The 71,287-nt window shown below is 34.1% G+C and overlaps 7 protein-coding genes across 12 annotated transcripts in view; 5 read left to right on the plus strand and 2 right to left on the minus strand.

The window, feature by feature from the left end:
* LOC110691396 (vegetative cell wall protein gp1-like) overlaps positions 1-4,777 on the plus strand; it is an 11,096-nt gene extending 6,319 nt beyond the window's left edge. Inside the window, exons 4-9 of the mRNA XM_021868324.1 lie at positions 974-1,023; positions 1,104-1,173; positions 1,476-1,557; positions 1,678-2,039; positions 2,468-3,001; positions 4,337-4,777. Of these exons, the coding sequence (XP_021724016.1) occupies positions 974-1,023; positions 1,104-1,173; positions 1,476-1,557; positions 1,678-2,039; positions 2,468-3,001; positions 4,337-4,549 (1,311 nt within the window). The 3' untranslated portion in view covers positions 4,550-4,777. The remainder of the gene's footprint in view (positions 1-973; positions 1,024-1,103; positions 1,174-1,475; positions 1,558-1,677; positions 2,040-2,467; positions 3,002-4,336) is intronic.
* A 3,255-nt stretch (positions 4,778-8,032) lies between these two features.
* On the plus strand, positions 8,033-13,596 carry LOC110691442 (nucleobase-ascorbate transporter 2). The gene is made up of 14 exons (XM_021868377.1): positions 8,033-8,401; positions 8,546-8,643; positions 9,282-9,458; positions 9,973-10,073; positions 10,969-11,044; positions 11,238-11,297; positions 11,663-11,847; positions 11,958-12,054; positions 12,148-12,234; positions 12,334-12,392; positions 12,481-12,572; positions 12,665-12,742; positions 12,842-13,002; positions 13,098-13,596. The coding sequence occupies exons 1-14, from the start codon at positions 8,311-8,313 to the stop codon at positions 13,308-13,310; spliced, it is 1,575 nt and encodes a 524-aa protein (XP_021724069.1). The 5' UTR covers positions 8,033-8,310; the 3' UTR covers positions 13,311-13,596.
* A 106-nt stretch (positions 13,597-13,702) lies between these two features.
* On the minus strand, positions 13,703-23,041 carry LOC110691405 (uncharacterized protein At1g04910). Of its 6 annotated transcripts, none has more exons than XM_021868364.1 (11): positions 22,925-23,041; positions 22,672-22,776; positions 20,251-20,337; positions 20,047-20,146; positions 19,732-19,808; positions 18,123-18,211; positions 17,355-17,475; positions 17,115-17,258; positions 16,354-16,688; positions 16,002-16,242; positions 13,703-14,318 (listed from the first exon to the last, which is right to left on the minus strand). In XM_021868364.1, the coding sequence occupies exons 1-11, from the start codon at positions 23,021-23,023 to the stop codon at positions 14,010-14,012; spliced, it is 1,707 nt and encodes a 568-aa protein (XP_021724056.1). In that variant the 5' UTR covers positions 23,024-23,041; the 3' UTR covers positions 13,703-14,009. The 6 variants fall into 6 exon arrangements, with proteins under 6 accessions (XP_021724056.1, XP_021724049.1, XP_021724043.1 ...); XM_021868357.1 differs by having other exon boundaries at positions 20,251-20,340; XM_021868351.1 differs by lacking the exons at positions 22,672-22,776; positions 22,925-23,041 and adding an exon at positions 21,872-22,448 and having other exon boundaries at positions 19,732-19,802.
* A 15,604-nt stretch (positions 23,042-38,645) lies between these two features.
* Positions 38,646-43,400, plus strand: LOC110691448 (shaggy-related protein kinase eta-like). Its single transcript, XM_021868388.1, has 12 exons — positions 38,646-38,833; positions 39,393-39,485; positions 39,812-39,871; positions 39,958-40,230; positions 40,312-40,386; positions 40,463-40,519; positions 40,946-41,086; positions 41,193-41,243; positions 41,376-41,471; positions 41,757-41,840; positions 42,033-42,134; positions 42,779-43,400. The coding sequence occupies exons 1-12, from the start codon at positions 38,819-38,821 to the stop codon at positions 42,872-42,874; spliced, it is 1,143 nt and encodes a 380-aa protein (XP_021724080.1). The 5' UTR covers positions 38,646-38,818; the 3' UTR covers positions 42,875-43,400.
* A 6,471-nt stretch (positions 43,401-49,871) lies between these two features.
* Positions 49,872-56,628, plus strand: LOC110691458 (probable LRR receptor-like serine/threonine-protein kinase At5g45780). Its single transcript, XM_021868400.1, has 11 exons — positions 49,872-50,360; positions 50,555-50,690; positions 50,792-50,863; positions 52,123-52,266; positions 52,345-52,416; positions 52,498-52,557; positions 53,974-54,050; positions 54,191-54,343; positions 54,465-54,803; positions 55,412-55,803; positions 56,209-56,628. The coding sequence occupies exons 1-11, from the start codon at positions 50,270-50,272 to the stop codon at positions 56,533-56,535; spliced, it is 1,863 nt and encodes a 620-aa protein (XP_021724092.1). The 5' UTR covers positions 49,872-50,269; the 3' UTR covers positions 56,536-56,628.
* Positions 56,629-65,340: 8,712 nt separating this feature from the next.
* LOC110691468 lies at positions 65,341-68,971 on the plus strand. Its single transcript, XM_021868412.1, has 2 exons — positions 65,341-66,324; positions 68,137-68,971. The coding sequence occupies exons 1-2, from the start codon at positions 65,837-65,839 to the stop codon at positions 68,357-68,359; spliced, it is 711 nt and encodes a 236-aa protein (XP_021724104.1). The 5' UTR covers positions 65,341-65,836; the 3' UTR covers positions 68,360-68,971.
* Positions 68,972-69,595: 624 nt separating this feature from the next.
* Positions 69,596-71,287, minus strand: part of LOC110691478 — a 2,346-nt gene continuing 654 nt past the window's right edge. The window contains exons 2-3 of the mRNA XM_021868421.1: positions 70,536-70,886; positions 69,596-70,255 (exon numbers count right to left, since the gene is read on the minus strand). Coding sequence (XP_021724113.1) covers positions 69,924-70,255; positions 70,536-70,886 — 683 coding nt within the window. The 3' untranslated portion in view covers positions 69,596-69,923. The remainder of the gene's footprint in view (positions 70,256-70,535; positions 70,887-71,287) is intronic.

Genomic DNA, 71,287 nt, shown 5'->3' on the forward strand with positions numbered 1-71,287 from the left:
ATAAGTTGAGTAATAAAATCTTAACTAAAATTTAATGGCCTTTATTTGTCCCATTTTTGAAATTGAAGTCCAAATGGATATGAACCATTATTTGAACTTGTAGTTTTGGTACACCTAGGTTTAAATATCTGAGGCCACGCTCCTTTGCTAGAAACGGAGAACCCAACCCATTATATCGTCAGGAATTCACATTGGGGCAATATCGATTAAAGTCGCATTGCTTTATATTATTGTGGGCTTTGATTTGCTACCCAACCCTCATGTGGAGCTTAGTTCCTACATGGAAAAGGCAATGAATGGAAAAAGGGGATGTCAAAATAATTGACTTTTGCATGAGTATTTTAGATAGACAAACAAGAAAATAAAATTTGTCAAAAAGTACCTTATAAAATTAGGTTTTGTGAGATAATTTTGTACTCCATCCGTTTTACTAAGTGTTACTCACTTACGTTTTACGCGGTCTCCCATAAACTACTTTGACCATCAAGTTCTTTGATTGTGCATTAGTAAAATTATACAAAGCAAGTATATTGAAAATTCATAACAATACTAATCTAATAAGATCAAACTTGATAATATTTTTTCTTATATATACACAATTAGACATGTTCAAAATTTTAAAACTTTGACCTTGTGAAGAGTAAATGGGTAGAACTCTAAACGGAGGTAGTATAAAAAAAATTATTGTAATTTACACCTCCCTTCGTCACTTTATAATCGTTACATTTGGAATCTTTCTTTGTTAAAGCGCGTAAAGATTAAAAATTGACGGAGGAAGTACCTTTTAAAGCATTTTCTAATGTAAGATGTTGACCAGCCCATGTGCTGATTACAAAACCATACATGAGGCATTTCCCTGATAAATAAATGCATGAAACCATAATGTGTGCTGGATTTTTTTTTGTTCTTTTCATTTTTGTATGACCTTGGAATAACTTGAGATGATATGATGATTTATGCTTTTGTTTGGCAGGAGTATGAAGAAAAAATGAAGGAAAAGGGTGAGGATCCAGTTATGTTCAGGTACTTCTCCTTTCATTTTGTTTTGTTGCAACAGTTATGTATAAAATATTTTTCTCTGATACAAGGTGAATCTGCTGCAGTCATTTGGGACCTGTACAGAGACGGACTTCAGCCGAAGAGGAGGAGAGAGCAAAGCATCCACAACCTGAAGTAAGTTATGCTTGATCCTACTTTCTTTTTGTTATACCCTCTGTTTCGCTCTGATAGTCTTGCTTAAGAGATCATGTTGAACATATAGTCTTTAAGTCTTGGTTAAAGATGATGCATTATCATTATCTCTGTAATGTGAAATGTAAATGGACACTGGGAGTGGAATTAAGAAAATTAGGCATCAGTAGTGGACACTGGACAGAAGAAATATATTTCGCGACTTTCTAATTTTTGAACTACTTTTGCCTGTTCCCCCTTATTTATTTATGTTTTATATGTCGTTTGTTTGTGTGGACCTATAGGATTCTGTATACTATCATCCAACGTTAAATCCCACAGGAGCTCCACCCCCTGGAAAGCCTCCTATGTACAAGTCTTCTATAGGTTTGTTCTTCTTCTAATAGCACCATTTTTATTTTTATTGTTATTGTTATCATTATAGCTCTGTTTATGGTCTACTCCTTGTGCCTGCCCCCTTTTTATTCTTACATTATATAATGGCAGGGCCTCGGATTCCATTGTCAGAAGCTTCCTCGTCAAATGGTGCTGCATCTTCTGTAGATCTTGATGGTGTTGAGTTGCCTGCACCGCCTCCGCCACCTCCTTTGCCGAATATGGGTGATCCTGATGACACTGATATACCCTCATCTCTGCCTCCACCACCTCCACCACCGATGCCTCCGAAGTCTTCGGATTCAAACTTGGCATCAGCATTGCCTCTACCTCTACCTCCTCCACCACCTCCTGGCCCTCCTCCTAGAGAGCTTATTGGAGTTCGTCCTCCACCCCCTCCGTCCACTCAGCCACCACCACCACCTGGTATTTCTGGAAGTGAGAGGGATGGCACTACTTCAAAAGATTCGCAGGTAATTCTCATTCGTGACTTTGGCAAAGGTCTCACTATCCCTGCAATAATGCTGCCCTCCCACCGTTTTGGTTGGAGGTTGGTATTTGTGGGCTGATGTCGTGATACCCATGTGTTATTATTTCAGAATTGATTACCAAATTGACTGAAGGATCAAGATGTACTTGGACCTGCAATTATGCTTCCCTCCCTCCTTTTTGGTTGGAGGTGGGTATTGGCAGGCTGACATCGTGATACCCTTGTTTTATTAGTTCAGAATTGAATGACCAAATTGACTGAAGGATGTACTTGAACCTTATATTGCTGCCTTATGTTTGATTGAAATTATATTGACTTGCACTTAAGCAATGCTTGCTTGGTTTAGTACTTGATTCACAAGGAGGTTTCTATAATGAGAAGTTATTGATATTGAATGGTAATTCTTTGCAGGGATCTAATATTCTCCTCCCTCCACCACCTCCACCACCTGGAATTCCCCCAAAATTTGCAGGGAATCAATCTGGTGTTGAACCTGATGCCGTAAATCAGGAAGTGGGCAATGATCTTCCAAAAATGGTCCCACCACCTCCATCACGGCAGCCTCCATTATCAGGTATGCCTGGAGGCCCAGGACCAGCTGCACTCCCTGCATTACAGCCTGATGTGCTACCCCCAGGCATTTCAAGATTCCCTCCACCCCCTCCACCAGACACAAGGCCACCATTATCTGCTTCTGGATTTCCAGGGCAACCTGTACCCCCTGGAATTGCACCACTTATGCCTAGGCCACCTTTTGGTCCTCCCCCTGGACCACCTCCTATGATGAGACCTCCACTTCCTCCAGGTCCACCACCGATGATGCTACAGGATGATTCAACTGCAATGAGGCCAACTGTTCCACAGAAACCATCTTATGTTAAATCAGCTGCACCCACAGTTGTAAAGAGGCCTCTAGCTCAGCACACACCAGAGCTCACAGCTATGGTATGTTTACTCTGGCTTGAAGCAGAAGCTGTTATTCTTATAAACCTTGCAGTCACTTGATGAATTGCACTTTTGAAATGTTTTCTGTTTTGCTTAGTATTATTTTGGTTGGATAGAGGTCTGGGTGGATTCTTTTACAGTATTTGATTTTGAGGTTTGGGTGGAAATTATGATGTGTTGAGCAAAAAGCTTTTTGGCTGATTAGGTCTGCGATTGTAGTATATAGATTATGTGATACCTGACCGTGGACAATCTTAGGAATAGATAATTACTAGTAGCTGTAATAGATTAAATTTCTGAGTTTGTTAAAATGAGCTAACAAGACAGATTAATAAAGATGGAAGCTTGATATTGATTAACAATGCCCGAAACTTCAACTACAAAAAATAGCTTGATTCTATTACTCTTCACTTAGTAACTTGAGGCTACTTGTCTCACTTACAAAACATCACGAGGAATAGATAATTACTAGTAGCTGTAATAGATTAAATTTCTGAGTTTGTTAAAATGAGCTAACAAGACAGGTTAATAAAGATGGAAGCTTGATATTGATTAACAATGCCCGAAACTTTAACTACAAAAAATAGCTTGATTCTATTACTCTCCACTTAGTAACTTGAGGCTACTTGTCTCACTTACAAAACATCACGAATCGCATGCATTCTACTGCCATGTCACTTCCTAGTTATAATTAAGGACTACTACAAGTTAACCTAATATTAATTGTGTTGGTCACTACTCAATCAGAGTATTATGTCTGCAGAATTCTTGTTGCTCCCTCCCTTAGTGTTTCATTGATTAGTTTTGTCCACATCTGTCCCCCCCCCCTCCCTGCTGCTTGTCTCTTCCCCCTTTGTCTTGTGTGTCAAGTTGTTTCCTCCTTCGAGTGTAAACCCGAATCGGTAGCTCGGGAGTGCATACTGAGTCCATTTTAGTAGTTTCTTACTGTTTGCCTTCAACATGATGGCAGATGTGTTGTGATACAATGGATTTTACGGATAATACTGCTGTTGAAGTGCTTAGCTTAAGCTTTTGTTAGACATATTAGATTTACAATTGCAGCATATGAGTTTTATGATACCTGAGTTGGTAGAATATTCTCAGAAAAGCTAGTTTAGTTTGTAACATATTGAATTAGTGATGTAACTTTTTATACAGATTGGAAATTAAAAACTTATTGTGTTGTCTGATACGATTGGTTTTATGTCACTGGTGTTGATTATCATACTATAGCGTTATTAGTTGGGTAATTTACCTTTTTTAAAAGGTCAAAATTATAACATCACTGTTGTGGATCATATCTAGACAATATTCATTTTTATGATGTGGCTACAGGTTCCTGCATCTGTACGTGTTAGAAGAGAGTCTGCTCTTCCAAAGCCAAAACCAAAAGCAATGATAAACGCACCTATCTCTCAACAGCCCATGACTTCTGCTCCAAAACCAGAATCAGTAACAACCACATCAGCACCAAAAGCACCAAGCATTGACGATTCATATAATGCTTTCTTGGAGGACATGAAAGCCCTTGGCGCTCTTGATAGTTGACGTGAATATTATTGCAAGGGATTCTTATTGTCTTAATCTACAGGCTCGTTGTTTATTTGGGTAATTCTCTGGTTAGCTGTATTTAAAAGCTTCTGTAACAATCTATTGTAGCTGAGAGTTGTGGTACTAAATTTTGTTTACAGATCCCTGCCAATAGAGAGAACTAAAAGTCTAAAATGGAATAATTTCTCATTTAATGACAAAATTCTTCTGATTCTAGTTCTCTTACATTTAGTGCAGTTTTGTAGTTGGATTGATGTTTTTCTCAGTCAACTTATATTTAGGTCTCTGTTATGCTTACATGATATTTATTTCAGTTATGCTATGTTTGGATAACAAATTAGAAGGGAAATGGAAGGGAGGGAAATAGGAGGAAGGGGAAGGAAGGGAAAGTGGAGGTAATGATAAGCTCCATTTTCTCTCCAAATCTCTCCAATTTAGAAGGGTTAATCTTTATTAAAGGAGGAGGGAAAATGGATCCCTCCCCTTCCCTCCCCCAACATATTATCCAAACAAAGAAGTTTGTCTCCCTCGGTCCCTCCCTTTCCTTCCATTTTTTATTATCCAAACATAGCCTTAAACTCTTATCGAGGGAGACCTCGTTTGTCTACATGATGCTTGTTATAGTTACTTATTAAAGTATTACGTAGTATTTTTAATTACAACCTTTGTTTACCAGTGTACCATATTTTTTTTAAGGCTATATGCGGGCTAGGCACTTTATGAGTGGGGGAAGGGTAAGGGAAACCTTACCTCAAAGTGCCTCTAGTGGGATATATTTATTTATTTATTATTATTATTTTTAAAGTAAGAAGAAAGACTTTTCTGAGGCGGCACCTCTCACAGGTTTAGCTAGCACATTGACGTAAGTCATCACTTGAGAGTAGAGGGGGGAGGGGGAGGGGGTTGAGGGAATTCCCCTACTCCCAAGCATTTTGTAGTTGGTGGGGCTCGAACTCGTGACTTCAAAGTCACAAGTTGAGTTCCCCACCTCTAATGAGATTTATTGGTATAAGCCAATATGAATTTTTTTTTTTTTTTTGACAAATTGTATGATAAATTAGCATATTCCGTAAAGTATATATCATGAAATTAGTAATGTTTTTCTTTTTTCTTTTTTAAGAAGCCTGCGGGCTTGGATCAGCCCATGGGCTAGGATTGTGCTTGGGCTGGGCCTATGCAACCCTAAAACCCATAGGTTAGGCTCACGCCCTAGCCCAGCCTAAAACCATTTTATACTATACCCAAAATCTCAAGGTCGAGTATTATTTATTTAAAATTAGAGCTTAAGATACTATGTTTTGTAATGTCTTTAAAATTAACCTTTAACTTTTCTATTAAAGCTGCATCATCTTTGATAAATGTAGTTTTGACAACTTTGATTAAACTTGTTTTATGGAATATAATGTACTTCTGAAGTTTGAACTTGGTTTGAATTTAAAATCTATGATTTTGGCATTGCTATGATTTTATGCTTACCTTTTGTCCAAAATGACTAAGGCCATAAGTGAGTTTTCAATATTGTTTACAAGTATTAAACTTAGTCAATTGCTAACTATATTAGGGAGACTAGTTTACATCTCTGTACCGATCCCTAATTCCCTAATTATCATTGTTATCAATTGTCAATTTCACAATGAACACGGCTTGGTAATGGACAAAGAAAGCGACTTAAGCTTGTTTCCCTCTTTGATTTTGAACGAGGAGAGCAAATTATTGCCCTATTTGAGTTGTTTTTACCGGGTGAAAAAAAAAAATTATCCTGCTTGATTAGGGTGTGTTTTATTCACCTGATTTTTATTTATTTGAACTTATTTTATCTTTTCTTATATGAATTTATTATATCTTATTAAAACTTATTTTAGTTGTAATTTGTACTTGAGTAACCCTTATTAGAACTTATTTTTCTTAAATTGAATTTATCAAACCTTATTACACTTAAAATAAGAGAAAATAACGTGAATGAAATAGATCCTCAATCAAATAGGCGAAAACTTTTGTCCACTTTGATCTCATTCAAAGAGGCAAAACAAATCTCAATTAACCCTTCGAATACAACGATGCTAAGAAGGCAATTGTGAGAAAATGGTTTCAATAAATAGTATCCAAATATCGAATTTTCATAATCTTCATATGTACTTCCTCTGTTTTTTTTTTTTTTTTTTTTTTTGTTTTTAGTTGCAATACGCCAACACTTCTCTTTTCATGCTTCCCGATGCATGTTTTGGATCGTTAATATCTTTGATTACCAATATGTAACATTATAAATTTTAGATATAAAAATTGCACAAATCGAGACAAATCTAACAAGATCCCACATGACTATATTTTTACTTATGTATAAATCGTCAAAGCTAGTCAAAGTGAAACACATAAATAGTTTAAAACTCAAACTGTTGCAACTAAAAAAAAAATATTAAAGATATCACATGCATTAGAGATAGTAAAAGATGCAGGTGAGTTATGAACAAAAAGGGGCGAATGTAGTATAATTTTAAAATATTAAGTAATAAAAAAATATTGTATTAATAATTAAATTTATGTACTCCCTCTATAATAGAAAGTGGACATTAATAAAGAGACGAAAAGAGAAAGTGAACATTAATAAAGAGACAAAAAAATTATTAACAACCATAAATAAGAAACATGTCAACTAAAAACAAACACAAAAAAATACTTCCTCCGTTTTTTTATTATTGCACCATAGAGGTTGGATACAAATATTTTGGTAGTGGAAAAAAGTAAGAGAGAGAAAGGTAAAAATGCAAAATTGTCTATGTGACATATTGATAAATTAAAAAGTAAGTGTAAAAAAACAAGAGTATGTTGGATATTTGTAGTGTGAACACAAATAATTTTTTTCCTAAAGAGAAAATTATGCAATATTTGTGAAACTTCCTACAAGGCTGTGATGCAATAATATGCAATAATAAAATAACGGAGGAAGTAGTAGTAATCCCTAACTCCCCAATTAATATAGACATACCTAGACCTAGTAAACATACCCCACTACCAAAGAAAATAAATGACCAAGACTAAAAACTATTTGTACTTTGACTATCTTGTCAAAATTTAAAAATAACTAAAAATAATGACTAGACAAAAACCCACAACATTGGTCATTGGGTCACAAATCAAGGAAAAAACATCTTTTTTCTTCCCTAGTTTTGCCATGTCACCTTCTTTGAGGAGTAAAATTAGGATTCTTGCAAAAAACCAAAACTCTACAATTAATCAATCAACTTAACCCTCCTTAATTATGTTTCTAAGAATATTAGTACATGTGTATAGTACTACTTCCATCAGAAAAAGTGTGATATTAAATGTGAAAAAAAAAGGCAGTAAAAGCAACGGTAACAAAGAGATTTGGCAGTTCCTTAAAGGGTAATCTGGGAATTTTTCAAAAGCTAACGGAAACCTTTCACATTTGGAAAAGTGGGCGGCACTTGCTCCTCTTTGTGCTTGTATATAATGCTTTACTATTTGCAAATTTGTTTACTCTCTCTTTTTTTTTTTCTTTCATTAATTGAGTGTGTCATTTTCTTTTGACTTTCTTTGTAACTCTCATTCTTCTCCTTCCTCCATTTCATGTAACTATCTCTATTTGTATTCCTTTCTACTTGAACTTTTGCGTTTAGAGCCGATTTTGACAATTTAGAGGCTAAACGATAGTATTTCTTACTACAAGAGGAGTGTCATTTTTCTTCCAAATTGAAATTTTAGGAAAAACTTCTTTGTCAAAAAAAAAAAAAAGTTGAAAAATGGAGCCTTTAAAACCTGAGGAGATAAGTCACCCACCAATGGATCAACTGCAAGGTTTAGAGTATTGTATTGATTCCAATCCTTCTTGGGGTAATTTTTCTAAAAAATTCTAACTTTATTTTTATTTATGTAACCAAACATATAATGCCCATCATTTCAATGATTTTAATAAACATGAAGTTTTAATTAATTAGACAATTAATAAGTAAAATTAATTTGATTGGTTTGAAACAGGGGAAGCTGTTGCTTTGGGTTTCCAGCATTACATCTTATCGTTAGGAACTGCTGTTATGATTCCTACATTTCTTGTTCCTTTGATGGGAGGTTCTGATGTAAGTTTTATCTTTTTTTTTATTTATACCTTGTTAATTAATTATCTTGGGGTTTTGTTAAAAATTCTTGAAATCATTTTTTTTAAAAGAAAAACTCTTGAAATCATTTACAAATAAAAAAAAAATTCTTAAATGAAGTTAATGTGAGTGTTAAATATGAATGTAATTTGTGGCACATAGTAAAATTAATAATAACTTTAACAAAGTTGAAGTATGTTTTAAGTTGTAAATGCTTGGGTGACAGGAATGTTTGCTAATTAGTAATTACCATGAAAATTTTAATAAGGGTAATTCCTTTTTTAGTACTCTCGTATTAAGTTGTGAATTTATCAGCAATTCACGAGTAAATCGCTGTAATAAATATTTATTTATAGTCAATTATTTATTGGGGTTTATGTTACATTTTTATAAAAAAAAAACACATGATCAATTTAATTTTTTACATGTAATAATAAATAAAAACAAAATTAAATATAATTAATTAAGAAAATAATTTTTTTTTCCAAGTACAAATTGACGAGCAATTGCTTTGTTTTTGTTAGCGGAATTTGTGCATGTTGGTTATTGTTGTTGTGTGAACACATGGGTGCTAATACATAAGACATGGTTTTTATATCTTTACAAACTTTATAATGTAGGGTGACAAAGCAAGAGTAGTCCAAACACTACTATTTGTTCAAGGAATCAATACTCTACTACAAACCCTATTCGGAACCCGGCTACCGACGGTGATCGGAGCGTCGTACGCTTACATGGTCCCGATCATCTCCATCATCCATGACTCCGCCTTTACAAGGATTGAAGATCCACACATGGTTAGTTTTTGTGTCATCTTTTGAAGATCTTTCAATCTTTTTATCTCTTACACTATTGTATAGTGTAACATAATCTTTTAAGTACTAGTTGAGGGCCCTTTTGTAATAACATAAATAAAAGAAAGTAATAAAAGTAGATTTAGACCCACCTATGTAATTGGCTTTTAGTAAAGGAACCAACTTTAAGTTCATGAAAGTAAAGTAAGTAGTGTATCAATATACAATATACTTGCTTGTCTATGAATATGCACATAAGATTCCATTTTTTTTATACCTTAAAAATTATGTGATACTTATCTTCAAAATGTCACTTTTGGAAAAGGTTAGTCCAATAGGCTATGGTATGGTCATCACAAGCCTAGAAAGCAACAAAATGATGCCCATTTACACTTTTACTATATGATATGATGTGCACATATTGTTGGAATTCCACTATATATTTATTTTTTACTATGCTAGTACAAAAATAATTACAGTATATACTTGATGTTAATGTGTTTGTATTTGATTGCAGAGGTTTAATAGTACTATGAGGGCAGTCCAAGGAGCTCTAATTGTGGCTTCAAGTTTGCAAATAATCCTCGGATATAGCCAGTTATGGGCTATTTGTTCAAGGTTAATTTTTTTTCTTTTATGTGTTACTCCGTAGTAAGTATAGTATACTCTAGACTGTTAGCGCCCATAAGACCATGAGGCCCCGGCAATTGAAGCAATGTGACATAGGGGGGTCGAGTAGTGATAAATCAATCTCCAAGATTACCGTAAGCCTGATGCCCTAATCTAGCCTGTTTACACTACGCGGTTGCACCCATAGGGCCCGGGCATTGAAATAATGTGACATAGGGGCCGATAGATCAATCTCCAAGATTACCGCAAGCCTGATGCCCTAATCTAGCCTGTTCACGCGGTTGCACCCATAGGCCCCGGCATTGAAATAATGTGACATAGGGGCCAATAATTCAATCTCCAAGTTTGTCCTATCTCAATGTTTGTAGAAAATGTCAACATGAAATACTACCTAGATACTTCGTCTTATTTCCTCTATCTCTTTCCGTTTACAATTACTTGCTTAGCTTGCTCTTTTTAACGGTGCATACTTTAGTATCCAAGAGCCATTGTGGATTCTTTGGACTTTTGAAGTCGACTTGATATCTAATACTACCTTCGTTACATATTATTTGCAACGATTTGACATAAAGTAGAGAGGAAAAATGTCTAATCGTTGCACATAATATGTAATGGAGATAGTAGAAAAATGTTTTACATAGCCCTTAGGTTTACATATAAACATTAAATGCACTAAAAATATACACTTATTACACTAATTTACGCGTGTTTTTATCGTGAATATTAATTTAATACAATTTTCAAGAGTGTAATGCTTATATGGAGTATAGGGGCTACATGTAATATTACCCTTAATAATACTCTGTAAACTTAAATGTGAAATGGAACAAATAAATTAAAATGTAATTATGTAATTAACAAAGATTAGTTTATGGAATGACAGGTTTTTTAGCCCATTGGGAATGGTTCCAGTTATATCACTGGTGGGTTTTGGTCTGCTTGATAGGGGATTTCCTGTGGTAAGTACAATCAGTCTTTAATCATGGTTTAATTTTTAAGTTTAAACTAACCTCATTTCAAGATTAGTTACTGGTCTGCTTTGTAACTAAATATTTCATTTATTTTCCTGCAATATTAATTTACTCTTCTTGTTCAACTTAAAATAAATAGGCACATTTTTCTAAAATTTTAATATGGTTGCATAATTTTCAGGTAGGACGATGTGTTGAAATTGGCATTCCCATGCTTATTTTGTTTGTTGTCTTCTCTCAGGTATTTTGTCAATATTATTGCAACCTTTGTATGATTAGGAGGATAGTACTATCTTTTTGTTCAAAGTTTGAATTTTTTTAGTTACTTATAGTTTTTAGTGGACATTATTGGGGCTAATTGGTTTTTAGTGGATTCCACTAAAACATCTAGATAAGCTTGATATGATACACAGATAGTTAAACCAGTGAGAGTATTTGAAAGCATGCAAAATCTTGACTGTTTAGCAATGAGTAACTTGTTTAGATCAAAAGGTGGGACATTATCATGGTCTTAAAAGTTCTTCCTATTTGGACGGTGATTGTCTGACAAAAAGAGTCAAAATAGGGAAAGACTTTTAGCAATCTAATTTCTTTTCCTTTGTGCAGTATCTGAAGCATTTTCAGGTAAGGAGACTGCCAATGCTGGAGCGCTTTGCTCTTGTTCTATCAGTTACTGTTATATGGGCGTATGCACACCTGTTGACGGCTAGTGGTGCTTACAAACACCGCCCTGCTAAAACTCAAATGAACTGTCGAACTGATAAGGCTAACCTCATCTCTACTGCACCATGGTAAGCTAATGCCAAGAATCTATCTCAGTGATGGAAAACTCCTTACATTGTTGCCATAGCCCGCGCTTTTGGGAAAATGCTCATTCATCCCTTGATTTTTGCTTGTGTAGGATAAAGATCCCATACCCTTTACAATGGGGTGCACCTTCTTTTGATCCTGGTCATGCATTTGGAATGATGGCTGCTGTACTAGTCTCACTTATTGAGGTAGCATACAAAGTCATCATAAATTAAGCATTAGTGTACTTCCTATTTACGACTTGGACATGATTATAATGTGTATAATTTCTTCTTTTTCAGTCGACTGGAGCTTTTAAAGCAGCAGCTCGTCTAGCAAGCGCCACTCCCCCACCAGCTCATGTTCTGAGTCGCGGTATAGGCTGGCAGGTTATATATTATGTCTTCCTACACGGTTGGAGGATGCCCTTCTCTTTTTTTTTTTCTTGTGGGTGTGTGTGCTTTTACTGATAGAGATTTTGTTCACAGGGTATTGGGATCTTACTCAGTGGACTCTTCGGAACATTAAGTGGCTCTGCTGTCTCTATGTGAGTTTACATGCATATCCCTGATTTTTCTTTAATGCAAGCTTGCTAACTATATGAACATTATTAATATAAAATGTATTGGATATAGAGAAAATGTAGGCTTGATTGGAAGCACTCGTGTCGGAAGTCGTAGAGTTATACAGATTTCTGCCGGTTTCATGATCTTTTTCTCAATCTTAGGTAAGGCCTAAACTACCTTCTTATATATCTCCTATAAAAGACATCATAAATCTGTCAATAGATTCTCAGTTTTTCTGATTTGATACCTGCAGGAAAATTTGGGGCTCTTTTTGCTTCAATACCTTTCACTATATTTGCTGCAATGTACTGTGTTTTCTTTGGCCTAGTTGGTAAGTCACACAATCATTTTGGATTTGTGTAGTGGAAGTAGATAACAGAGATTCATAAACTAATTTGCTTGGTTTTGTTGTTGGTTGATGAATTTCCAGGTTCCGTCGGGCTATCATTCTTGCAGTTCACAAATATGAACTCAATGAGAAATCTTTTCATTGTTGGTGTATCTATGTTTCTTGGTCTGTCTATTCCTAATTATTTTAGAGAATACTCGGCCAGCGCTCTACATGGACCTTCTCACACCAGGGCTGGATGGGTAAGAACATTACTCCTACTTAAACCTCTACCTCCTGCTAAGTTTTCTTCCCCAGCAAAAAAATAACTCTTAACTTTGGTGGTTGTAATTTGCAGTTCAATGACTTCCTCAATACTATCTTCTCCTCTTCTCCGGCAGTGGCACTGATTATCTCAGTTCTCCTAGACAACACCCTTGAATACAAGGATAGTGCTAGAGACAGAGGAATGCCATGGTGGGTCAAATTCCGGACATTCAAAGGAGACAGTCGAAACGAGGAGTTCTACACCCTTCCCTTTAACCTCAACCGTTTTTTCCCTCCATCATAAAGCGTGGTTGAGCCTTAAAGAGAGGGGACAGAGGAGTAGTTTTAAAACCCTTAAACCAGTTTTCCGCTCCATCATAAACCCCTAGACGTAGTTTAGTTATTATTGATAGCATTGTGATTATTATCACAATCCTGGTGACGATGGAGAAATGTTATTAACATAGAGTAAATCAAGTTTTGCTCTTTGGCCCCTTACGGCCTTCCCCGGCAATTGATTTATGTATATTTCAACTCGGTATTTCGGGTTCAATTCTCAATAATAGAAATTATTTATTTGTTCTTTTTAACCAAAGTCCACACTTCAGCAGTATCTTCTGACGTTTCTGACTACTGATGACAAACAGCACTGATATCTGTTGTGGTTTATGACAAACAGCAGTGAGACATACTATATATAGTCAAAGACCTAAGTATCATTTTCACACCAAGAAGTAACTCTTGATTCTTGAAGTTATGTCCAGACGAGAATAAGGAGGATTACCTTGAACTTTATATTCATTTACCCAAAAAAAATAAAGTGTATTTATATCAATGATCTAGTATAAAATGTTGGGGGGAAAATAAAAATCAAAACTGCCCCCTCCCCCTCTGACCACCGAAAATAAAAGGAAAGTGTGGAAGAGATTTTGCTTATCTTGGCTTATTCATCAGGTTGAATGGTTGATTTATTCACAGCAAAAATCAGGTGAAAATCTAGTGACTAGTGAGCCTTGCACATGCATTCGGGGCTCCTAGGTTGCCGATATATGCTTTGTCCAAATCGTCTCACGTGAACCCTTTGACCTTCTTCCATCATTTTTGTTACCCTATACTGAAAACTGTTCCATGCTATGGTGTCATTATCCAACAATATTGCTGATAGCCTCTTCTTGTTTGGCCGCAAGGTAGGAGCATGACCACCTCCAAAATAAGTGCGAAACCCAGATACTAATGATGATAGTTGGCTTCCCGAGTCAGTCATGGCAAAAACATCAGCCGTTGCACATGCAATGAAGTCCAGTGCAGCAAGCTGCGGGAGATGATTAGAAAACATTAGAATCATATTGCTCAGGCTATATACAAGCCTATAGGCCAAAATGGTCAAGATGATTAGAAAACATTAGAATCATATTCACTAAACCCTTTTTCTAAAGGAATTAACATAGTACACATAACCCACATATCTGTAGCAGACGTGGCCTAATACAAATTTTAGCAAAACAAGTCTCGTCTTCAATACCCCAAGTGTAAACATAGTTCAATACACCATGGCGGTGCAGTACATCGATACCTCATACTTCAATACACCATAACCACGGTTTTCCTATGAGCATAAACAAGACTCAATGCAGATGGAAATATTATCATTGGAACTGCCCGGGGAGGGGGGGGGGAGTTCTTCACTCAGGTATGCTAGCTTGTGGTGCTCATTTATAATAAATTCAGCTAATTGGGAACAAATAATCAGTTTGTGCCAATGGGAATGAAAAAACAGAACTAGCATTTGGCGGATGGAGGTTTATAAAACAAAAACAGTGCTTTGTTTTGGTGCATTTTGTGTGCGGTATTAGAAATGGGAATGAAACTGAACAATGTGAGTACCATATAGATTCAGTATGTAACTAGTTATTTATAAAGTATTGGGGATTCGAGCACAAAAAAATAATTACTCCAGTATATCAAACAAAGCTGTGTCTATAAAAACATATAATGATATATAGGACTAAAGTAAGCCTCGGATGAGTATCACTAAAACTCAGCATTGCCTTTGAACACAAAAGGTGTATGTTTTCAGAGCTTCCATTGTAAAGCTACACGATAACTTTGCCAATTTTCCAATCATACACTTCTTTCATTCTATAATTACTTGGAAATCCATTATCAGAACAAGAGCTTTGCATATGCCTTTGAGTACAACTACAACAACAACAAAGCCTTAGTCCCAAAATGATTAGGGGTCGGCTAATATGCCATTGAGTAATATATTTTAATATTAGGTAAGCTTCAGTTCCTTTCAGGCCCATTATACTGTACGTTTGTTTGTGTGTGTGTTTTGGGTAGCTTCTCAATTTGAAAGCATAACCACAATAACAATGCTAGCTGACATCATTGTGAAAAGGCAGTTCTTTTATTTGGTTTCCATTCCTTTAAAATATGTCAATAAATGCAGACATATTAAAATTACTATAAGATGAATGAAAGTATGATGGCTATTATAAAACCATGTAAAGTGTACAGATTAAAGAGCACTAGAAAGAGTTTGATGGTATCATTTTTCCAACGTGTTGCACCTTCTTTCAGAAAGCCTATAGGCCAAGGTATTAAATAGATAAGTGTGCTTTAGCTGGATGTAATTTTGAAATGAGTGACTTCTTGGGAAGTTGCTTGAACTATGCATTGATTCAGAATGATTATATGCATTGATTCAGAATGATCAAATTGGACAAATTGGTTTGTATAGGCATTTGCAGTGGTTAATTTTGGGATCTTAAATGGGGGCAAATGTGTTAATTTTGGGAGCTCTGACCTGTGCCAAAAGTAAAAGATAGCCTGGGTTCTGGATTTGTAAATAACATTTTGGAACTGAAATTTATAACTGAGTAAACATCCATATATATGTGGCGTGACCTACTTTCAGATTTATAAAATAAAAAAATTTAAAAAAAAAATAAAAGAAGATGTTTTACGTATAGGTATCACTGAACCAGCTTACCTGAGAAGAGAAATTCCTAAAAGGCTCAAGTTCACTGGGAGCCAGAAGATCTTCCTTGGTTACCAAATTTGGATAAAGGCTGCTGAAAGGCTTCATCCTTGACTTTCCATCATAAATTTGAGATCCAGCAAGATAAATGTATGTAGGGCGCTCGAAACCAAGACCAGCAAGAAGAATTCCTGCTTCCTCTGGTGTCAAGGGACATCTTCCAGAGATTCTCAATTCTTCAGGAGACACGGGCCTGTACACAGCATCAAGATACAGAACTATATCAAATTAAATGAGGCAAGTAGTAGACAACTGGCTTAGAATAAACGATCCAACATCTGACAGAATGAGATTGCTAACATACTTTAACCCCTTAAGTCGTTGAAGGAGCAATGGGAAATGAGTTTCTCTGTAAGCTTGGAGTTCTTTTCTCTCAATTTCTCCACCACCAAATTCACAAAAGGAATAAGCCACCATATCCACTTCAAACCTCAGATGTAGAGCAAGATACTTGGAAGGACCTTTACTCATATTATCCCTTCTTGAGTCATTGTCAGGCATAAAGTTTCCAAGAAGCTCCTTGTCTATCCGATTTCTTGATGAGTCATATTCCCTAATCCTTCTTACTAATAACGATCCAACTTGTTGGATTTTGGGCACAAACTTCAAAGCATGAAAATTGCATTTACACCTCAATTTCTGGAATAAAGATAATAAATCAGTATGTAAGGAACTTCAAACATTTGATGAACTAATAAAAGTAACATACTGAGAACTAATGATCAGGGATCCAAACTGTAAAAAAGATTCAGTTTTCATTTTCCAGAAAATTTCCAGCAGCTTATTAAAATTACATTATATCACATTTCAGAACCTCGACAGCAAAGAAAAGCAGGTTCTTTCACAAACGAAGCAAGACATAAACTCTAATTAAAAGAGCACTTAGTCTTAAGGATGAAATCTTGATTATTTTCCACAGGATGCAAGAAAAGTAGTTTAAATTCAAACTAACCAAAAGGAGACATGAACATAATGCTAGACGATCATGGTTTTGTTACATATGTAACATATTTACAATGTTGAAAAAAAAACATATATAAAAAACTTTGAAATAATGTTATTAACCTGAAGGTGAGGAGGCAGTGGATCAAACCCAAAACGGTTTCCAAAGCCAAGTAAATGCACAACACCATTTTGCAGGAGGATTGGAAGTACAAGTCTCATATAATCAGTTGGTGTTGCCTCCTTATCAAGATCTGCATCAGTAACCTAAAAAGTAAAGTAACTTGAGAAAGTATCCACACATTTGTAGTCCAATTCAAGAGATTGAAGATTGCAAAAAGGCAACAAATAAAAACAACTTACTACACTACCAATTGCTTCAAGGTCTATTGATCTCAACTGTTGAGGGAGTTCCTTGGTAATGGATATGTCATCCTTCAATGAGTTTATGAAATGCTCTTCTTGATAAATATCACCAAACTGGCTGTCAATTTGTATTATTTCATAGCACAAATTAGCAACAAGTATTACATAACTCAAAACACACATAGATTTGATCTAAAAGATTCTTGTGTAATGGTAATTAAAACTTCCATCACTGAAAACAAAGCCTATAAAAACACGGGTAAACTTGACTAGCTTGATGATCTTTTGTCTTAGAATGGTGAATTGCAATACACAACTGTCAGTAATGATCCCACTGTATAGAGGTGTTTATAAAGATCATGAAGTAAGTCTAAATGTTAATCACTATAGATTATCAGAAAGGATAATATCCTTTTATCTAAATGTTGCCAGTTGCCACCTCCCGGGTAAGTGTTTTGGTGTAAATTTGACAGAACAAGTTGGGAAAAGAGGAAAAATATTATAATAAGGTGACAAAGTAAAACCAGGGAATTCGTGTAAATTTTCTTTTGAACATTTTAGAAGATGCCAATGTCTAATTTTTAAATCCATCATCAATACAGAAGAAAATAAGTAAAATAGTCTGTTTTCTTCCACTATTTACTTTTTTTTCGGGGTGGAGGGAGGGGGAGAGGGGAAGGGAAGGGGTTGCATAAGGAAGCAGAGAGTAGAAAGAATTAATAGCTTAATGCTATAAAAATATGTAGCAGCAAGACGGAATCGCACCTTGGATCCTTCCAAACACTGCTATACAGAAATCTTGGGAGAACTAAACTTGCATTGAGTAGTGATGCAACTGCAACTGCATTGCAGACCTGAAGACACCCAAAATATTCCATCAGGTTTCTGGTTTTTGAAACAAAAAGTTAAACAGCAGACAAGTTCCTTTCTTTTTATAAAGAGGAAATATACACCTTTGCTAATGGTATCCTTATCAAAAAGGTTCCTTTTTAAGGAAACAAGAAATGAACAAAAAACTAAATGAATCTACATTTACTACAACACCCCAGTATGTTGTTGTACCCCAAATCTGACATGACATACAACACCTCAAATACACATGGATACAAATGTATGTTAAAATCTTTAAGGGTTATTACATACTCCGTAATAGAATTACATAAAGATTTTTGTATGTATCCGATACAGTGATACTTCTATTGTGTCTGATATTCTGATGATTTGTTGCCAATTTGATAGCAACTTCATTTAACAAAGGATTATGTTTTAATTAATAATTTTGTTACCAATCTGATAGAAAATGTGTTCATGTAAGAAACAAGTTTTCCCAGCCTTGCACAACAACAATCAGGTCAAGTCATTGTTTAGGTGAGTCTAAATATTGTGCATATAAAACTTAATTATGTACTTAAGCAGCACCTTTTCATTGTATCCAACAACTGAAAAAAATGCAGTACCTGTTTTTTAGAATATAAAAAGAGAGGGCCCGAGAATCAACTAGAGTCCCAAAACTCTTTCATGGCTCATTGTTTAGTGAATAAACTAGTTTTCTTAGGCCCTGTTTAAATCACTTTATATTCACTTATTTCAGAAAAATAAGTCCATATCAGGGTTAAAAAGGGTTACCCAAGTTCAATTTGAAAATAAAATAAGTTCTAATAAGTTCTCGTAAGTTCAGATAATTTCTGATAATTTTTAGATTATAAAATAAAATCATCATGATGCTGAAAGTAACATGACAGACAATATATATCAAATTCGGAACTTAATATCTATGAATTTTCCCAACAAGAATACAAGATCACATCTTATTTTCTTAAAAAAGATCATTCTCTTTCCAATACAAACTTGTATTGGTAATAACTAATAAGTGCTCATCTGCCTCTCTTTGGCTCTTGCATTTTACTACTTTTGTTGTAATTTCAGAGTCTCCAAATGTTTATATTCTTTATAATAATATCAAAATTAAAATATTTAGCAAAGCAATCACTAGACTCTGCTATTCTGAGTACAGTATTGGAAACTTAGAAGTCAGAACAAAGTAACTCACTAATCTGAAAGCCAAAGGGTTAGCAATATAGGCTTCACACAGCACATTAAGGGAGCCAGATACAGATAATGGATAAACTGGAAAAAGATCATGTTGCTTATTGTCATTTTGGCAACGTTTCTAAACAAATACTCAGTCAAGAACTCAAGCCCCTAGCCTCTTGGGAGGTGAAGATATAAGCAGCTTTCCCGATCAGCAAAGGGGGTATCTTTAGAGCAATAAGTACAAGATAGCTGCCAATAATCTTACAGAAAATCAGATAGTTATGTTCTAACAGCCTAAGAAGTAGGATGAAATTTGAAAATAAAGTGAGTTTGAACTTACGGCAACTCGTTGTTGATTGAGACCACCATTTGCACTGACTAATATAAATCCATTGCTATTTTTAGGACTTCCTGTACCTCGAAATTGGAAAGGAAAAGGATCAATTTTGGCTTAATAAATTAGTACACAAAAAAAATTCCGACATCAATTTGCGCAACCCTAATAGATCAAATTCTCAGTTAACACATGCATCCACCTAACTGTATTTATTGCTAAGCTGTCAAAGGAAGTTACTAGATGACCAAGAGGCTTGAAAAGGAAGAATTTCTGTACACTGGGTGCAATTAGTAAGGTAGCATAGAAAAATATAACTACCTTGATCCTCTGGCCTTTGCACGTCTGCACAAGGTTTCCACACTGATGCTCGCGAAGATAATTCTTTCCACGAATTGCTTGGCACACGTCCAAACTCTTGCTACATCATCAATATATGCACTCAATTTATCAGTAATCGAGCACGAGGGCAGAAAAGAAACATATGAGTAAAGGAAGCATCTAGTGTAGATGATGAAGCAAGACCTGTGCAAGACTTGTTGAAGCCAAGTTCAGAAGACGGCCATACATCAAAGGAGAACTTTCTTCCTTGCTAGAATTACCTCGTACATCCTTCTATGAACATATTCAAAATCAATAGGCATCCCTTTAGTTACGTCCCTATGCATTACAAGGAAATTTTCACATACACCAAATGCAAAAAACTACTACGTAATTGACAACATGAGTGGCAAGGGGACAAATACATTGAAGTATGAAGTTAAAAAACCAATAAATGAAGAAAATATTTTATTCCAACAGTAAAATAATTATCCTAAACCCTGGTTTCTGGAGAGAACCACCAGAAAAACAAAGACAAAAGTAAGAAGGTTCACACACTATAGTATAGTGAAGGTCATCTGGTGTTATTGCAGTAGGAAAGAACCATAGACAAGATCCAATTTATAAGACTAGTCCATTTCTCTTTGAAATATTTAATAGAAATAAGGAAGTCAACTAGTGAGATCGACAGAGATCATTGAGCCTCAGACACAGATTAGTTCAGGAATTACCAACATCTAAAACCATCATCTGATTGATATAGTAATTATTGATGCCTCAAAGTCAGCAGCTATCGACTCAACTATTACAAGTGATCAATCATCACATAGCCTAATGTAGAAATTTATAGGGTCAGAAGAGAGTCATCACATAAGTAAACCCTCACTTTTGACTTTGGCCAACTTCTATGGACCACCATATGTAATAAATGATTAGCACAAAACAGCGTTATAAGCTATCTTTTGACTAAAAGCGGCTAGCGTAGTTACTGCTGCTAAGAAAGACCAAGTAAGAGTTTGTTTTACAGCAAAGAAAACATCCGGATCAAAATAGTTCATTGAGCTTACCACAAGCTGAGAAGATCACCTACTGCTAAAATATCAACTCCAGTATTTCTATTTTATTCAAAAATACTTATAGCTTACCTATACAATGAATCGGAGACCACTGTTTAAATAAAAGTACCATTGTGGTAACATTAACAAAAGAGAATCCTTGGCACTGAACCATGCTCTACTTGTACATCCTTCCTAAAACTTGCTAACTTGTGGGAGGAAAAAAAAAAAAAAAACTAGACACCAACCCACACCAAGATTACTACACTCAACGTTCGCACTTCGCAGTATAGAAGATGACTAGGAAAGGTTAGCATCTAGAAATTTCATTTTGGTACTTCTGTAGTTGTTTCGAGAATATATTCTTTAAGGATCTAGCAGGTGATTTACAGGGAGAAGCATAAAACCGCCATAGATTACCTCTAAGATACAGATTCCAATCTCCTATTAGTAGGCTTCTACTTAATAATCTGGTCTATTTTCTAGCTAACTTATGAAAAGAAGTTTATCCATGCCTCCTAACTAATAAGTTCTATTCCACTCATAAATTAAGGTTGTAATTTCTATATAAAAAATAATAATTAAAAAAGAAAATCCAATCAGAAACTAGAACTGTGGAGCGTATAAACAAAGTCAGAATCGCGGAATGGAAGATTAAGGCCCAAATCTAAACTCCGAATTTCCGATAAATCTGTTACAAATTTCTCAACACTATCGAGCATTAAAATATATATCTATCGATTAAAGATAAAAATAACAAAGTTTGGTACCTTTGACGTGTTCATTTCTAAGACAGAACTTTTACGAAAATTTGCAGAATTGAAGTCCACAAACATAAGGGAATCCAACCAAAAGAACAAACCCATCAACCCAATAGCAAAACCAAACCACCTTAATTGCCTGTGAAACCAATTATGCCTTTTCCCGCCATATACTCCTTTACAATTTGATTGCTTTGCTGCCATACTATTATTACCATATACACCACCAAAGAGAAAATTCTTGCACCAATGATAATCTGATCCTAACACCCTTCTACCTGAAAAATGATCATTATTGGCCAGACCCTCGGAACACCTCGCTGGACACTCTCTCATCCCAAACAAGAAATCAACATTAGCCGGATGAGGATGTGGACTCTTAGGTGATCCAAGCTTCCCCATTACACTTACAATCTCTCCCTAAAAAATCCGACAATCTAAAATTCTCGCTTGTTCTTCCCCAAGAAATATTAATAGCACAACAATTTTCCCTCCTTTTCAAGTGGGCATTTCTATTTTCACACGCCTACAAACTTCATATACCAATTCAACAAAAAAGACTTTTCACTTAAATTTTTATTTACAAACTTTGAATTTTAATATCAAGAAAGTGTCAAATTAGCTGAAACAATAACATCAAACTGACCTAAGCAAAAAATTCAAAGTGAAGCTACAAATATTCATTAGGTAGATAGACAACGATATGTGAGTGAAATTCAAGCAACAAATCGTGAAATAATTAAATAAAACCTAATTGATTCGATTGCGATAAACATGAATTCATAAATTAATTAAGAAGTGCGACTCACCAAATTCCAAATGTAGGTGGTTAGTTGGGTGGCTTTGACCGTCCAAATTGATAGTAATCGGGAAGATGAAGGCGACGAGAGAGAGTAAAATAGAAGAAGCAAACCCTAAATTCCGTCATTTTCCCCCAATTTGATTTGAGATGAGAAATTAGGGTTAGAAATTGAACTGATATCAAAGGAAAAAGATGAAGAAGAAATTAACTGAGATTTTTTAAAAAAATAAATTTTAATTGTTTTTTTAATTGGAGCGTACCAAAAAAATTGGAGCAGTTGGCGGGAACAAAGAACAACGGCAACAACTTCTTTTGATATGGTTGTTTGTGTTAATTCTTGTTGAACTCCAAGCTTGCATTTTTTTTTTTTTTTGGTTTTTTTTTTGGTATTATTTTCAAAATTGATTTCTGATTTTTCTGAAAAATGTTTAGCAATGGTTTTTTGGAAATCAACAAACAAAAAAAATGTGTTGTAAAAGGTTGACGATTTTTAAGGTTATTGTCTATTTTTACTCCTTTGAGTCCTTTCTAAATTTTTTTTTACAAAGTATGAAATATATGTGCTACACAAGTGATATTATGGAGTATACTTTTAAAAAAAAATTACTTTAATTATTTATATTATTTTACTATAGTTCGGTTCTATGCAGTTCAACTTTGAAATAAAATATTTAGTAAAAAAATTAAATTCAATACAAATAAGTTCAATTCGGTAAAATTAATTTATGTACAGTAAAAATCAATAACTCTAAAGAAAAATTAAATAGAAAATCAAAAAAATAATATCAGTTCAGTACATTAATTTTAGTAGTTTAATAAAAATTAATTTAAATTCAGCAAAAATAATTTCAATTCAAAAAAAAAAAAAAAAAAAAAAAAAAAAAAAAAAAAAAAAAAAACTGGCAACAATCCTGAAACAGTTTAACATGGGATACAAAAAAATAAAAAGAAAAAAAAACTACCTAAAACAAATTATTATTTTTCTCATATAAAATCAAAATGTCAAATTAAACAAAAAAAAAATGTGTTTACAATTACATCAAATTTTGGGTGACTCAATTTCTCTTCTATCAAATACATACTTTAGTTCGTATGACTTATAAGGTAAATTTACACCCATTGTCTCTATATATCTGAAAAATAACAACACAAATCTAAAATCATTTCAATTTCTTATTTAATGAAATGCTTAATGATGATTATTTTTATTCAAGTTTCTATCTACATGGAATTTATGTTGGTCGTTTATCACCGTGCACACAATGTGTGCGCTTCCGAGCTTGTTAAGGTAAAGTAAATAGGGCTTTAGGGTACATCTATTTTATATATTATCTTTTTTAAAAGGTATGAAAAATAAACACTATGAAGCCCTCCTTGCTAAGATAATTCCTAATGTATTTGTTAGTTAGGGTGTCTCAAATTGTAAAGCAAAAAAACTCTAAGAAGAACAATATGGCAATCAATATTCTAACTTTATTTTGCAATTTCTTACTTGAGTGAAATTAGGGCATGTTCTCATTGATTGAACTGAACTGAACTGAACTGAACTGACCTGAATTGAACTGAAATAAATATTTTATAAGAGAAGGAAATTAGGAGCTGAGCTGAACTGAGCTGAACTGAACTGAACTGAACTTCAACGTATGAGAACAGGCCCTAAGCAAGCAAGTTACATTATTTTTTATGTAAAAAGAAGTGTCTTTTGATCCAAACCCTAGATGATTTAACCACTCAAATAATGCAGCTTAGTAAGGATGGCGCCTTGAAGAGTAAGAGAATAATAATGAGTGAAAATTACCAAAATCTTCACTCCAAATTGCCCTAGTAGATTAGAATAAGGCAAACAAGCTAAAGCCCTGTTCTTTTGAGCTTCTGGGCAGAGTAGAGCAGATTTCAACACAGCAGAGCAGAGTCGAGCCGAGCATAGCAGAGCAGATTTCATTATTATTATTATTACTATTATTATTATTATTATTACTATTATTATTATTACTACTACTACTACTATTATTATTATTAGTATTTATTTATTTATTCATTATTATTATTATTAAATATTAATTATTATTAAATATTAATTATTATTATTATTATTAGTAGTAGTAGTAGTTACTAATATTATCGCATTATTATTATAATCATTAAATTTTTAAAATTAAATATTAATTATTATTATTATTTTAATTATTATTATTAAATATTATTTAATTATTATTATTATTAAAAATTAATAAGTAGTATTATCTTTAAATATTAGTTATTATCTCAATATTAATTTTTATTATAAAAATCAATTATTGTTATTATAATTAATATTATTAGTTATAAGTATTATTATTACTATTAGTATAAGTACTATTATTATTACTATTATTATTAATAATTATTATTAATAATTTATTATTATTATTAAATATTAATAATATATTATTATTATTAAATATTAATAATTAATTATTATTTTTTTTATTAAATATCAATAATTAATTATTGTTATTATTATTAAGTATTAAGTATCATTATTATTAAATATTAATTATTTATTATTAAATATTAATTATTTATTATTAAATATTAATTATTTATTATTATTCTTATTAAATATTAATTATTATTATTAAATATTAATTATTATTTATTATTAAATATTATTTATTATTTATTATTAAATATTAATTATTATTATAATAATTTAATATTAAGTATTAATTTTAAGTAGAGCAGAGCAGAGCAGAGCAAAGCAGGGCAAAGCAAAGCAGATTAAAGCAGAGCAGAGCAAAGCAGATTTCAGCAGAGCAGAGCAGAGCAGAGCAAAGCAGCTCTAAAGAACAGGGCCTAAGATAGTTAATGTGTTTTAGTTATTGGCACTACAAAGATAAAATTGTTGTGTGCTTCTTTTATACTCTCTTTGTTTATCTAATACTGTCACAATTATCAATTTTAAGGAAATTTCATAAATATTCTAGTATAGCTTCTATTATTGTAGTTAACAAGTGACCAGACCAATTTGTCCACTTTTGTTTCTCTCTCTTCATTATTCCCCTTCTTTAGTTTACATGCCCAACAACGAATCTGCTTGTTGCAATATTAGGAGAATGAAGGAAGGTTTTTTTAATCGAGATAAAGACGGGTAACTTTACATACAATAATAATTTCAGGAAATATAAAAGAGATCATTATATGATGGAAACATTTTTTTAACAATATAAGGTAATAAGAAAAAATATGTCTAAATCAAAGCTAACATCAATATTTAGTGCAATGGTTGACTATTGTGATCAAGCTAAGTCAAAGTATTATCGATGACCTCCGTGTAGACGTATGTAGGTTAAGTACTTTTTAGTTGAAAGTTGAGACAACAAGGCGTATATTATTATCAGTAATGGGTTGGGAACTGCAAAGGCATTGCATTACACAGAGTATGTTTATTACTACCAAAGATTAGTTCTTTCGCTGATAAATTTGGAGACTCTTTTTTGGATGCTAAACTATGATAACATCATTATGAAGATTAATTGTAAATTTTAACTATTAAAAAGGTGGAACCCTCTTATAGAATTTGCTCTAAAGATTAATTCTCAAAATTATCTCGAGATTTTTTTTTTTTTTTTTTTTTTTTGTAATACTTGTGGAATTCACAAAAAAAAAATAAAAAAAAAAATAAAAAAAAAATTATCCTATCGAATTACAATCTACCAAGAAAATGGAGAAAACAAATTATAAACAAGGGAATATAACAACCTTTGGGGGTCTATATTTTAAACGAGACAAAAAACTTGTAACCGATTAAACAAGTTGTCTATGACACGTGTCTTTATATAATTGGTCTAAATTAACAATTTTTGATTTTTTTTTCAAAATAAATATTTTTGATAAAAAAATATTAAAAAAAAACCCCAAGCCCCAACCAGCAGCACCTTTCACCGGCGACCCTCCTCCCTACCACACACCTAACCCCGGCGAACGCCACGATGGCGGCATTAACGCAAGGAAATGGCAACCCTAAGCCCGACCTCAACATGCTTTGAGAGGGCTTGATAAGGGTGGAAGCCGTTTTGAGTTCGTGGAGGGGTAGGGGGTCGAGGCTTGTGAACGGTGGGGTGAGCAAGCAGTGGCCGGGAAAAGGGTGGGGTTTTGAGGCCAATGAATTTCTAGTTTTCGGGGCTGGGTTTCATGTTAATTTTATGGTTTTCAGGGCTGGGTTTCAGGCAGTTAGTGGTCGCGAAGGGAAAGGTCGACTAAAGGGCTAGGTCGGCGGCACATTTTCGATGGTTTGGTGAGGAAGATGGGTCGTCAGAGGTGGTGGAGCCTTGGACTGGTAGTGTTGGTGGGGAGGAGAGAGAAGTTTCAAAAAAAAAAAAAAAAAAAAAAAAAAGAAGTCAATTATAGGGAAACACATGGCATAGTTAACCCGTTAAATAGGTTACAACCGGTTTTTTCCTATTTAAAATTAAAATCCCCCAAAGGTTGTAATATTTAGTGATCCAAAGGTTATATTATATTTTTTTTAAAAAAAAAGGGGTCAAAGGTTGTATTATAAATGACATTTTTTTGTTTATTAAATTTCATTTAAAGTAGAAAAATCAAATGAATATGGTCAATTTTGGACATATCTTTGGTAGACAAGTGTACCACAATATGTTTGGTCAAGTACTCAAGTGCCATACAAAGAGTATAAGATGATGAGAGCCTCCTCAATTACAATTTGACATTTTCTTGTGAAACTACCTATCATGGTGGATAGGTTTTGGATAAATCAAGCTAGAGGTTCAATTGTATATAACCATTTTTGTTGAATTATTATTTTTTTGGAAAATTGGCTTAAAATAATATCAACTATCAATGGTGTGTGCAAAATAATACGAACTCAGCTATTTACTTAGTGATACCACCTTTTGTACTATATATGTGTGCAAAATAGTATGTCGGTCACCAAAAAAACTATTTTGAGGAATATTCCATCTATTATTATTATTATTGTTGTTGTTGTTGTTGTTGTTATTATTATTATAGATTAAATTTCTTTTTAATTTCTTTTCAAAGTACATATTATGTTAACAGTTTCGTTTATAATCCAAATTAATAATGCCCCACCTTTTTTGAATAGATAATGGCTCACCCCTTTGTTAGGTTTTGTTTTTTTCTTCTTTTTTTTTTGAATTGTCAAAATGTATATAAATGTGTTTTTTTTTAAATACCTGTAGCAATTTCTAGTACCACACAATAGTAAATAGGGTATTTAAAAGCATTATTATTTTGAAATAATTAGTTTCAAAAATTGTTTAAAAATACAAAATTTCCACATTATTTTGTTTGGTGAATGTGGGGCGTTATTAAATCGGATTGAACTGTAAAGGAAATTGTTAACATAATATGTATTTTGAAAATAAAACAAAAAATTAATAACAAAAATATATAAATAAATATAGACGAACTATTCATCACGACACTTTTCCGTTGACTGGTGTATCATTTTGCACATATAGTGCAAAAGGTGGTATGTAACACCCCCAAATCTCCCTCTACGTAAATACTCTATTTATACGTATACAAATACCGTAGATTCAGACTTGGGCGTATTACCACCACTTGAAAACAAAAGGCTTATTTAATTTCTCAAATTGCAGCGGAAAAATAACAAACTTTTATTAATTAATAATAATATGAATTACCATAATAACTGTTTCAAATACTTCAATAAAGACTTGTCCAGTCATAAATAAAATTAACTCCTAACTATGTGATCTCAATCCCGACTCAAGCATGGTCTCGAACAACTCCACACCTGAAATCAAGATTGCTTACCAAAAATGTTAAATAGGGCGAACAAAACAAAGAGGAAAACATATTAGCAAAACGCTAAGTACATATAAGTGCAAGGCATGCAAATACTCTTATTAGACAAACATGCTTTCAAAATAACCATTTAAATTTAAACTTGCCACTAGTCACTTTTCGAAATTAGACTTTCCAAAAATTAAACCTTCAAGGGTAGTAATATCCATCAATAGAAGCTTTTTAAACCAATAGATTTCCAATTTATATAAACTTTTCAATTTTAAGATATATTTCCAAAACCAATTTTCCTCACCTAAGTGTGCACACCCCCAAGCAAGTTAAACTATACTCGAGGAAAGACCAGATCATATAAAGCTCATGGTCTTACTTAACCAGTCCCGGGTAGAGGGACAACCAGACAATTAAAATATTAAATACTCAGGCTCATAATGAGCTGTATATTTTAAACTAAAATTAAACAACTTTTATAAAATCAATCAATACTTGTAAAGATCAAACCTTTAAATAGTAAAATTATATATTTTAACTCATCATGAAAATCATTAAAGATTCATACGCAACATTTATTCAAACAATACGGAGTATTAAAACAAACATTTACCAAAACACGAATTCAAAAATAATACAGAATGTAATAGTGTATGACTAAAAGAATTTTATTTTTCATTCTCTGTATACTTTTTTGCTTCTTTATTTATTTTTAAGCCAAAATCATGATATTAATACTATTAAGCTTTAAAAATTTGTCAAAGCATTTATGTAAATACTATCTTGATACTGAACTAATATACATTTTTTTAACATTTTAAAAAGTTTTCGTTTTTTTTTTTTTTTTTTTTTTTTTTTGTGATAGAAGCCTATAAGAGGTACATACCCAACTTTGATACTCTTTCAGTTGTTCTACAATATTAAATACGGAGTATGGATTATAATTTTGGTTCAGATCATTTTGGGCATTAAGTAATTTCACTTTGGGCTTCGGGTTTAATTTTATTGGGGTAAAATCGGGTCAAGCCACTTAGGGTATCTAGTAACTTTCAATTTAAAAAAAAAACATTTCAGGTTACTTCGGATATCACTATTGATTAGGGGATTTTTCCCCACCAATCACCATCTGACAAGTGGACCAATCAGGTTCCGCCATGTGTCCGTCACATGGGCCAATAGGAGCCTGCCACGTGTCAAGCAATGATCCGTCCACTATGGACCAATTACGACACGACACGTGTCCTTCCCATGACACCTGGGATAACCGGTCACCTAGGCCCAACTTCCGTGAGAAGCCCAATCAGCCCAAGGTTAACCTAAACCTAGATTGGCACGTTTCCCGAGGTTATAAATACCTCCCTTAATCCTCATTAAGGGAGATTACGCAGATTACACACATTAAACTCTCTCACCTAGAGAGACCCAATCACTTTAATTTCCGCATTAATTACTCCTTAATCAAGTACTAACTTGACCGTCGGAGGCGGATCTCCAATCATCCGGAGCATCCGTTTGTTTTGCAGGTACAGGCGTCCGGTTCCAGTATCGGAATTGTAACTCTCCCGCAGGACATCAGAAAACCCCGAAACATCTTGGCGCCGTCTGTGGGGAGAGTACTTCTGAGATGGCATCCACGTTTGTACCGGCTCCTGAAGAGAGACGTCCCCTGGACGACCCTCTAGTTCAGTCGGACCACGATACTGAGAATGAATTTGAAGTTGAAGCTCACACAGCTTCAGACGGGACCCTAAGGGCCCGACGTACCCGTCATACCGAAAGGAGGGAACGGGAACATCTTCAAACTGGAAGCGAGCCAGCAGGCGCACCGCCTGTTCGGCAGCAGCCGACTGATGGGTCTGCTCCCATCACAAGGAACGAACTCATGACCTTCATGAGGGACTTCAAGGGAGAAATTCAAGAGTTGATCAACAAGAAGCCGCCTGCTCTGGAAAAGGAGCAGTCGGCTAAGAAACCCTCCACTTCACGGAAGAGGAAGCCAGTTCAAGGGCGAGAGGCGACCCCTCATCCTAAATCTAGGAAGTGGGAGCCACCTGCCCTAGATTTCACAAAATACCGTTTTCCTACTCCAGGAAATAGGAAACCTGTTCGTCATATTCAGGCGGACGGGTCGAGGAAAACATACACAGACGCTCGGCTACTGCTAGAGCAGAAGAAGAGTGACCGATTGTCAGAGTCGGCCTCTACTTCAAACTTCCAAGACAGTCTGCGAAATACCTCGATGAGGCATACTCAGTCGTATCATGAGAGTCAGTCAGGCGGCACCTCCCGTCAGTCCGGCTTTCACAGCGACCAGGCGGTACCAAACTTACCGTTTGTACCGCAACAACAGTATTTTTTACAGCCACCTCCGTTTGGTGGACATGCAGCAAAAAATGTCCAACCTATGGACTGGCAGCTACGGTTGCTTAGACTTGGTGAACAGTCGTCGGCCTTCTCCAAGGAAATTACTGAAGCCGCTCAGCCGGTCAAAGTGAAAAATGTATTAGTAGGCGCCTATGACGACACTACTAACCCAGAAGACCATCTGATGGCATTCACCAACCTGATGTACCTTCAAGGGTTGGATTATCCCACTTGGTGCAAGTGTTTCCCAGCGACTCTCAAAGGAATCGCACAACAATGGTTCGGCAACCTGCCGACTGGTTGTGTAAATAACTTCAAGACGCTTGCTTACTTATTCACCTCCAACTTCGCCATGAACATCCCTGCGAAGAAGACGACCCTTGATTTAGGAACAATTCAGCAGGGCGAGAAGGAGGGGCTTCGTTCTTACATCAGGCGGTTTAACCTGATGAGAATACAGATTCAAGGGTTACCGGATGAAGTAGCCTATACTGACTTTTTCAGAGGTCTCAAAGACGGGTCGACCTTCAAATTTGATTTGGTCCTAAAGAGGGTGGCGACTCTTCAAGAGGCCTTGATTGAAGCGGAAGCTTATATACAGGCGACTGATCTTTGTAGTACGGTAAAACATTCAGACGGGAGAAGGTCCGACAAAAGAGAAGGACAACAGAAACAGTCGTCAAACAAAGACGAGAAGAGAAAAGAGGTCTGGGCGGCTGATTCCTCTAAACAGCCGGGCCAGAAAAAGAAAAAAGAATTCAAACCATACTCCCCAAAGTATGCGTTTAACAAGGATAGCCAATTTATCCTAAAGGAAATCAAGGGATGGATCTCAATTGAGAAGCCGGTCCCCATGAAAGGTTCTGCAAACAACCGGAACCAAGAAAAATTCTGTGATTATCATGAAGATGTTGGTCATCACACCAATGAATGCATCAGTCTCATGCGGTATCTGGACCGCCTGGCTGAGCAAGGTGATCTTGACACTTATGTCAAGAAATCTACGGGGAACACTTCCTCGAAAAAGCAGTCGGCCAAAAAGAATCAACAGGCCGACAGTTCTGATACAGATGATGCAGTCGTCTACACCATTGCAGGCGGCTTCTCAGGAGGCGGCCCCACTATTAGGGGCAACAAAGACAATATCAGACGGTTAGATGTAAATTCCGTTCACCAAAAACGACCCTCCAAATATTTATTTCATGAGATTGTCATCACTGAAGAAGATCTAGGACGGGTAAGAGGGCCGCATGACGACCCTATCGTTATTGAATGTAAAGTGGCCAACCAGAGAGTTGGCCGAATCCTCATAGATACCGGAAGCTCTTCAGATCTCATCAGTAGCAAATGTCTGTCGAAACTAAAATATCAGACTGATTGCATACATCCGGCATCCCACCCTTTAGTAGGGTTTGGAGGAGGAGGAGTCCACCCAGTGGGACGAGTGGATTTACCCATCCGCCTGGGCGAAAAAGGGGAAGGACGACACATGGTAGCCCGGTTCTTGGTAGTAGAAGAACTCTCGGCCTACAACATGATTCTGGGACGACCAACCCTGAATAATTCCAAGGCTGTTATAATCCCATCTCTTATGTTGCTCAAGTTTGAGAGGGATAATGGAACAGTCGGGTCCCTAAGGGGAGATCAGAGGATGGCACGTGAGTGCTATCTCTCGGATGTCAAGCCCACTGTTATGGCCACTGGGTCGAGCGGTGGAAAAATAGACCTTACCAATGTCAAGGAGAGTGCGCCTGTTCAAGAAGCAGGCGGCAAGAAGAGAAAGGCATCCCAGACAGGGGCCGCAAGAAAAGACAGAAAATAGCAATCATTGGCAGAGGAGCGGTCGGATGAATTCCGCCCTCAGCCAGCTGGTGAGCATACGGACCTGATCTTAGACGACTCGCGTCCTGACAGAACAATCAAGGTTGGGACGACTGCTCTAAGGGACCTGGGTGACGACTTTCACAAACTATTGAAAGAATACAAGGACATATTTGCATTCGAAGTCCATGAAATGCCAGGCATTAGTCCTGATCTGGCGGTACATAAACTGGTCGTGGATCCGAAAAAGAAGCTGGTACGGCAGAAGAAGCGGAACCATGGCGAAGAAAGAAGTCAGGCGGCAGCCGCCGAAGTTAAAAAATTACTTGATGCAGGGTTCATTCGGCAATGTTACTTCCCAGACTGGGTTGCAAATGTGGTGCTTGTTAAAAAGCCGAATGGCACCTGGCGAATGTGTGTAGACTACACAGACTTAAACAAGGCGTTCCCCAAAGACAGTTACCCTCTGCCTAAAATTGATAACCTGGTCGACTCAACAGCCGGCCATGCTTTGATGAGCTTTATGGACGCCTACTCTGGTTTCCATCAAATTCCTTTATGGGAGAAAGATCAGGAGAAGACGGCCTTCGTCACTGATCAGGGGTTATACTGTTACACGGTCATGCCGTTTGGTCTTAAGAATGCCCCGGCCACTTTCCAGCGAATGATAAACACTGTGTTCTTTGATCAGATTGGGAGAAATGTCGAGGCATATATTGATGATATGATTGTCAAGTCTAAACTTCAGAAAGATCATCTGTTGGACCTCCGAGAAACTTTCGCCACACTCAGGCGGCACCATGTCATGCTCAATCCCAAGAAATGTGTCTTTGGAGTTGAGTCTGGGAAATTTCTCGGATTCCTTATCAATCAGAGAGGAATAGAGGCGAACCCTGAGAAGGTGCAGGCGGTCATCGACATGCAGTCGCCTCGTACCATCCGAGAGGTTCAGAAGTTAACAGGTTGTCTGGCGGCCTTGGGAAGATTTCTAAGCCGATCAGGCGACAAATGCCTATACTTTTTCCAGGCAATTAAGAAAAAGGCAAGGTTTGAATGGGGGCCGGATGCTGAGGCGGCCTTCCAGAAATTGAAAGTTCACTTGCATTCCTTGCCGAGGTTGGTCAGCCCTTTGCCCAAAGAAGTACTCTACATGTACCTGGCCGTCTCTGATCATGCGTTAAGCGCTGTTCTCCTTGCTGAAAGAGACGGCTGTCAGCTCCCGGTCTACTTTGTCAGTCATGTATTGAGGTATCCCTTAGTGGAGAAATTTGGTCTTGCACTCTTCATGGCTGTTAAAAAATTGAAGCCCTACTTTTTGGCACATGCAGTCGTCGTGTATACAGACCAACCTACCAAGCGGCCACTGACCATCATGGAGTCGTCAGGCCGAATGATCAAATGGGCCATAGAAATACAGAGCCTCGAAGTTACCTTCGAGCCTAGAAAAGCAGTGAAGGGGCAAGCCTTTGCAGACTTTATTGTTGAGATGACTCGTCCTCCTGACTCTCAAGTTCCAGACCAAGTCTGGAAGGTATATGTGGATGGAAGCTCTACTTCAAATGGTTGTGGAGCAGGCGTCATATGTCAGTCGCCAGAGGGCGACAGGTACGAGTATGCTCTACGCTTCAGTTTTCAGGCCTCAAACAATGAGGCAGAATATGAAGCTTTACTAGCCGGAATCCGCATGTGCAAGGCGGCAGGGGCAAGAAAAATAGACGCCTGTTCCGATTCACAATTGATAGTGAGTCAGTACAATGGCGATACGAAGCAACCCATCCGGCCATGATCAAGTATTTACAGGCGGTACGACAGGCGGTCGGATCCCTTGAAGATTTTCGTCTGACCCAAGTGCCGAGATCAGAAAACAACCAGGCGGATGCACTTTCAAAATTAGCATCATCCGCCTCCTGTGATACTCCTCGAACTGTTTTTTGGGAAGTAATGGAGAGGAGAAGCATTGAGGAAGAACCTATTGGAATCTTAGACAGACGCTCAACCTGGATGGATCCAATCAGGGCATATCTGACAAAGGGTACCCTGCCGGATGATCATCAACAGGCGGCAGCACTGAAAAAACGAGCAACCAGTTTTGAAATAATAAAGGGAGAACTTCACAAAAGGGGGTACCTTCAACCCTTCTTAAAGTGTGTTTCTCCAGAAAAGGGACGAGAGATACTAGACGATCTTCACTCTGGTTACTGTGCTTCCCATATAGGCGGTAGGACGCTTGCTCAACGGGCAAGGCGGCAGGGCTACTTTTGGCCTACTTTAGAAGCAGATGCAATGGAGATGGTGAAAAAATGTGACAAGTGCCAAAGGTTTGGCAAGCTAATTCACCGTCCGGCTACTGACCTCACTACCATTCATAGCCCACTACCGTTTGCTAAGTGGGGCATGGATATTCTGGGTCCCTATACGCCTGCTACAGGCGGAAGGAGGTACATACTTGTTGCCGTCGACTACTTCACTAAATGGGTAGAGGTGGAGGCTGTAAAGGGAATCAAGACGAAGGATGTAATTTCATTCATTTGGAAAAATGTCATCACTCGGTTCGGGGTTCCCATGTCTATGGTTTTTGATAATGGTCCCCAATTTGAGACGCCTGTTCTCAAAAGCTGGTTGGGTGACCAAGGAATTGCACACTAATTTGCATCTGTCGGCCGTCCACAAGCAAACGGCCAGGTAGAAGCCTTTAATAAAATCATCTCAGACGGTCTCAAGAAAAAGATTGAACGAGCAGGCGGCCTATGGGCGGATGAATTACCACATGTTCTCTGGGCCATTAGGACGACTGAAAAAGGGGCAACTGGAGAAACTCCATTCCTCCTAACTTATGGTGCGGAAGCTGTTCTTCCAATAGAACACTACGAGCCGACTCTTCGAGTAATGCTATATGACGAAGAGGCAAACTGGGAAGCCATGCGCCTGGCATTAGACTCACTTCCTGAAAGGAGGGGCAATGCTGTATTGCGCCATGAAATTTACCGTCTGAGAATGACTAGATCATACAACAAAAAAGTACACAAGCGTCCACTCAAAGTGGGGGACTTTGTACTTAGAAAAATGGAAGCAGTTGGAAGGGCTAATGAGTCTGGCAAACTAACTCCCAACTGGGAAGGACCCTACCGAATCTGTGAAGAGGTCAGGGACGGTACCTACCGTCTGGAAACACCAGACGGCCAACCGTTGCCTCGAACTTGGAATGCAGATAATTTAGGCGTCATATGGACCTATTCTCACATATGGACCTATTCTCACCGGATCCCTCCCCTATATGGTGAGAATAGGTCCATATGTGAGAATTCATACTTATATGAGAACTGATTTAAAATTTAGAACATGTGAGTAAAATTTTAGAACATGCGAGTTAAAATTTAGAACATGCGACTCAAATTAAAATTCTAAACATATGAGTAATAAATTAGAACATTTGTGTGAGTAATATGTTTAGAACATCTGACTTAAGATTATGAACATGTGAATAAAAATTTAGAACAAACTGATATAGAATATAGAAAGTGTGAGTAAAGAATTTAGAACATACGTGTAAAAAAAAATAGAACATACGTTTTAAAATCTGGAACATATAATTAAAAATCTTAGAACACACGTTTTAAAATTTAGAACATATAAGTTAAAATTTTGGAACAAGTTATTTAAAATTTATGACATCAAACTTAACTAATTTATGGTTTAAAACATGCAAGTACTAAATTAGAACATTTGATTTAATTTAGAACACCTAAGGAAAAGTTTAGAACATCAGATTTAAAATTTAGAACATACGATTAAAAATTTAGAACATAAAAAGTGTTCTCACATATGTAAAATTCTCACAAGAGCCTTCCCCTATATATATATATATATATATGCCTCACCACTTGCGTCCCTGTAATCATAATCAAAGCCTCCATGAACACTCTCGAAGCCATCTCGATTTACCCCAACATGCCCATTCAAATCACTCTAATATATAGTTTCTTTGTGTGGGGGGACATCCTTTACCACCTCATCTAAGTCCTCCCACAATTGTCGTTTCTTTTCTACATCTAAACCAACTTGGGAAGCATAAGCATTAGTAACATTAACAATCTCCTTGCCACTTAGCAACTTCACCCTTATCAACATATTATTACTCTTCCAATAGACCTCAATCATCACTTTTGACAACCTCTCATCAAGAATCAATCCAACTTCATTCTTAGCTCCACCATTCCTAGTCTTGTACATTTCTTGTCCAATGTACCACACTTTATACCTCAAAACCAAGTCTCAAGCTCCTTCTCCTGTCCACCTTGTCTTTTGGAGGCACATGATGTTTACACATCTTTTCTTCATCACTTTTACCACCACTTCTATTGATTTTGCCGTACAAGACCTCACATTCCAATAACCAGTCTGCAAACTAGAGTCCTTCCTCACATGCTCTCCTTGTACCACGCTCTCTCGTGCTACACTCCCCCGTGCCCCCCAATTGCAAGCCCTTGCTCATTTGCCACCACACTCGACAATGTGGCGTGATGCTTCTAGGTGACGACCTAGCAACCCAACCTTGCATACTTATCACTACACCCTAGTCTGGGAAGTTAGCTCGTCACTTAATAAGGACATCCCAACTGCAAGCCCTTGCTCATTTGAGTATTTGGACAATTATCCTCTCTAAAATGTTTATTTATTTATTTATTTATTTGCCTTCATTAATGGTTTTTTTTTGTGTAACTGTTTTGAATAGTGTGTAGACATTTATAACCTTAAAAATATTTATTTACCTACTTTTCCTCTTTATATTGCCAACCTACATCGCACGCGTTAATAACTCTAATTAGATAAAAAAAAGAGCCATTTCCCTAAATATTGTTGGGAAATTATCTACAAATTACAACTAATCTTTTTTTAATTTCCACCTTACCGTCTACGTCACCGGTTTTGCTATCGTAAGGCCCTGTTCTTTTGAGCTTCTGGGCAGAGTAGAGCAGATCAGATTAAATTTCAGCAGAGCAGAGCCGAGCAGAGCAGAGCAGATTTCAACATTATTATTAATACTATTATTAATGTTATTATTATTACTATTAATAAGTGCATATACGATTTATGTGAGTGAAAACATAAATATATGTCTACCATATGTAACATATGTTAATAGTAGAAAGATAAAAGACAATGGTTTACTTATATTTTTTTCACAAAATTTTTAAAATATAATGATTTGATGAGTAATAATAATTTTACTTATAAATTTGTCTTAATCATATATTTTTAACCCGAAAATAATAATAATATACAAAGTACTACTTGAAAACAACCTCTTTTTTTTTTTAATTCTTAAATTGTATGGAAAGATTTGAAAATTAATTTAACTCTATGAACTAACAATCAATACCCACATAAAATGTTTCTATATATTGTGATTCTAATATCTAATGTTTATAAAAGAAATTGTTATTGATTGTTATTATTATTATTATTATTATTATTTATTTGAAAGAATTGTTATAATTATTAGAAATTATTAATTAATAATATTATTAAATATTAATAGTTTGAATTATAAAATATTATTATTGATAATTGTTATTAGCAGTGATTAATAAATATTAATTATTATTAATATTAATAATTATTAAAATTATTTTTAATATTAATAATTATTATAATTATTCAAAATAATAAATTATTATCATCAATATAATATTAATTATTATTATTAAATATTAATTATTATTGTTGTTATTATTAATTATTATTTGAAAATAGAGCAGAACAGAGTCGAGCAGAGCTGAGCAGAGTAGAGCAGATTTCTTTTGAGCAGAGCAGAGCAGAGGAGGGCTCAGCAGAGCAGACAGAGTAGCTCTAAAGAACGGGGGCTAAGTCAATATACAAATATACAATACATCATTAGTACGAGTATATGTAATACGAGAATGTATGCATAATACAATGAAAATAGCCTAAAGATGAGGTAGTCGTATAATAAATAATTCCCCAAAAGAAAAGCCAAAAAAAAAAAAAAAGGGGGGGGGGGGGGGAAGAGCAAGAGCTGTAATCACATGGGTATTGTCGTAACTTGGGTCTTCCCCTTTTCTTTCTCTCTCCTCTCTCCTTGGCCCTAAACTCCATTTTTCCATGCTCTTTTCTTAACTCCTCCCTTTCTCTCTCCTCCCTCCTCCTCTTTCCCAGCTTCCATGGCTGACGATAAGGTAGTACTCTCCTTCTCCTTCTCTCTCTCTTACTCCTCCTTTCTCACCGTTTTTCTAGATTCTCTCTCTATGTTCTAGATCTAGGTATTCTAGCTTCGAATTCTCCCTGTTTTTTGCTTCATTTCAGATCGAATTCTATGTTTTTCTTAGGGTTTTGCTGCCGATCTATCAATGGATCTTCTTTTTGGTTTGTATTTGTGTGTAATTTTGTTGATTTTGAGTGAATTTCTGTTTTTTGTGTGTTTGTTTTGATGGATTTGATTTTTGTTTATTCTGAAATTCCTGTTGTTTTTTTTCATTTTTAGCTGGAATTTTACTTGATTTTTGCAGAATCTGTGACTTTGTAGATCTGAAATGTGCTTGATTTTAAGCTGTTTATGTATACTATTGCAGAATTTTGTGATATTTTGAATTTTTTAAAATTTCATAGAATTTCACTACCCTAACAGTACTTAATTGGTCGATTTACATTTTTTAGAGCGTTTAGCTGAATTAGATTAAATTTTGAAATTGAGTATGACGTTGATGTTGGAAACTAAATTAATTTTTGCTGTTGCAGGAGCTAGCTTCGACGGTAGAAGACGGCAATGGTGCTGTCACAGGACACATTATTTCAACTACAATTGGGGGTAAAAACGGAGAACCTAAACAGGTGTGTTGTATGCTCTATTTTGGCAATTGGATCTCATTTCGCTTGTCTCGAGTTTATGATTCTTTTCGCCTGTTTAGAGTGATGGTGTTTGATTCGAGTGATCGAACGAGTCTAAGTGCTTATGGTTTATATGTTTTATCTGCTTTGCTTGACACCACTGGTTCCACAGTTATTCTTAGCTATCATCATGAGTTGTGCTTTTATTTTGTGCTTAAATTTGTTCTAGGATGTAAGATATTTTGTGATGGTCGTACTTTTAGATGTGGATTTGTACATTATCATTGAGTTTGTAAATTGTTCTTTTAACTCGATTTTTGTTCTTACAGACAATTAGTTACATGGCAGAAAGAGTCGTGGGCACTGGATCTTTTGGAATTGTATTTCAGGTATATATAGAGAGATTGCTAAGACCTAATTTGGTCCAGAAGCGAAATAATTATTGATTTTTCCCTCTGATTTCGTCTTTGTTTAGGCTAAATGTCTGGAAACCGGAGAGACTGTTGCAATTAAGAAGGTGTTACAAGATAGAAGGTATAAGAACCGTGAGTTGCAGCTGATGCGAGTGTTAGACCATCCGAATGTTATTTCGCTCAAGCATTGTTTCTTCTCAACAACTAGTAAAGATGAGCTTTTCCTAAACTTGGTGATGGAATATGTCCCTGAGACCATGTATCGGGTTTTGAAGCACTATAGTAGTGCTAATCAAAGAATGCCACTCATCTACATTAAATTGTACACATATCAGGTACATTATATTTTCATGCTGGTTTTATGTTTCGATTGTCATATTTAAAGTATAATTATTTTAAGTATAATCACATTGCAGATCTTCCGTGGCTTGGCTTATCTGCACCATGTTCCTGGAGTTTGCCATAGGGATTTAAAGCCTCAAAATGTTTTGGTATGTTATTTTCCATTAGTTCTTTCCAAGCTTAATCAAATAATGAGCTGAATTTTGATGTAAATGATCCCTGCAGGTTGATCCTCTCACCCACCAAGTGAAAATATGCGATTTCGGAAGTGCCAAAGTTCTTGTATGTCAAAACTCCCTTTATTTTTTTATTCACTAACTATATTTTTCATAATGTTTTGGAGTCGAAAAATCTGTTGTAGTGGTTGCCGAGACATGTTTTCTCCTTGTTAATTGTGATCTGTGCTGTGAACATTGCAGATTAAAATACTAATATTGTTTTTCCTGTTCTATTCATTTGCTTTATATATGTGCATGATCTTTTTCTTTTAACAAATAGTGATGGCATAAAAATGGCGATGATTGGTTCTATATGTATTCTATCTAATTGCTTTCGCATGGTAGCATATTAAATATTAATTGCTTTCTCATAATTAAAAAAAAGACTTTAACTTTCTCTGCCACTTAATCTCCTCTGTCGGGTAGGGGATGGGGGGTTACAACCTTAAATATTGTGTTTTAACCTCTTGTTTTTTTTTTGTCCAATCAGGTTAAGGGTGAAGCCAATATTTCCTACATTTGTTCTCGGTTTTATCGAGCTCCTGAGCTTATTTTTGGCGCCACTGAATATACATCCTCAATAGATATATGGTCTGCTGGCTGTGTTCTTGCTGAACTTTTGCTTGGTCAGGTGAGTATATTATGATAGTTGAATTTCAATTTGTGGATTTCTTGTAAGTGTTATCTGTATTTGTATGGAGCATGATCTTCATTTTGTGTTATTTTGAATTTTCCAGCCATTATTTCCCGGGGAAAATGCTGTTGATCAGCTTGTTGAGATCATCAAGGTATGCCTAAAAGTTTAATTGAAGGGCTATTCAGCTTCAGTACGTGGAAAGTTTAGGATCATGTTGTAACTTATTGCCTGTTCTTTTCTGTTTTTTTTTTTTTGACAAAATCTATACTTTGTATATTTGAAGGTCCTTGGTACACCAACACGGGAAGAAATTCGATGCATGAATCCGAATTACTCTGATTTTAGGTTTCCCCAGATTAAAGCAACTCCCTGGCACAAGGTATATTACTTGTATATGTGCTTTTTGTAAATTTTTGTTGAGTAAATTTTTGGAGGCCATCATAGATTCACAGATGCTGCATGCCTGCATACTTGTGTCAGACTGATTAAGCTTATGCTGTTGAAACTTCTATAATCCTGCACGTTTGTCACATGTCATTTAATAATTGACAGAAATGAAGAATTTATTAGCACAGTGCTCAGTTCTCAAGAATCCCAACCCTTCCCCTTCTCTTTAAGTTGAGTTTTTAAGATTAAAGTTGTTTATATTTCTTTTTCGATTCAGGTTTTCCACAAACGCATGCCTCCAGAGGCCATTGATCTGACGTCAAGGCTGCTTCAGTACTCACCTAGTTTACGCTGCACTGCTGTAAGTTTGAAAAGTTTCTGCAACTAAATTATATTAATCCTTTATGCTTTGGTCTAGTTTAAATTTAATTATATTAATCAGCCAATAGCATTTTGATCAGCTTATTCTCACGTCTTGTTTTCGTGGATTATAATTCATCTGTAATTTTCAGTTCATTGAAGTATTGATACGATTTATCTTACTTTTTCCCAGTTGGAAGCATGTGCGCATCCTTTCTTTGATGAACTCCGGGAACCAAATGCTCGTCTTCCTAATGGTCGCCCATTGCCTCCTCTCTTCAATTTTAAACAGGAAGTATGTTTGTTTTTCTCATGCTTATGTTTATTTCAGCTATGTTTTATGCTTTTACACTGAGCCAGATGGAAATTTGCTTGATACATCTGACTGCTGGAACTATCTATAAGTAAAAATCATGATTTGACCACTCCATGATAGAAATGCCAGTTGATTGTGTTGTACCTGGATAAGGAAATTCAGGTCCTGTTTACGGTGTTTGGTTTTTTTACATTATCATACCGAGTTGTTAGTATCATGAAGCTGGAGAACTTAGTAATGATTTGAAGGATTATCTAGTAACAAGGAGTTAAGGACCCTCTTTCACTGCTGAGGAGAAGCATTACATTTTTTTATCTCTACTGGAGAATAGTATTATTTGTTTTATCTTGAATATTAGTTGTGAAGAAAATTGCGTGGCTTTTGCCTGAGATTGTCTAGTGTAATCTAAACCTGAGAGTCTCGTTTAGGATTATCTGACATTGTAGCATGTATATTCTTTCGCTCATTAGGCATAAAACCTTAGGCTGTCTTTTGGGATCATGCAGTCAGCGATTATATTACTTTTGAATCTTTGCATTGAGAAACTAGTAGTATTCAAACAATTTCGTAATTTTGGATGATTAAGAGTTCCTAATTTTGGTTGCTGATGTTTCTTGTTGCAGCTGTCTGGAGCTTCATCAGATCTAATTAACAAGTTGATTCCAGAGCATGTTAGGCGACAGTATGGTCACAATTTGATGCATCCAACAGGGACATAATTATCAATATAGCACATATAGATGTTTTTTGCTGGTTGATGAGTGAGATCCTGTGGAAAACCGTGATCAAGATCTTAGTCTCAATGTATGGAGGCATCCCTATATAATTTTCTCAGCCAGAACGAGTGGGCAATCAGTAGCTCCAACAGCCTCTGCTTGCTTAACTCTCGTGCACTCGTTCTCACCGCCAACGCGCTTTTTTTGTCTGTAAATTGTTGATAGAAAAGGTCAATCTGATAATGTACTCATTGAAGTTAGTAGAGAGGAGGTTGTAATTGTTTATGGCTGTTAGGAAAGACCGCGGAAGAGCGGTGGAGACAGAAAGGTGTAGTTGGTGGGTGTATTTTCTCGTCTTTTTTTTTTTTTTGTTTACTCTGTATGTTATCCAGTAGTTTTTCTATCTTCATTGCACCAAATGCAGACCTTGGACAGGAAGAAGTGTAGTACCATTATTATCAATCATCCTGTGAAAAGTATGTTTGCTTACTGTCATTCAGTTCTTAAATTAGTATTTAGTAAAGCTCAATTTTCTGTTGCATAAGTTTATGAGTTTGCTTTGCGAGTTGAATATTGAAATATATTTTTGATGCATCATATTTTAAGTAGGTTGAATCATCCTGTTGTTTGCTGATGTTGACAGTAAAGGAGGTTGATATGTTTGCTTTGAAAATCCTTGCTGAGATCCTTATGCTTCCTAGTATTACCAAGTATATGCCAACTTGCCAAGTTGTGATAGGTAACTTGAAAAGATCACAAAGGCATATTCACATTACATATCTAAGTCAAGTAAGGCATATGGGAAAACTCTTAGATTAAGGCCTCGTTCTCTTCACCTTAATTTTGCTAAACTGAAATTATTTTTGCTGAACTTAAATTATTTTTACTGAACTTAAATTATTTTTACTGAACTGAAATTATTTTTACTGATTCTCTATTATAATTCTTCTTTAATAAAACTGAATTTTGCTGAACTGAACTTATTTTTACTGATCTGAAATTATTTTTACTTAATATTATTTTTTTAAGGTGAAGAGAACAGGGCCTAGGATGTTTTATACTCTCTGTTTCAAAATAAATGCTATGCCTTGACCTGTACACTCGTCAAAGCCATCTTTGATTAATATTCCCTCCGTCCTATAATACTTGTCTCAGTTTTCATTTTCATTGGTCTCAAAATACTTCACATGTTACTAAATATATTTAATGGGATAAATAATAACAAAAATATTTTCCTATACTCTCTTTGGAACCCAAAACCCAATTAACTCCTACATTTTCTCTCCTCATCACCCTTATCTTCCCCACTTTTTATCTCCTTCCAACGTAAAAATGCAAAAGAGAATCCTTTATACAAGTACTAGATTAGGTCCCGTGCCATGCACGATTAATTTCAGTATTATTGTCAACAAAAAGTATGAACTAAATTATCGAAATATTTATTAAAATGAAACATATTCATGAAAAAATCGATTAGCTAAATATGTATTTTAAAGTTAATCAGTTGAGCGTATGATTATTTTTTGTATTTTTATATATGTGGTAATGTAATAGTGTTATTTTTCTTATTAACTAAATGAAAAATTTTAAAGCTATGTACTAACCCTGTGAATAAATTTTATTTTTGCACACAAGTAAGGGTCTGTTCATATTTACTTATTTTCAGTCCAGTCCAGTTCAGTTCAGCTCCAATCAGTTCAGTTCAGTTCAGTTCTAATCAGTTCAGTTCAGTTAAGTTTTATGCATTTTAATTTTTCAGTTCAGTTTAGTTAAGCTTCAATCAGTTCAGTTCAGTTCAGCCTTCCAATCAGTTCAATTCAGTTCAATTCAATTCAGTTCAGCTCAGTTCAGTAAATATGAACAGGCCCTAAGATCACCCTATTATTTCATTCAAAATCATCCAACCTAAAATAATATTATTCAAATCATTATTCCAATAACATCCTATTTCTTATTCAACTTTTCTCCTACTATCAACTCTAATTCAAATATCTATATATTTGAAATTATATTTTGGTACTATATATACATTATATAATAATTAATAGTTATCAATCAATAAGTTATACATTTATTTATTGATGTTTTTACATAGATATTGATTATCAAGATAAGTTTCTTGACAAAAATAAGTAATAAAAATCTCATGTTGATAATCTATATGATATATTTTTTTCCTAAAAAAATTATTGTTTATTTAATCTTTCTATAATTAAAAATCTAGATGATAATTAATTTTTTACAATTAAAGTTACTTACGTTTTGATAATTTTTTTTCCTCATTTAAACTTTATTTAAAAGAAGATCCAAAGAAATAAATAAAAATATACGTAATATATTTTTTAGGACACACCAGTGTCATTGCTGGTGTGTCTTTTAGTATATATTATATTATTAATTATTGATAATACAGTAATAAGTAAATATATTAAATGGACCTACTTGTAGTTTTCTTAAACTACATGTCCACCTCAACGCCCTAAGTATTATGGGACGGATGGAGTAATATTTTTAAATTAAATGCCTTGAAAACGTCAACTTCATCCAACCGAAAATTTGAATTTTCAAATATTCAATGTGATTCAATTTGATTTATAGTTCGATTCGACTTGATTGATAACTCGGTTTGGATTATATTAAATTTTGGTTTTAATCTGAATAATGGGCACCTCTAAAAGCTTCTTTTGGTCAATGATATGTTTTGATGTTTTATTTGTAAATTAAGATGTTTTCTTTTTTGGACATTTTGTTTTACGGAGTAATGTACATGGATAGTAGATGACTAAAAAAAAACTCCATATCAATCAATTAAACGCATTAAAAAAAACAATTACTTGAATACGAAGTATTATCTATATATAAATAAAATAATATTCATTAATTTATGTCCATTAGTACAATCAATCTATTAATACACAAATTTTCAATCAATTAATTACAATCAAATTCATCTTCTGTACCCTAAAATTTGGGGGTGTCTATTTGATTTTCGGTTCGGATTTTGCCAAATTCAATCCAATCCAATCTGCAGAAAAACTTGTATGAACCTGGTTCACAATAATATTATTGTGGACCCGAAGTTCTACATGTGCGTAACAGGTTTTGTATTGAACATAGTGACCCTAATATTAAATATAGTGACCTTAATTTTAACATAATAACCTTTAATAAAATTTGTGTGATTTTTAATATTGTTGCAAACCTGAAGTATGATGTTATGATCCTAATTTTAACCTAGTGACCTATATTATTCATATTGACCAGTATTTTAAAATTTTCATTCAAATTTTTTTTATCTCTTATGACCTTTATAAAAAAATCACTTTTATTTTAACATTTTTTAAATTAATAAAACGACCATAGTATCTCCATTATAAGTGGTCCACAATAAATTAGTGTGAACCGGGTCTATTTAAGAGTTTGTATCCAATCTGAAATAAAATTTAGTTTTTAATTTTCAAATTCAATCCGATCTGAATTTCTCATCAATCCAATCCGATTCAATTCGAATCACAATTCGGTTACATGATTCTTATCTGAAAATCCGAATTAATTAAAATACAAAATACATTGCAAAATTATAGGGCCTAAAGTGTATAGTATTCTATTGAAAACAAAATACATGCAATTATAAAGTTGTACAGTATTGATTAATACAAAATATTGAAAACATAGTTTTGCATAATTTACATTAAGGTAATTATCAACATAATTTTACATGATTAACATAAACAATCATTATTTGTAAAAGTATGGTTTCATATGTTGGTTAATTCGATTTTTTGGATCCAAACAAGGTCAAATCGATATGATCCCAAAATCCGAATTTTTAAAATATTCCAATTCGATCTGATCAGAATTAAAATTTGGATCCAACTCGAATTAATAATTCTATTTGGATTGAATTTCGATTTTTATCCGAATAATGGTCATCCCTAGTAAATTCAATAACTTAATAAAGGAGTGAAAGAGAGAGATGCCATTTCTTTCATAAATATTGCTATTAATTTAATTATCACTAGCTAAAGTCCTGTACCATACACAATTATCTTTAATTTTACATCGAATTATATTTTTTATGAGGTATTAACAAAAAAAAAAAAAAACGTTATTTTTAAACAAAAATAACTAAACTTTAATCTATATCCAATAGCCTTTTTTTTTTCTCTACCTTATAAAAAGTACTATATAACATTACTCTTATAAATAACGTGATGCCAAATTTACCTTTCAAAAAGTGTATTTACATTTATACCCTCATTAATATGTACTTCGTATAAGTTATTACTAATGAAAAATATTTGGACAATTATATCCTCAAATATATTTATTCACGTATTTTCTATCATAGTTGACATGTACAACGTGCACGTTAGCTGCCCTACTTTTTTTTTAAAAAAAAGTTTATATCCAATACCAAAGACATCAAAGTTATTACTATTCATTTTTTTTATATACTTTGTATATGCATCTAGTATTATGTTTATATCTCGACGTAAAAATTTAATAAATCAAACTCGTTCTATCAACTCTCTTTGTTAGAAATCCAGTCAGACGGTCACAATTATTAGTCGGGTACGAAACCCAACGACCTACCTTCACCCTTTCATACATGAAACAATTCGTGCATATGCCAATAGGCTAGTTGATTCAATCTATGCATTACACGACCAAAAAAAAATATGTTTAACTTTAATCTCCTTAATGGCCAATTGACCAGGTTGGTAAAAAAAAAAAAAAAAAACCTTAACGATAAATTGGTAAAAAAAACCTAACCTCAAGCGACAATTTGGTTAAAAAAAAAAACAATCTTAGGCGACAATTAAGCTTAAAATACAAAATTTCCAACATACTACTTGCATTTGCTATCGTTTTCGTGGTTTTATTATTATTTTTTTTTGTAAAAAAAAAAAATTTTCTACCTAAATTTCCAAACCTTTATAAGGAAATAAAAATTTGAAGAGGAAAAAAATATATATAAATATATCTAAAATAATTACCGCTTATGTCATTACTATACATATGTCAAGCTCTTATAAAAAATTTTCCCACCAAAACTAATAATGACATTTTTTTTTTCAACAAAAATAAAATTTTTGAAAATGGTGAATTAATTATTTTGTATCCTAGCAGATTTTATATTTAAAATGACTAATTATGCAAATTCCATTGGAGAAATTAAAGGAAGGTTGGATTGTTTTATTTTCTTATAAACATTATAACTTTCTCCTACTTCGTATATTTTATACAGATTATATGAATTGAGGCTTCCACTCTTTATTAATTAATCAATTTATTAGATTTTGCTTAAATTATTTGTACTACGTACATATTAAACACAAGTAAGCACAAAAAATATTGTTAAAATCGTGCATCGCAGGAGCCTAATCTAGTTAAATATTAATTTTCCTACCCATTATTAACATTTTTGTTTAAAAAAGGGTTGCAAATAAATTTATGTAATTCAAAATTTAGCAAAATAAAAAGGAGATGACATAATAATTTAAATTTTAAATGTAAAAAAATAAATTTCAAAAAGCACAAAATAATTTAATTAAGACTTTTGAAGAGTTTGCCGCAAAAAAACAGATTTTTGGGTCTAAATGTCGCCTATTTTTAATACCAAATTGTCGTATTATGTTAATTTTTTTTACCAAATTATCGTCGGAGTGATTTTTTTTTTTTTACCAAATTGTCGTGAAAGGTCTCTCTCTCTTTCTTTTTTTAAACCAAATTGGTCAATTAATTCTTTACTTTTCTCATAGAAAATTACATAATTATGAAATAAGCTAATTAGGGGTGTCCATTATTCGGATAAAAACCGAAATCCGAAATCCAATTCAATCCAATCCAAACCGAATTATTAATTAAATCGGATAAGATCGAATTGGAATTTTTAAAAATTCGGATTTTCGGATTTTCGGATCGGATCGGATTGACCTTGTTTGGATCCAAAAAAAGGAATTAATCGAAATATAAAACCATACTTTTTACAAATGAGGATTGTTTAAATTAATCATGTAAAATTATGTTAATAATTACATCAATATTAATTATGTATTACTATGTTTTCAATACTTGTATTAATCTTGTACAACTATGTTTTCAAGAATAAAATTTTTGTAATTACTTTTTATTTTTATAATCTTTTTACGCTCTAATTATTTGCAATGTATTTTAATTTGGATTTTCGAATCTGATCCAAATAACCAAATTATAATTCGGATTGGATCGGATTGAATTGATAAGAAATTCGGATCGGATTGAACTTGAAAATCAAAAACCGAATTTTAATTCGGATCGGATTGGATTTGGCCTAAATCCTAACCGAAACCAAATAGACACCCTTAAAGCTAATTGTATTACTTTATACAATCCATGCTTTACACTGGTCAATAGAATAATTTATTATCATATGTTGTAATTGCTTAAAATCTCAAGCCACATGAGTAAAGTTTATTATTCTTACAATTTTTTATTTTTTTTTATTTTTTTTTTTTTTTTTGTCCAGTAACCCCACTTGTTTTAGTTGATGTAAATTTAATTCAGTTTTCGTAAACTCTTCGTTGAAAGTGTACCATTTAAAAAAAAAACAATTGATGTACTCCACAAAAGATACTAAGGGTCTATTCTGATTTACTGAATTGAACTGGACTGAACTGAGTGGGACTGAATTGTTTATGAGAGAAGAAAATTAGAAACTGAAATGAACTGAAGCTGAACTAAACGAAGGTGAAATTAAGTTGAAGAGAACATGTCCTAACACAATATGTATACTAAAAACCAATGTCAACAAAACAAATATACACCCAACTGTAAAAAATTTACATTCCAAGTACATACTTACACTATGCCATTTAATTTACAACTTCCAATAATCCAGTCAATATATCTCCCCCCTCAAATGAACCTCCTCTTCTTAGTTCTTTTCATATGGGTCGATATTTTTCGAAAATTTACCTATTCAAGTGCCCATATTTGCAAGGCATAGGGAGTAACACGAATGAGTGAGTACCACCAAATGCCAATGACTATATTGTATTGTAGGACACCCTTGTTCTCCACTCTACCAGATTCTTAGACAAATTTGACACTAATCATTCAAATCTCGAGACAAAATTATCTTTGTTTTTGAGCTAATTTTTCAAACCCCAAAATCCAAGGACACACACCCTTATGTTTCGTTTTCTTACTCCTTTCAGCATCATCTGCTAGAACTTCTTTATTGGCACCATTTTCCTTACAAACTGTCGTTTTTTCTGCAACCTTTTTTTCAGAAAAATCCAAGATTCTCACTTTTTGACATTACATTCTCACTTCTCACTCAAGATCTATCAGTGGTTCTTTTTTCCCCATTTTTAGTGAATTTTAATTTTTTTATGATTGTATTTTCTGGCCATGGTTCTGTTTTTGGCAGTATTTTTGTGCTTTTTTGATGTGATTGGAGCTGCTGATAGTAATCTTTCTCCAAAGGGTGTCAACTATGAAGGTTTGCTTCTAAAACCCATTAATTTAATCATACTTTTTTCCTTAATTTTTGTTTTCATTTTATATTTTTGGGATTATTTCAATGTTTGTTGTTTAGCTGCAAAACCCCATTTATTGAATCTTTATTATTTGCTGGAAGTTTTGTAATTTTTATGTGATTAATATGAATTTTTTGATTTGGGGTTACATTTATAGTGGCTGCATTGATGTTAGTGAAGAACAAGATGAGAGATGAAAAGTACCATGTTCTTGATGGTTGGGATATTAATTCAGTTGATCCTTGCACTTGGTATATGGTTGCTTGCTCTAATGATGGTTTTGTTATCTCTCTGTAAGTTGCATTATTTTCCAAGTTTTTATCTCCCCAAAAATCACAATACTATTTTGAAAATTTGTATTCTATGCTTGAATTTGTGATTTTTTTTTCCACAGTGATATGGCTAGTATGGGATTGTCAGGAACCCTATCTTCTAGTATTGGGAACTTGACACGACTTCGCTCAGTGTAAGTTCCCTGTTATTTGTTAAGGACAGAGATATAATTAGGCAATAATATTGACAGTTATGGCTCTATTTGATTGAAGAATGAGGAGCTGTTGTTTATGAGATGTTTGTCTTTATGAATGTTTCTGTACTTTCTGTTTTTGGATTACAATTTTGTTTATTTTGTACATTTTCTGAAATTTTTGGTGCATTAAATGAGACCAGCCCCTTCACGAGAATGTGTAGATTTTTAATGAACCATCAGTCTTTACCATTATACAGTAGTTGATTAGTTGATAGTTCTTGCCGGAGATTCCACTGTCGGCGTCATTTAATGCATCTTTGTGTGGATAGTTTACAGTTGGTTTTATCTGTTTTAAATTATCTTATATGGTCCCAACCTATAATTTGATTGTTTTAAAAAAGGGGAGTATGGGTGCTGTCATGCTAATAATAGAGATGAAATTTAATGTATGTGTTCATTGAAATGCATTACATGCTCACTGAAATTGAAGTGTGAAATTATTACATAGGATGTTTTTATGCTGATATTAGACTTAATTTCTCTTCCATTTCCTTAATTTAGTACCTTATATGACGGATCCTAGAGGTACTTCCTGCTTTGCCTTTAATCAGTTGGTTGTTGATGGTCAATTGATTTATGTAGACGGGAAATGACCACTTTCTTCCAAGTTTATCACTTTTCTTACCTGCAAGTATTATAGATTTGAATTCTAATTACTAATCATATTGCTCCATAGCATATTCACCTGCATGCAAACTTCTATTGACAATAACATTTCAAACCTTTAGGCAGGACATAAACCTGAAGAGAATTACAATTTCCTTTAGGTTATGTTTGGATAACAAAAAATGGAAGGAAAGGAAAGGAAGGGAAAGGGAGGGAGACAAAGTTCCTTGTTTGGATAATATGTTGGGGGAGGGAAGGGGAGGGGGAGGGAGGGATCCATTTTCCCTCCTCCTTTAATAAAGACCATCCCTTCAAAATTGGAGAGATTTGGAGGGAAAATGGAGCTCATCATTTCCTCCACTTTCCCTTCCTTCCCCTTCCTCCTATTTCCCTCCCTTCCATTTGCCTTCTAATTTGTTATCCAAACATAGCGTTAATAAAGGCAAAATAAAGAAGATGTTTTAGATATGATGGTTGCTGAATTATCATAGGTGGCCTAGGATATAACTTTATTTCCTAGGCTAATTACATCTTGAAACTGCAGCTTGCACTGGTTGGCATAACTTGTCTAATTACATTGTGCTCTACAGTTCGATGCAGAACAATCAGCTGTCTGGTCCAATTCCAGACGAGATTGGGAAACTCCAAGAGCTTCAAACTCTCGACCTCTCAGGTAACCAGTTTAGTGGTGAGATTCCTGACTCGATTGGTTACCTCAGCCGTCTAAATTACTTGTAAGTATAGCTTTTAAGTTTTGTTTTTTCACCTTCCTTCTAATGTGACCTTTAATATGACTCCTGTGCAATATGCAGGAAATTAAGTAGAAATAAATTGTCTGGACAGATTCCTAAACGCGTTGCAAATCTTTCAGGTCTTTCATTCTTGTATGTCTCCTGTCACTAATATTGTTTGTTATCTTCTGTATGATTATTGTTGGCGCTGAAATGAAATTATGCATTTGGCAGGGATTTGTCATTTAACAATCTCACTGGTCCCACGCCAAGAATATTAGCAAAAGCATACAGGTATAGACCTTTCTACTGTTAAATCTTGTTGAATTTCTCTACTCTACTCCATAGTAGATCTGTGCTTGTTGTTGCTGCTGCTACAAACTATTTGGCACTTTTATAAGACTGACTATTTGGTAGTGGAAGCTACGGAGTAAGAGAAGAAGATGGAGATTAAGATGATGATCTGGAAAATGGATTTAATAGATAGAAGTTTAGTATTGGGGAAGACAAAAAAATTTGGGGATACGTAATAGCTGCATTTTCCTCTTTCTCACATTGGTCTCTCTCTATATATACATGTTCTGCATCCTTTTCTTCCTTCTCTAGTCTTACCATTTCTTTTTACCAAGCTACCTCATAAGACTATAAGAGAATTACATTGTCATTCCCAATAGTGCCCCTACCACCTATGTTACTCGGACTCTTTCATTAACCTCACGTGTCTGTGTCGACACGACACGTGTCGGACACCGACACTTGGACACTTCATTTTTAACTAAAAAACAACTTTTATCAAGAAAATGGGAGAGTCCGATGCTTGGACACCTGTGTCTAATTTGACACTTCATCCGAGTCCAAGTAACATAGCCTACCACTAAGTCAATTTATTACAGCATACTAAAGCGCTATCTAAAGACCTTATTTGTCTCATAGTGCATAGGACTGCAATAAGTCTGTGAAATACAAAACCGATGGGCGGTTTGCGTCCATACTCCATAGAGAACAAGGTATTAAAGATTTCAAATAAAGATAGAGTATCAAGAGACAGAATGAAGAAGCTTCATCCATATAGAGCTTATAGACTGAGGTATTGGTGGGTTTGTATAGAGAAAGTGTGCCTTTCCTAGAAAATTTTACCCTTCATGAAAAATCTCATTTATCTATCATCAAATCATGACCATTACCAATTGGCTACAATTGTTATCCACAATTTTATCCTTAATTTACATAGATGTATCCCCTATCATGTTTTTTCATGAACTTAAAAATTAATTAATTTATAATTATAGATTGTGTAGTTAATTTAGAAATTGCAAAATTTCAGAGTTGATGATGTAATTTCTAGTCTTACTACTTGTGAGCTGATGGAGATTGTGTGCCGCTTTGAGAAACAATAACACTTGTTGCTTTGATACAACTGATATTTAATTATGTAAAATGGTTATTAGAAGGTTATAAAACAACAAGAAGAAACATGCTAGCGCTTAGCCGGTGATAATGAGCTGCTATTGGATCTTCTTTCTCCAAATGTGTTCAATTTGTTTGTTATTATCTGAGGTGGACATTAACACTTTGTATCATAATGTTTAATCACTAAGTATGATTGCATGTTACACAGAAATCGTATTAAATTGTTCACTAATGCTATCAAGTTTTTCTCTCCTCACTATAAATGAGTTATTATGAGTGACACATTGCATTTGTATGTAGTGTGACAGGGAACACATTTCTTTGCTCTTCTTCTTCTTCTTCCCAAGTTTGCATCAATGGAAAGAAGCCTGAAAATGGTATCTCTCTCTCTCTCTCTCTCTCTCTCTCTCTCTCTCACACACACACACACACACACACACACACACACACACACACACACACACACAGACTCACTCACTCTCTCATTGATTTACTTGTGTTACCTAATCTTTTCCAGACACAAGTCATACAGCTATCTCAAAATCAAGTCATCATCGTCGATGGGAAATCCCAGTGGCTGTTGGTGTTGGCTGCACATTTGTGATTTTGATATTGCTGATAATTGGATGGGTCCACTACTACAAGTCCCGTCTTCTCATGACATCATATGGTATTCTCTGAAGCTAAAATATGTTCATCTTTTTCTTTTTTTTAGTTTAATTTATAATTTGTTTGAGTGTTTATATGATGATAACTATGGTGTGAAAACCTCTGATTATTGGAATATGCAGTGCAGCAAGACTATGAATTCAGTATTGGTCATGTGAAGAGGTTCTCGTTTCGTGAACTTCAAGCAGCTACAGGAAACTTCAATCCCAAAAATATACTAGGAAAGGGTGGTTTTGGGGTTGTCTATAAAGGTTGTCTACCAAACAAGACTATGATTGCAGTTAAAAGGCTGAAAGACCCCAGTTTCACCGGTGAAGTACAATTTCAAACAGAAGTGGAGATGATTGGTTTAGCTTTACATCGGAATCTTCTGCGTTTATATGGATTTTGTATGACACCTAATGAGAGATTGCTCATATATCCTTACATGCCAAATGGAAGTGTTGCAGATCGGTTGAGAGGTTGGTCTTTATTTTCTTTCCTTATCATCTTTAATCATGATTAGTTGCTTCTAGCAATTAATGTTTAAATTCACCTTCACTTTCTTGTTTGAGTGAAATAATTAAAAGTTTTTACCCGTAAGCTTGCAGTTCAGAATGTATATTAATCAGTAGATGGTTTGCTTCTTTATATTTTTGTTACATACTTACATGAACTCGAGTTTGAGCATAGTATTCAATATGGTTACTTGTCAAAGTTTCAGAATCTTACACTTTCTGAAATTTTACATGTTTTGACCTATATTGATACCAGAAAATTATCGTACTTGGGTTTACTTGTCACATATCCGATATAGATATGCATATGAAATGATGAATATGTGTACTGTCTCTTTGTTCAATTGTGTATGAAGTACAAAGTCTACAAACTATGCTGTAACAGTAATCTTTGACTTTATGATGTGGATCTGCTTTCTAGCTTGCTCATTTCTTTTCATGAGAAAACTTGCATATCCAATGCTTAATAGCTGGATATGTAAGCTCTCTTACCATCAGATGCATTTTGATGAAGTCTAGGAAAATCGGTGCATTCTTACTGTTAATGATAAATTTTATTTATTTATATTCAGATCCATGTGGGGATAGGCCTACTTTAGATTGGTGCAAGCGCTTGCATATTGCTCAGGGAGCTGCTCGTGGACTCTTGTACTTACATGAGCAGTGCAATCCAAAAATTATTCATAGGGATGTGAAAGCTGCTAACATCTTGCTTGATGAGAGTTTTGAAGCTGTTGTGGGAGACTTTGGCCTTGCAAAGCTTTTGGACAGGAGAGATTCTCATGTTACTACTGCTGTGCGTGGTACTGTTGGTCACATTGCCCCGGAGTATCTTTCAACTGGGCAATCTTCGGATAAAACTGATGTCTTTGGATTTGGCGTTCTACTTTTGGAACTTGTTACAGGGCAAAAGACAGTAGATGCTGGCAAAGGTCAGGCTCAGAAGGGAATCATGTTTGACTGGGTAAGTTATGCCCGCTTTACAATTAGATCATTTTATTTCCATTCACATTACATATGCTTGTTTATGAAGAGTAAGTTATATAATCTCCTTCTGGAGTAATTTACTAGGCCATCATTTGATTGGCAATAAATCATGTTGGACTTGGAAGTCCATGCAAAGTGAGAAAAGTACGGAAGAGGATAAGGAAGTGATTCACATGTATACAACTCCCTTTATCGTCCCACCCCCTTTCCAATGGCTTGGCTTGCAAAGCGGGGTTGAGTTGACTCGGGAGGAATTCAGTCCAGTAGGGTCTTTTTCATCTAAGTTACCTACAAATACATCTTACCTACAACAAAAGTATATGTGCATATTGCTTAGTATGTTTTGTTCACTTCTTTGCTCCTTTTATTTATTTTTTTATAGGTGAAGGCATTATATGAAGAGAAGAAGTTGGACGTGCTTGTGGACAGGGATTTAAAGGGATATTTCAATGCTGATGAGCTAGAGAAAACGGTGGAATTGGCTCTTCGGTGTACTCAAGCTAATCCTAGTCTCAGGCCAAAGATGTCTGAAGTTTTGAAGATTTTAGAAAGTATTGCAGGGCAATCTGTACATGGAGATGAATTGCATGCCAGAAGCTCTCTTCCTGAGGATAGATCTTGTATTACCAGTTTCTCTAGGAATTACAGCGATGTTAACGAGGAACATTCCTTTGTATTCGAAGATATTGAGCTATCTGGCCCTAGATGATTCGCATTGTAATTATTGTATGAATGGCAAATAGTCCTATGATTTTGTAAATTGCTTCTTTATCTCTAAATAATACATCAGTTCACATTTTCACATTTGATTCCAAATCATTCATCAAGAAATTGAATTGAAAGGCTAAAATCATCAATTCATCTTGCCACAGAATGGGGTTAAATTCTTAAGGTAGTTTTCTTGTTGGAGAGTGAATTGAATATCAAGCGCTTAAAAAAAGCCCGTTGGCTACTTGGCTATATGGTTCCAACTTTTCACCACACCATCTCGCGTACGGCCGTTGCCATAGGCAACGATTGATTGCCATCTATTTCTATATACTCGCAACAAAATGACTTTAAATACATTTTTTTTTGGGTGTGTATAATAATAGAAAGGGTACTTAAGAGTACCTTAATAGTGCAAACAGAAGAAGTAAATCAATAAATGACAAATTAAGGTCCCATCAAGAAGATGATAATTTTAAACTGTCAGATGAATAAATGGACTAACAATCATAGATATTCCAAAAACAAAAAAACACGAGTATTAATCATAGAGTAAGTTGCTTTCTATTTGCTCACCACAATTTTAAAATCCTATATTATGACTGATCTTAGGCCTCAAACCTTAGCCACTAATATACCTATCAAATAAATATGCACCTAAATATTTATGAACTAAAACAAAGTCAACGACATCCAAAATTAAATGTAAGAAAAAAAAAAAAAATCAAACACGTAACAGCCTAACAGGTGAGCATCCATAATGATCAGCAGCTATATGGGCTGCCACATCATTATTTCCCAAACTACATAATAACAAGCTAATAATTTTTTTTTAAAAAAATTATTTACTTATTTAAAGTGGACAACACATAGTTTGGGACTTTGGGTTAAATGAAACTACATACATAGCTTTACAAAGTTAGGTAGTCTCACCTGAAATATTTTATACACACTCAGGTGTAGCGTGCACCCAACTAACACAAAGTTAGATTTTTTTTCTTCATTTGATGATTAAATGGAATATAATCATCAAAATAAGAACAAAATGTTCATGAGTGTACCATGCACCGGGGTGTATATAACCATCTCAAAAATTACAATCCTTGTAGCTCCACAATGGTGAATTACTAGCTCTAACTATTTTAAATCAGGCAAGAATTTATTTACAACCATTTTGGATGGATGGAAGCGCAATTTCCATCTCACTTTTGGAGTCCTCGGGTTTATAAAATTTGTGTTACTTTAATATGAACTTTTTGTTATTTCAATTTATATACTACCTCCCTTTTTATTTAGGTGACACGTTTTGACTTTAGCATTATTCACACATCTCCCGTTGACCGTGTTTTATGCTTTATACGTAATGAAAAATATAATCATGTGAGATCTTGTTAGATTCGTCACGTTATATACTTTTAAAATATCAACTTTTCATAATTTTTGCTTATCGATAATTAAAGATATTAATAATTGACTAAAGAAACGTGTCAACTAAAAAGAAATGGAGGAAGTATATGTTATTTTTAAATAATAAAGTACATGTTATTTTATATTTGCAAGCTAGTTTTTTTTTTTAATCCAACATTGATCATTTCACTATACTCTAGGTTTATAAAATTCATGTTATTTTTATATGTTGTGAACTTCTATTATATATCATGATCCAGGAGTATATAATACTAACTTTGGCTGGATGCTCAGGCGAAATGCCCAATATAATAATTCCAATTTCCCATAAATTAACAAAATAGGTTAGCTCTATTTGTTTATATAACTATATACTACTTATGGAAGTATATTGTAAAATTCAAGATCTTTAACAAATAACTTTTTCATATTAAACTAATGTGTATAAGTTAATGAATAAATTTATACTCCCTCCATCCCTTATACATGCCTTTTTTGGGGGTTTCAAAACTACATTTCTATTTTTACTTATAGAATGTAATTTTTGACAATATTTTCTTTTTTTGACAAGTTGTCATTATTTTTCTTTTAATTTTTTTTTGTACTTTTGACATCATTTTCCAACGCTTTCTCTCTTCATCTTTTCAATAATGAGTGAAGTATAATACTAAGTACTAAACTTTGCAATTTGTTGCAGATTGAGTACTCATCTTTCACTTGTTGCAGATTGAGTACTAAACTTTGTACTCAACTTGTTTTACCTGTTGTAGTAGGTTATACAAGCAATTAAAAAACTAATTTTTATTAGCTGTAATAAAAACATATATACAAAAAAAAAAAAAAAAAAATTCTTTTCAAGGATTAGTTCAGATTATTTTTTTTTTGCCAAATTTACCAAATTTGCTCAGAAATCTGGGTAAAATCCTTCTCAACTCCAGCCTTTATCTAATCTTACACGCTTTCTTTACAAATTTGATATCTGGGTTTTAGCATACCAGTGTCTAACTCCAGCGCTACTCACTCGTAGACATTGCATCATCTTCCAATTGAAAAACCCATTACTGAAATTACCTCTAAACCAATGTTGAAGAAGCTGTCGAGTTCTAGTTACCTACCGTTTCAAGACCGTATTGTTACGGAAGCTTTGTTGTTGATTCTTAAACTTGTATTTGAGTCTAGATTTTCGTCGAAATCACACAGTTTTCGACTCGGGCGAAATGCTCATACTGTAAGTAGGACTATTAGGAGTAATTTTGCTGGGTATCTTTGGTATTTGCAAGGTGATTTAAGTGAGGTTTTGGAGAATTTTGATAAGGATTTAGTAATGAATTGTGTGGAGGAAGTTGTGAATGATAAAAGGAGTGACCTAAGTGAAGTATAAGCAAAAAAAAATTGCTTAAACCGGTTGAAACAAGTTACAACAGGTTACTTGCCGGAATATTCCCTCCGATTAGTACTCTCCCAAAGTTAAGTACCCAAATTGCCACTTTTGAAAGTTGAGTCCCTTATTTGCAACTTTTGGCAAAGTTGAGTACCCACTATTATACTTAACCCTTTCAATAATTACCAACTACTTTTCTTTCACTCTATCTCTATCTAACCCTACATGTATATTTGTACTTCCCAACCATGACTTTTAAAGAATATCTAAGGCCCCGTTCTTTAGAGCTGCTCTGCTCTGCTTCAATCTGCTCTGCTCTGATTAAAAATAATTCTAATAATAATAATAAAATATGCTTTGCTCTGCTCTGCTTCAATCTGCTCTGCTCTGCTAAAATCTGCTCTGCTCTACCCAGAAGCTCAAAAGAACAAGGCCTAAGTTCATTAAGTTCCATGTAAAATGAAAAATAGACATGCATGTAGATAAGGATAGGAGAGCGAGTACGGAGTAATTGTTTGTAGGAGAGAGAAACTTCGCAAAAAGATGTTACTAATAAGTAAAGAAACAATAAATAATAATGATTTCATGTTAAAACTTAAAGTTTTTGCAAGTAGTCAATTGAAAAGAAGATATGAGTACAAATGTACAAATACAATAATTGTGCAAATATTTTCAAGTAGAGGGATGCTAAGAAAATTCTCCGTTAAGTAGACATTTTTTTTAAAAAAAAATTATCCATTTATTGGTTTGGAGATAGCCACAAAAGCAATGATGTAGACGTGATTTGATTTTGAGAGTACATCCTAAAACTTTAACTAAATAAGGTAGTTGACATTCATTCTCTATAATCATTGTATTCTAAGTTCCTAACACAATACAATATTCGCCTTAACTTTTTATACTAATTAATTAGTGTAAATGAGGTTAGTTGAAATATTTTGGTCACTTTTCTTACTAATATATACAACAAAGTGAGAGTGAGAGCGAGAGATAGCTTAAGTGGTTAGAGCTCCTTTTCCGATTCCAAGAGATCTTGGAATTGATTCTCATCACTCGCCCTTGTGGCTCTCCAAACACACACACACACATACACACACACACACAAAGGGTTATTGTAATTTATAAAATGGTAATATTATATGTAACCCTTAGGACTAAGAACAAACATGTTATTTTCTAATAATTTGATATTAATTTAGGAATACATGCTAAAATCACACGTAAACTAATGTAACTAATGTCATATTTTCGCGGCTTGTGAAAAAAGTCATATTTTCATTTTTTTTTCCATTTTTTGCTCCATATATATGTTGCCCCGAGGGTTATGAGATAAATATATTAGGGTAACATAATTTTTTTAAACATTTTTTGTAACTTTTTATTTATTTATTTATTTTGTGCGCACACACTTTATGAAACTATTGTTGGATTATTCTTAATGTGTACTTTCATAATCTTTAACTCTTGTCATTCTTTTTTACATGTATGATATATAAATTTCAAGAGTCATATATAAGGAGCTAAAAGTGAAAGTAATAAATAAAATAAATATTAATCACTAATTCTAATATGAGATCAGCCCACAATGTAGCCACTTCACATAAGACAATTTATTTATTGAGTAATAAGGGTTGCATATGGGGATGATCAAATGGGGTTATTAAGATGGATGAGGTTATTCCAATAGAAAATATTGGGGTACTCTAATAAGCTAGTGTATTTTTCCATTAATTGTTAAAACAAGTTATATATATATATCATACAAATGAGATAACTCTTTATTATTGTTGTTGTTGTTATCATAAAACCTACAAAGTCAATCAATTTATAAGAAATTGGTGGAAAGCCGAGATATTATTATTATTATTATTATTATTATTATTATTATTATTATTATTATTATTTGTTTATTTATTTATTTATTTAATTTTTTAAATAAAAATCGATGTTACTTAACCAGCTTGTATATTAAATTGAGGTTTCTAATATGAATAAAATTAGGGTATGTTTTGATTTACTGAACTAAATTGTTTATGAGAAAAGAAAGTTAGGAACTGAACTAAACAGAAATTAAGTTGAAGAGAACATGTCTTAAGTTTACTCTTACTTATAAATGAGAAAGTTGATACTCCGTATTAATAATCCATATTATACTAATAAACAAATGTGACCACATTATGTTATAACCATACATTAAATATGCTGAGCTTTAATTTTGTCTACCAACATGTTATTTGGCCATTTATTTTTAAAAGGAAAAATTAGAAAATAACACCATAAATTTCTCAAAAATTGGATTATAATTCCACAAAATATCAGACATTTATTATAACACCCCAAAAAAAAAAGGATTTCACCACCATCTAACAGATTTTTGGATGAAATTCGTTAGTAGGACCCACCAATTACACGTGTGACTCATTGATTAGTTAAAAGAAAAGGAAATTTTTTAAAAATAGCAACCTAAACCCTTAACTAGCCCCACCATCGGCAACCCTGCCACTACAGCCGATAACTCCTCTACTGATACCATCCCCACCGTCGGCACACCCAGCCACCGTAAACCCCACCCGAGCCAACCTTGAAACACCCCAACCTCCGAAAATCCCACCAACCCAACCTTGAATCACCCTAGCCATTGAAAACCAACGTTTAAACCCCAACGATTGAAATTAAAACGACCGAAAACCCTAACCCAGATTTGCCGATTTTTTGGCCATTGTGCGAGTTGGTGCGATGCGTGAGGTGGTTTTTTGACTTTTTGGGTATGTTAGGGGAGCGCCAATTGGTTGGGTCTGTGCGGTGCATGAGATGGTTGCGCGGCTGGTTTCCTTTGGTGAGTTGGTGCGGTGCGTTTGGTGGTTGTGGGGGCTAGGGTGATTTTCGGAGAAGATGAATGGGGGAAGTGGTGAAGTTGGTAGTTTTAGTAGGGTCACGGTGTTCCGACGACTGGATTTGGGCCGTCGACGACGGGGGGTAGGTGGTGGCTGGGTTAGGTTAGGGTTTAGGGTTTTTTTTTATATTTAAAATATTATTTTTTTTAAAAAAACAATCAATGAAGGACATGTGTTTAGAGTGGGCCCTACTAACGGATTCTATCCAAGATTCCGTTAGATGGTTGTGAAATCTAATTTATGGGCTTTCCTCTTGTGTTATACTCCCTCCGTCCCCTTTTATAGTCACTTATGCCATTTTTTGTAACCCAAAATGTTAGTCACATTTGTTTTTTCAAGTGCTATTAATATTATTTTTTTTTACCAAAATTCTCTCTCAGTTGTAAAAATATTTGTGTAAATTTAACTTTCTCATGTACTTTAATTACTTTCGCTCTCTACTTTCTTGCATACCCAATGTAAATTTACTTTTTCAATGTACTTGTGCTACTTCTTATGTATTTTTATTAATTCTCGTGATTTTCTACCAAAAGTGACTATGAAAAGAGAACGGAGGGAGTAATAAAAATTTGAGATTTATAGTGTTATTATCAAATTTTTGAGAAATTATGATGTCATTTTCTAATTTTTCCTTTTATGGTGTTAAAAGGAAAAATTGACCTCAATAATATCATCTACGGTTTGGGTGCATCTAAATGGATGCAACCGGCATCATGTACTATAAGTTTGGGTGTATGAAAAGACACAAATAACATTAGAAATGAAATAAATACTCCCTGTGTTTTTTAATACTTGCTCTACTTTCTTTTTTCGGCCATTTTTAAATACTTGCTCCATTTTCTTATTTGAAAAGCTTTTATAATATTTAATTCAATTCTCTCACTTAGTGGACCCTATATAAATCATATTTTATTAATTTCATATTCTCTCTTCTCCGATTCTCTCCACTATTTTTGCCTTTTACTACCTCCGTTACATATTATTTGCAACGATTAGACATTTTTTCTCTCTAATTTATGTCAAATCGTTGCAAATAATATGTAACGGAGGTAGTATAATTTTTTTATTCTTCCACCTACCCCACAACATCCATATTTTATTACTTTCTCCAATTTCTCCTAAAATTCCGCACATGGAGAAATGGAGCAAGTATTTAAAAATGGAGGGAGCGTACAATACTATTTCTTCTACTACCTCCGATTTTTTTTAATTACAACTTTGGTATATTTTATATCTTTCAAATAATACCCAAAATTGCAACTTAAAAAAGTCGGAGGTAGTAATAAACATTGGAGTAGTATGTTATTTCTCGCACATATGTCCAGGTAGTTCATGAAATGATCAAATGACATAGATAGATCATCATATGTGAAATAAAATAGTAAATTGTGTCATTTCATATAGGTCATTATTGCAATAATTTCATAATTTGTGTTCTGGACTACGCCCAAGCTTATAGTTCATGGTGTGAGTTGCAACCATCTAAGATTGTGTTATTGGGTTAGACTTGGCAATTTTGACCTAGATCTGATGACTTGAAAATAAATCACCTGAAATTGACATGATTCGACCTGATCCAAAAAAATGGAGTTGACCCGATCCTGACCTGATACCTGCAACGGTTGATCCGAAGGTGACCCAAACCTGAAATGGCCCGACCCAAAATTGACCTGAAATGACCCGAACTAAAATTATCTTATAATTGAACTAAAAATGTCTTGTGCCAAAATAACTCAAATAATTGTTCATCTTCAACTGTAGCCAAGCTCATGAACCGAATTGATAGTTCTTATTATAGCAAAAATAAAATATAAAATTATAAACATAACCTGACCTGGCATACTTGATTCAAAAATGACTCAACCCGAAATTAACCCGATCTACATATGACCCGAACGACCTATTTTCCAGGTCTATATTGGCTGCACACAATCCATAATTGGTGCTATCAAGACGACTTTTACCTTAAAATTAAGGAAAAGGATATACATAACCCTTGTATAGCAGTATAAGAAGCTAAAAAATAAAAATAATGGGAAAAAGTTAACATTATTCGGTTATTCCTAACTTAGAGCCTGTTCACATTTACTGAACTGAACTAAACTGGACTGATTAGAGCTAAACTGAACTGAATTGAACTGGACTAATTGGAGCTAAACTGAATTGAACTTAACTGAACTGATTGGAGCTGAACTGAGCTGAAATGAATATTTTATGAGAGAGGAAAATTAAGAGCTGAACTGAACTGATTGGAGCTGAACTGAACTGATCGGAGGTGAACTGAACTGAAATTAAGTAAATGTGAACAGACCCTTAATTCCATTTTAGGAACTATATTTAATGCTTATACATAACTCTATGCAACATATATCATTACACTAAAATTAATTTAATTTTAGTGAATTAACTCAATTAAGTGCTTATTTTTAAAGATTATTAATGCTTAAAACCTCTTAAATTAAAATATCTATTTACAGGTTTATTGGGATTCGATATCCATACACCAAGTTGTGGACAGAATCACCGTTGCAACATAAATTTCTCACATGGTGGACCCACCTTTTTTTTTTTTTTATTAAAATAGTTCTACTAATATAATATAAAACCTTAAAATATTTGTGGAAGAATCATCAACCATAAATTACCATATGAATATAAAATATTAGCAACTCCCTTTTGATTGATGTAACAACTCAACTCACAACTCACAAGATCCATAAAACTCCTATAATGGTATTAATTTAACTTCAATTTATATTCCATAGTTCTAAGTACATTAATTATGTTTAAAAAGTTTCTGTCCTCCGAGTAATTTGTTTAAATAGAATATTTTAAATCTTGAATTTTTGTTTCATACAAATAAGAAAATTGAATTTAAAAAAAAAAAAAAATAACCCATCCCAATTAAGCATCTTAATATTTTTTTTTTTTTTTTTTTGAGGAACTTAATTTTTTTTTTTTTTGAAACACTAGTATCTTAATTTTCGGTATTTTTTATCTTAATAATTATATTTAAAATTTAAAATCAAAATTCCGTTTTTTTATTTTTTATTTTTATTTATTTATTTATTTTTATTATGATTATAGCTAAACACCAAAAAAAAAAAAGTCTTGAATCCGTGATTGGATCCATACCTTTTTCTTTTACCATTTTAGAGTATTCTTTTGATTTCTTTCTTATCCTTCCTTCTCATAAAAACTTCCATTAAATCCCTAATAAAATAATAAAAAAATAAATTAAAACCAATATTTTTATGCTTAAAATCCTAGGTCAAGGCAGAGTCACAAAACAGAGGAGAGAGAAACAGAGAAATTTACATTACATTTCTAAAACAGAGTTCCTTTCAACACTTTATTTATATCCTCTTTCAAATTTTAATAATCCAATAAATTTCACACAATTTTTTTTATTATTATTTGTTTTAAATTTGTCACAGTTTAGAATTTTGGGTTTTTATAAGTTAATTAGAATGAGCTGCTCTGTTTTTTTGGTAAAAGTTTTGCATATTATGTAAATTGATAACGAAAAAAAAATGATGGGTTTTGTGAAATTTAGCGATTCAAGATAATTTTTGATTTTATTTTATTTTTATTTTTTTGGGTTTTGAAAAGTATAAATTATGAGTGAAGAAGAAACTGTTGTTGAGCTTCAAGAAATTGAGAAACAAAATTCAGGTTGTTCAATCAATGATACAAGAGTTTCAGAAACAGTTATTGTAATACAGGAAAATTCACAAGATTTGAGTTGTTCACAGGAACCAGTTGGTGTAGTAGTTGTTGTTGTTGATGATGTTGTCAGAAATTCTGAAAACAGATCAAGTAATTCAGGGGAGAGTTATGCAACAGGAATTGTGAGTGAAACAAAGGTTTCAGAAAATAAAGATGAGAAAAAACCACGAGTTGTTGCTGATGTAAAATGTGGAGATGGAGAAGTTTGTGATGGTGAATTGTTGTGTAGAATTTGTCATTTGAGTTCTGAGCAACCATGGAAGTTGCCGCTTTTCGCGGCGAAAACTGATCTTATAATGCTTGGTTGTGGCTGTAAAGGTGAACTTAGTGTTGCTCATTTTTATTGTGCTGAGGCTTGGTTCAAGCTCAAAGGAAACAGGTGATTCTGATTGCTTCTTCTCTAAATTTGTCTCTTTTTTGGTCTTGTTTTGTAATTTGTACTTGTAATGTCCTTGTTTCTTCACTTGATTTAGTATGTGTTTGTGTTTGTTGTTTCAAACTTGACCTTTCAATTGATAACATGTTTGCATTGGTAAATCTATTTACTTTGAGTATGCAATATTGGTACTGTTTGACATTTTACTTGTGATTATTAGTAGTTGACTATTTTGCTTTGTTTTATGTGGAGTATTACTGACCTGTATTTAGTCTATCATTAACTATTTGGTGTTTACTACGATATGTTTGGTAAAATCAATTATTGATTGTTTGCAATATACGTTCGGGTTTGTTATTGTTTGAGTTTGAGATTCAACTTTTGATGTTTGTAAATAACTAACAAGTTGTCATTTTGATGGACCTTGAGAGTAACATACAAGATTATTGTATGTAGCTTTATTGATACTACTTTTACAAGTTGAAGTGTTTAGTCAACAAAACTGATACTCCATATTATAATAATTTGGTTAAGATTAATTTAAAACTATATTTCTGGCTTTTAATCTCACTTTTGACTAATTGCAAATGATCAATATAATCTATTGAATTGTAGATGCACCTTTTACTTTTTATTAAATCTATAATTGTAGATGCACCTTTTACTTTTTGTAATCTATTGAAGATTATTAGTCAAAAAGTATGGAATTTGAAGATAATAGGATTCTCCCTAGGTCATATTCATAATGGACATGAAATTAGAAAATTTCATTTCGACTTAAATAAAATTGAAATTATATCGAATGACTCATCACTTGAATAAGACCCAAACCAAGTTAGGCATGAACCAACTTTGACCCCGGTCTAAACAACTAGTGTGCATCTCTATTTGAAGACATATACTTTCAAAAACCAAACCTTCATGTTATCATTTATAAAGCATATATAGTGTTTGAATAGAAGTGTTTAAGGTTTATCCTTATGAAACCTTTGAAAGCATGTCAATGGTCTGTTCTAGACGGGGACGTCGTAGATTCATCCAGAATAACTCATTACATGTTTTTTAGCTTATTAATTAGGACATTAAAGTCAACATAGTAAAAAACTTGATAGTCCAAATAAATTAAAGTTTTCATATGAAAGCTGGAAAACCGTGAACATGTAGTAGATGAAATGATTAAATGACATCCCTTTTATCACAAAGTTGTTGCTTTGCTTTCTCATGAATAGCTGTGTTCTGTGTTTGAAAAGTATTGGAAGTTCCACTTGCATACCTCTTTGTATAAGCAACTTATCACGCTCTTATGAGTATTATGTTGCGTAACAACTTCGGAATTCTTAAAAGTTGATCAACCACACAACAGAACATGTTGTTTTCTTGAGAAAAATCACCTTTCTATCTTTGGTCTCAATACACTGAAAGTAGTAGTTCCAAAGTATCTCCTTCCTACAACAAAAAATGGTACCTTCTGTGCCCCTCGGTATGTTTTGTCGTGTTACAAGTCGTATTACAAGTATTACAGTACTACAATTGGATAACCTACAATTTACATTAAGGCCAGATACAAGGCATCCCAACACGGCAACACCTGGTTTTTGCTTGTGTTGAGAGTTGGGACAATATTGGCAATATTTGTTGATGACTTTTATATGTAATTATACTTAATCAAATATGATAATAGTCAGATATTGTTTAAAATCCAATCAATGTAAGATATCTGCATTAATGTAGTTGCCGGTATATCTTTGCCCTCCTTGAGCTATACTAGACTTGTTGAAACTTGATGTTTTTTAAAATGCCTTTGTCATTGTGTAGGATATGTGAAATATGTGGGGAGATGGCAAACAATTTACGAGGGGTGGGGAACGAGAGCTTCATGGAGGAGTGGAAAGACAGCAGAATAAATGCCAATGCAACCGATTCATCAAACATGGGTGCAGAAGGATGCTGGCAAGGACAACCGTTGTGTAACTTCCTTATGGCATGCTTGGTCATCGCGTTTGTTGTGCCATGGTTTTTCCGCATTAATATGTTCTGAGTATGTATATTTTTTCTTCTTAACCAAATAATTTCTTCTTTCCTAGCCGACTAATGGCTAAGATTTTGGTGAAGGAACGTGGTGAAGTATTGGGACATTTATTCACACACACACATTTTTTACTTCTGAGATATGAGAGTTCATACATTCAGATATTTGTAATGGGTGCTTTGGATTTATGAACAACAGCAGGTTGTGATTTTAACTGTATAGTGGTATAGATGGTATTTGAACCCATGATTCGGGGTTACTCTATACTGCTCGCGATATCGTCAAAAATATACATGCCTGACTGAGATGTGAATATTGTTGCACACCAAATCACCAATGTCTTAAGAACTTGATCTAGTATACTGCATGACTCTGGGCTCACGATCCTACACCGGGTGCCATGCCACTTTCCTGCACGAAGTGACTCGTTCGTTGCTCTTCCTTGATTGACAGAATTACTACTTTATACACATTTACAATTAAGGGATAAAGCCATTGTATATATGAAGTGTAATGAAAGATCAATAAATGGTTGTACTCTTGCATAACATCCAACAATTCTCTGTAAGAGTGTTGATTCTATAGAAAGAATTTGTCAATTGCTTTGGATTAGTAGCTTAATTCATATCGCCTTTTTCTTTGCATCCAAAAGCAGTATTACGAATTTATGATGCTTTATTATTTCATGTAGAAGGTAGAAATAAACTCTTACAAAAGTGCATTATAAGTTAAGATTAACTATCTATTCACTATCACTAATCCTTCATTGTTCTTGCTTGAAATAACACAGAGATGTGGCACCATTCTCAAATCTCACTGATTTACTTATTATCACTCTAGTTGAACTTATTAACCATAAAATGAACTTAGATAGGTGCCTTTCTTTTTTTAAGGTTATTGGAGGAAGGAGGTATAAGGAAGATAAGTTCATATACTCGTAATATAAGTTCCGATAAGGTCAATAAAGGTTACTCAAGTTCAATTTACTACTAAAATGTGAGAACGTGACTAAATAAATGATATCCAAGTTCATTTAATAGCTAATAACAAGGTCTAATCCGTTTAGTCTTAGAACACACCGGCTGTTTAGTCTTTGAGGTAACAAGATTTGGTAAGTTTAGGTTAGTTCAAATAAGTGATATTAAGGTGAAATGGACACACCTTTAGTCTTTGCTTGACCAATCTGTTTCAGACAGAGTACAATTGTACATGACATAATTTTCATCACTCAGTTACTGATTGACATAAACATTCAAATGGTATTTATAGTTGTTTATCAGCCTTAACTGCTTAACACCAAGATACACAAAAAACCAGTTATCATATCAACAAATGAACATAAATACAAGAATACACTTTCAAATAGAAAGGTATTAGTACAAAAGAAAGCCAATATTTCGAGCAACAAATGTTGCATGACAATGAGGCTGTATGAACAGAATCAGAGAAAGCTAGATAGAAAACCAAGATTGATAATTTTTTATCAGCATCAAAGTCAGCTTTACTCCGTTTTGTTGATTACTGGAGCCTTCAAATGCTGGAACTTCAATCATAGGAGACTAAAAAACATTACCTAGGACTTTAGCAGTTTTACAAGCTCACTCTTCTTTAGTTTCGAATAACCTCTGATACCCCGTGCTTTGGCGAGCTCTTTGAGTCCACTGAGCTTCATTCCTTCAACATTTAAAGACTCTCGGTCAGCTTCTGAGCTTGACTCCTTATTATTCAACTCAACTTCATCGCTTTGCAATGCTGTTGTCAATGGAATTGGAGACTTCTTCACGAAGTTGGATGGTGGACGAGTAATCTTTGTAGGAGGAGGTTTTGGGACATATATTGATTTCTCCTCACTAGTTTGTTTCTTGAGATTGAGCTCTTCACTATGCTTCAATTTTGAACTCTCAACTGTCAAAAGGCGAAGATTTTGTACACTCACAGGTTAGATATTATTCAGATTTTGCTGTTGGATTAGCAGATTGGTAAGCTTTAACTTTGTAAGATCTGATCTATCATAAACCAATTCAATTATTCAATCCAATTTATCCAGAGTAGGCTATGATAATCAAAATAACATACGAGAAAAGCATTCTGAAGATACACCGGCAATGTTACTGAGTACCACTACATGTGAATACTTGCATACCTATCTAGTGGTGAAAAGAGGCTGAGATGACTACTAATTCACCTTTTGTTTCCCTGGTTGATTGCTGAAGAAATTCCAAAACTGAGGTTTCAACAGAAGAATCATCATCAATTGTTTGGGTACTCTTGCTATAATCCCCACTTCCTGATTCTCCTTCAGAGATTTCAATCTGTATGCGTTTCAACAACGCTATTAGTCTTTCCCTTCTCGAGGACTTGCTGTCAGATGTTATATGTGTTCTAAACTCGTCCTCTTCAAATGCTCTGCCTGAAAAACTTTTCCTGGAGGAAAGATTACCTCCCCAATTAGGTGTGTAAGCTCTGATGCTCGAGTTTTTATTATGAAATAATAGCGTCTTGCAAGATGCAACAGGCAGTAATCTGCATACAGTCTCTGCCAAATATAACAAGCTGCATCAAAAAATGACGACTCAGTTTTCAGTCCCAATTACGCGTACATTATTGAACCACAACCCCAATCAGAATTTGCAGCCTCTACAGTTAATCTTTGAAGCTAACACAGAGCTGCAAGCACGATCATTCTTTTAATATAAATGGTAAAAAGCATGGAATCAGAACTCGTCTATATAATCATCTCTGATGTTATTTGCTATACCTTCTTGTGTTTTTTAACATAGCTTTCAGGTGAATCATGGTACAATTTCATCCTTTCACACCAGAACTTATGTGAATTCATTTTAATTAACTATATTACCAACCCAAATTAAACAAATACTCCATTGTGGTCTTGTGAAGGGGCATTAGGAACATATGGTTTTGGCAAGAGTGCTAAAA

The sequence above is a fragment of the Chenopodium quinoa genome, unplaced genomic scaffold, assembly GCF_001683475.1.
Source record: "Chenopodium quinoa cultivar QQ74 unplaced genomic scaffold, ASM168347v1, whole genome shotgun sequence".
NCBI lineage: Eukaryota > Viridiplantae > Streptophyta > Magnoliopsida > Caryophyllales > Amaranthaceae > Chenopodium > Chenopodium quinoa.

Coding starts and splice junctions, on each gene's coding strand:
- LOC110691442 (XM_021868377.1), top strand. CDS start 8,311: ATGGAGCCTTTAAAACCTGAGGAGATAAGTCACCCACCAATGGATCAA. Junction 10,074..10,968: donor TTATGGGCTATTTGTTCAAG/GTTAATTTTTTT, acceptor ATGGAATGACAG/GTTTTTTAGCCCATTGGGAA. Junction 12,055..12,147: donor TACTAGTCTCACTTATTGAG/GTAGCATACAAA, acceptor CTTCTTTTTCAG/TCGACTGGAGCTTTTAAAGC.
- LOC110691405 (XM_021868334.1), bottom strand. CDS start 22,264: ATGGGGAAGCTTGGATCACCTAAGAGTCCACATCCTCATCCGGCTAAT. Junction 17,259..17,354: donor TTGAAGCAATTGGTAGTGTA/GTAAGTTGTTTT, acceptor TTTACTTTTTAG/GTTACTGATGCAGATCTTGA. Junction 14,319..16,001: donor TTAGGAATTTCTCTTCTCAG/GTAAGCTGGTTC, acceptor CATCTCCCGCAG/CTTGCTGCACTGGACTTCAT.
- LOC110691448 (XM_021868388.1), top strand. Junction 40,520..40,945: donor TCGGAAGTGCCAAAGTTCTT/GTATGTCAAAAC, acceptor TTGTCCAATCAG/GTTAAGGGTGAAGCCAATAT. Junction 41,841..42,032: donor CTAGTTTACGCTGCACTGCT/GTAAGTTTGAAA, acceptor ACTTTTTCCCAG/TTGGAAGCATGTGCGCATCC.
- LOC110691458 (XM_021868400.1), top strand. CDS start 50,270: ATGGTTCTGTTTTTGGCAGTATTTTTGTGCTTTTTTGATGTGATTGGA. Junction 50,361..50,554: donor AAAGGGTGTCAACTATGAAG/GTTTGCTTCTAA, acceptor TTACATTTATAG/TGGCTGCATTGATGTTAGTG. Junction 54,804..55,411: donor TGTTGCAGATCGGTTGAGAG/GTTGGTCTTTAT, acceptor ATTTATATTCAG/ATCCATGTGGGGATAGGCCT.
- LOC110691468 (XM_021868412.1), top strand. CDS start 65,837: ATGAGTGAAGAAGAAACTGTTGTTGAGCTTCAAGAAATTGAGAAACAA. Junction 66,325..68,136: donor TTCAAGCTCAAAGGAAACAG/GTGATTCTGATT, acceptor GTCATTGTGTAG/GATATGTGAAATATGTGGGG.